Consider the following 58,015-nt stretch of genomic DNA (forward strand, 5'->3'; position numbering starts at 1 on the left):
CACCTAACCTCAATCTTCGCCGTTAACTTTGTTGTATTTCACAATCCAACGGTCGAAGTGATTCATCTCTCATACCACCGTTAGATCCACCTACCATCTTCACATCCGACGGATCTCCTCGCTGCGCATCAACTTCAGATGATCCCGCTCAACACCTTAGCCATCAAACCCATCGACCCAAACAAACACCCACCTTCTTCTTCCCCAAAACTCATTTCCCCCAAATTTCTCTTCTTCCCCCGACATTTGCAGAGACACCATGTCCTGCCACCGCCTGCAACTCCACTGCCACCACCATCTCTTCCATCACCACCTCCACAACCAGCCGACCAAGAGACCTATCGAACCCCCTAGTCTATCTCTCTCCCTCATAGCTTCTTCTCACATAGGTGCTAAGATTAAGAGAGGCAGGCTTAGGGTTTCGCTCCAAGATAGGGTTTGCAGTGCAAAGAAGACGAAGAATAGGGGATTTTGAGCAGCGTAAAGCCAGTACAAAGCATGGGTTGGGTCGAAATCATCCAATTGGTATGTCAAATTTGATTTTCCCCAAAATCAATTTAGGGTTTTCAAAATTAGGGTTTGTAGAAAATTTAGGGTTTGTTGTAAACTATAAATATGGATGTTGTTGCTACTGTTAGGGTTGTTCTTGGACTAGCCAAGTTTCCACCCAATTTGGGTTAGGTTAATTTAATTCCAATTTTAATTCTCTGTTTATATGAATGCTCACTGTTAGTTCACTGTTGTTGCTCACTGTTGTTGTCATGTTAGTTCATTGTTAATTTGTCATGTTAGTTCACTGTTGTTGCTTACTGTTAGTTTAAATGCTCACTGTTAATGTTTAATTCACTGTCATGTAATGTCATGTTCCTGTTAATGCTAGGATAGAAGCCCTTGAAGCTTTGATTTGATTGTGCAATGGAAGAAATCAGTGCTCATAGCAAGCTGATTATCTTGTCATTCCTTGTGTATTCTTAGGTTGCACTGTTGATTGAGCATTGGGAGAAACTAGTGCTCATAGCAAGCTAGTTTTCTTCCCATTCTATATGAATGCCTTAGCTTTGCCTTAGCCTTGCTCTGTTAGCTTCACCACATCCCTGCCCTTGGCCTTAGGCCTTGGTTTGTATTGTCATCTTTTTGTTGCTGTTTAGTTTTTAATCTGTTTAGTTTTTGCTTCACTTCCTTGTCTGTTGCTTCTCTGTTTCCTTCTTCTTTGCCTCGTGCTGCTGCTGCAGCAACCCTGTTGCTGTTGTTGTGCTGCTCCCCTTCCACTGCCCTGCAGTACTGCACTGCTGCATTGCTTCCCTTGGCTTGTTCTGCTGTTGCTGCTGCCAAGCTGCTGCTGCTGGTGCCTTCTCTGTGTTCCTTTCTCTTGTTGTTGCTGCTGCTTCCTGCAGCCAAGCAAAGGCCAATCCAACTGAGCCCAAAGCTCAGCTTATTCCAAAAAGCTAAGGCCCAGTCCACAGTTACCAAGCCCAGGTTTGAACCAAAAGTTAAAGCCCAGTTCATTAGGGCTCAAAGCCCAATTCAATCAACTGTGGGCTTAATCAAAAGCCTAAGTTTAAGACCAAAGCCCAAGTTCAGTTCACTGTAAGGCCAGAGCCCAATTCATTCAAAGGGCATTCAAACCCATTAGTACTCAAAGCCCAAATTAAGCCAAAAGGCTTCATAGCCCAATAGCAAATTTAGGAACCCAATTAGCTAGAACACTCCAAACACTCCCGATCTCTGTGGATCGACCCGTACTTGCACGAGCCACAACTGACGACCGTGCACTTGCGGTATTACTGTAGGCCCCCGTTTTTATTGCGCTTAATTTTATACATATCTCCGGGCCCACCAAGTTTTTGGCCGGGGATAATTTCTATACCCCTTTTAGAAGCCTGCCAGCTATCACCACAATGACCACCAGCAGGCCCGGTTATGCCCTGGCTGGTCGAATACATACCACGCCCTTCAAATGGCCACCGAACGCCAGCCCAGAGTTGGATGTCCAAGATGGTGTGGAGCAGCTAAAAAGGATCGTGCGACAAGGGACGACCAAACCTAAGGGTGAACACGGTACGGTTCGGCTCGGTTCTTGAAGAGAGCGAGTACCTGTACCTCCCTAGCCTCGGTTCCAAAATTTTGGATCGGTACCTGTACCTTGTACCTCGGTTCTGGTACCATTCGGTACACGTCCGGTACCAGGTACGGTTCCGGTACCAGTCGGTACTTTTCCAGACAGAAATATGTCCTTTTCTCTGACAACATAAGTACCTGTTTTTCAATATATTAAGTAATATCTCAATCAAAAAACAAAGCACCAACTAATAAGTAGCAATATTACTAGCAAACCAAACAAACAAAGTCTTGAAAATCTGAAAAAAGAAGTAGCAGTAGGAAGTAACACACAAACTGACAAACACACACACTAAAGTCTTGAAAATCTGAAAAAAGAACAAGTAGCAGTAGGCAGTAGCCACAGACACACATACTAAGTCTTGAAAATGAGAAAATATGAAAAAAGAACAACTAGCAGTGCAGCTAGTGCTGCAGTAGTCTTGAATCTTGATCTTCTAATCCATGTCAGCAGCACTTGTGGTGGCATCAGTGTTGATAGGACCAAGTAACGCTGCAAAAACAAATAATAGCAGTTAGTAACTATTAGTCTATATCTATTACTGCCAAACACAAGTAATAATGTAATATATATATATCAGCAATGTATATGTTTGTACAATTGTATGTTACCTTCTTCAAATTCAACATCATCATCTGGTATGTAATCAGATAGAAGATCAAGTTGTATTGGCTTCCTTAGCCAGCTTTGTGTGCAAAGTAATATATACACAATTCAAACATGAATCATTGCTGGAAAAAAATCTAAAGAACACAAACAACATGCATTCAAAACACAGCTGAATCCATAAATCCAACATCTAATTGGTACCCATTGTCTGTTGAAACTAGATGTTACCAAGATTTTTAACTCGAAACAAATCAGCAAAACAATTGGCATAAAGAAGAGAGCCTTACCTTGTAAGACCGGATCTCAACGAGTTTTTTCAGTGAGGGAGCAACACATGCACATCGGTATTGCTAAGCAGAACATCCTATTAAAGCCAGCAACAAATTCAGTCTATAACAACAGATATATATGTAATCAAAATGATACTAGCATTTCAGAAAACACAAATTCAATTAAGAAATTTTCTGAAAGGAGATTCAATTATCCAGTGAGAAGAAATGATTCATAATAAAGGAAAAATAGGGCTTTAGGGTTTCAAAATGATAACACTGGTAATTCATTCATGTCATCAGATCAATAGAAACTTTCAGGATAGACAAAAATAACATCAACTATTTTTTTTTTCATTTCATTAGATCTGGAAACTACAAATCTAGTTTGCATCTTACCAAATCGAGATCTAATGAACCCAGTAGTCAAAAATCAAAATCGAGAGGTGGTGTAATGAAGATCGTGGAGTTGAAGTCTTGAATCTTGATACAATGATACATCAGAAAAAAAATCCTTCAATCACAGGCATAAAAAAATTAAAAACAAATTAAACAAAAAAGATGAAACAAATCAAAAGAAATGACGAACCTGATTTTCAAGAGTGAGAAATTAAGAGATGATTGAATATTTGAAACAAAGAAGATGGATTTAGTAATGGGGTTCTTCACTTCTTTTCATTCTCAGAGAGAGTAGACGGACAAAAAAAAAGAAAGGAAACTGATAAGATAAACCCTAGCTATGTTATGTTGGTTTATATACCCCCCTCTAATCTAACGGCTATTACTAATCTATGATCCCCTAAATCTAACGGCTCTTAATATTTGGTACTTTCGGTCCGGTATGACACGATACTTGTAGTGGACCGTGTACTTGTACCCCCAGACTACGGTTCCTATTTTTTGGACCGGTACCTGTACCCCCTTCCTCGGTTCGATCGAAAATCAGGTACGGTTCCACCGGTTTCGGCACGGTTCATCGGTACGACTCGGTTCCTGTGCACCCTTAGCCAAACCAGACTTAAAAACAGTCATGTCCGTCCAACTTCGCCGACACGTTTGGACGACGTAGATTGTTCCAAGTTTGGTCGGACAAGTACCGTGGTGTACACCAACGGGCCCCCTTCCTACCTGCATAATCGATCCTCCCCTGACTTAGCCATGGAATGACTTGTGGTTGCCTGAAGTTGGGCCGGCGTGAGGCTTAAAGGGTCGCAGGAAATTCCACTAAGGGTCTCAGATTGATCACGAACATCCAAATTCACCAGCATATTTGGATGGCTTAGATCAGGCCTATGACCATCAGTCAGATATCACCATGTTCACCACCGGCCCAATGTGGGTCCCATGTGGTCGGCCAATCCAAACGAAGAGCATAGCATGCAAATTCGTCCGGCCAAAGTAGCATGCGTGCGACCAACATAAAACCCTAATTAGGGTTTGCGGCATATTACATGTGTCGTAAATCGATCACGAGCGTCCATCTTCGCCAGCATGGATGAAGGGTGCAGGAATACACTAAGGAGGTCCAAAGAGTATCTACATGATCAGCGTGTGCCCGTCTACCTCTATGTCCGATCGACCAGAGCAAGGCAGGACCAGACGCCTCGGTTCGTGCGCCCGGAAGATGGCATGCCGCGCCCCTTTGAAAATCCTTTGCGGCACAGGATTCCTGTCACAAATCGATCTCAGCCACTCCTCTTTACCGGTAAACTTGAGTGGCCTATATCGCATCTTCATGGGGCAGTGAGGTATGGACATGAACACGGGCAAGCTGTCTACACGCTTGTCCGGTCGGTCATGCCAAGAACACCTCCCATGCTTGGTTTCGACCAAGTTGAAGAGTGATGCTTGCACCTCTTCAAAACCCTAAAACTTCATCAACGGTCGCAGATGAGCGTCATATATCATGTCATCCGTCCAACTCTACCAGCTTGGTTAGGCAGCCCAGGCTAGAAGTTAAATGGCCAATAAGGTGTCGTGGTGATTACCATCCGTCACCCTATAACATCACATGATAGGCCAAGGGAGGGCTTGCTTGTGCAACCTCCAAACTATCATTCGAAGATAGCTAAGCATGCATCTGTTCTAAGACGCTTAATCCGCGACTTACTCCATTAAGCCTTAAAACAACGATGCTTCATACACATTGATTATATTCGATGCGTTACATGTATAGAATACACACGATATTTCATGAATATCGACTTCCTAAATAACTTAGTTATTGAACCTAGCACCGTATACTACCTTCTGTGGGTCCCACGATCCACACAATCGAGATATCAAGCATGTCACAAATTGGGGGATACATACGGGGGTATTGGTCTGGCGGTTTACAGCGTGCAACGCGCCATCACAAGAACGTGTCAGGAAGACATGGACGGTTAGTGATGATGGGAGGAGTGGACTCATACCTGATCGTGTGACAATCACTAACACGAATCCACTACTCCATCACTCCACTTCCTGCACTTCCCACGAGAGACGTGGGTTAGGATCAATGACTTGTATAAATAGGTTCTCCTCCCTATTTCCAAGAAAGACAAGACAAAAACCAAGTTGTAGATGGTGGATTTTCAACAAGGGCTAAATTCGTAAACTCATAATTATACGAAACTCTGATTCAGCAATCAGACGTGAGTATCGAGACACGGGTCTCTCATCGAATTCTCAACGGAGAGTACTTTCACTCAGAGTACATGTAGATATGTAGTCTCACGACTGGATAACGACATATATCATGAATACTGAATACTTTCAGTGATTATTTCTATATAGCATCACGAGATGGACGTCTCCTAGACAGCTTGCTCTGCTATTATAGAGCAATAACGTCTTTAGGAACAAACAACAAGTTTACCCTGACCATATAAAGGATATGACTTACCGGAAAGCTCGTATCAGGATAATTAATGCTCCTAGACAGCTTGCTCTGCTAGTATAAAGCCACAAAGTTAATTATTCCTAATTACAATCGCTCCTATTACATGGTCGAATCCACGACTTGTCCCATGGAATGACAATAAATTTTTTTCTGATTCTATGATCGAATCTACAACTCGATCTCATAGAATAACAATAACTATATTATCTCATTACTCCGATTTCATGATCGAACCCACAACTGGTCTCATAAATGGTAATAGATAAACATTAATTACTCCGATTCTATGGTCGAATCTACGATCCCATGGAATGGTAATGCTCACTTTATTATTCTGAATTCGTAGTCGAATCCTCAACTGATCCTATGAATTAATAATAAACATCTTATTACTCAGTTTTGTGAATTATTCTCCATTGAATTCCACAATTAGTAATAAATAATCAACAACCGGGCGTCTGAGCTACCTCTAAGTAAGCCCCGATTCAAATGGTGAAGGTGTATTCAACGATGATACACTAACAGTCACCCCACGAACGAGTATTTCAAAAATACAACGAAATGATGATCCTATGCAAAATAGAGAAGAAAATAATAAATAATTAAAAATATTGACCAGGGTGCTGGGAGCACGGACACACGACCGACCGACCGTGTCGTAGTCAATCCCACGCCAGTTTTATATTTTTAATGCATTTTTATTCTTTTCCATGATTTTATTAAAATCCTCTCATTTTATCAAATCTCCTTCGTCTCGAGGAAACTCCTCGGTTTCATGGTACTTCCATAAATCCATAAAAAATAATATAAAATTAAGAAAAGGAGTGTGGGGCGTGACCATTGGCCAACCGGCCATTCCTTAGTCCCAACCGGCCCCACACCCACGGTTCCTTATTATTTTATTATTATTATTTCTCTAATTTCATGAAAAAACTCCTTGATTTCATGGTATTTTTGCACAAATCATCAAATAATAATAAAATAATATAAATTCTGAAAACTTGTGGGACCGGGCCTTGGCCAACCGGCCATGCCCTAGCCGGTCCCACAACCCCTTTGTTTTATTATTTTATTATTAGTTTTCCTTGAATTCATCAAATTCCTTGATTTCATGGTATTTCTCTCAAATTAGGAAAAATTCCCTCAAATCATCAAAAATACCTAAAACATATTAAAAAATTATTATCAAAACTCGTGGGACCGGGCCCAAGCCGGCCGGCCATGCCTCCACGGTCCCACACGCCTTTGTTTTTATTATTATAATATTTTTTGATTCCCTGAACTCATGAAAACTCCTTCAGTTCATGGAAACTCCCTAAATTCATCAAATTTCTCAAAATTCATGAATTTTTCATAAAATCATTATAAAATTAGGAAAACTTATGGGACCATGCCCTGGACGGCCAGTCATGCCTTTCATGGTCCCACACGCCCTTGTTTTATTATTTTAATATCTTTTGCTTCCTTAAACTCATGAAAACTCCTTCAATTCATGGAAACTCCCAAAATTCATCAAATTTCTCAAAATTCATGAATTTTTCATAAAATCGTCAAAATATTATAAAATTAAGGAAAAGGCACCACGGGACCGTGGTCACGACCGGCCGACCATGCCTTGACCACGGCGGTCCCACGCCTTCTCATTCCTTATTTTATAATTATTTTTCATCATCTCATGGTGTTTTTCCTCAGTTTCGTCGAAACCCTAATTTTGGCATATTTTCTTGAATGGATGCTCAATTGCACGCCAGAAAATATCAAAATTCTTAGGGCTGAGACGTGGACGCCTTGGGGACACGAGCACGCTATCTTGACCAACCAAGATTGGCTCTTTGGCTCACGGAAGCCGGTCCCATCAATTTTCACAGTTTTGACCTAATTTGCACAATTCCTCGTATTAGGTCCAAAACTCTCCCATACACTTTGGATTTTCTTGAAGTGATCGTCAGGCAGTCACGGGATAACTCAGGGCCGGTTTCATGACTCCATGGTCGGTCCCTCTCCTCGTCATAATTAATTAGGTTTTCTCACCTAAGGCTAAGACGAGCATTTTTTGAATAAATGATTAAACCAACATTTAATCATTCTTCCACCAACAAATCGTCAACTCTTCAGGAGTTCTTTGTATTTGCTCACGTGAGCATATGGACACTACATGGTTGATCCACGGTCCCATGTAGTCGCTCCCTCCTTCGTCCCATGGTTGAAATTCTGAAAACCATGAATTGATCATCAATTGATCAAATTAGGGTTTCTGAATCCGAGGATCATCATTCCAGATTCCAACCTTAATAATTTTATGACGGCCTCATGGTCATTAATTTCATTAATTATGCTCGGTTCAACGACCACTATTCTAATTAATATTTTTGGTACGCTGCCAATAATCCATCAGATGAGCAACACATGCTCAGACGATCAAATATTCAACAATTCATCACATGATTAGCACTTGCTCAGATGAGGAATATTTTCTTAATATTGGTTCAACGATCCATCGAATGAGCAATACTTGCTGACTTCATCGTAAGAACTATACCTCTGTCTCATGACATGTTCAATTTATGAGTTTCAGAACATTATGTTCAACTCAACGACTACATGGACTCATCGTCCCAGCAAACCACGAAGTCATCAATTGAATAACAAACCACGAGACGTCAATCGTATCACTTGGGGGGATATCACTTAGGGTTTTTGGTCTGGCGGTCTACGGCACGTGTGTTCAAACATACGATGGAATGTGCGCAAGTCATGCAATCAGTTGAAGGAATTCACGAGGTAGTGGGTGGAAAATCGACCAAGTCTCCACATGTTGAGCAACTGGTTTCAAACACGATCTCCACTTCCCCACTCCTTGATTCCATCAACTGGCACACTTCATGGAATTATGGTGTCTACAATTGCAGCAATATAAATAAGTCTCTGAATCATGATTGAAGCATCATCGGTATCATCAATCTCACGTCTCATCGACAACACGAGATCATCAACTCATCAATTGAGCAACTACTCTCAATTGAGAAATTTCAATCACTCAGAGCTTATCGTATTCGGAATTCACACACCCACAATTCCTTAAAAACCAGCAAATCGTTTTTCCCCATCTACAGATTGGCGACCAAAGTGGGAGATTAATATCTCGGTTGAAATATAACAATATCACAAGATGGTTGGTCTTAGGACTAATTCAACTAATTCAGATCAGAATATTTCAAATGACAACATTCCTCATGCTACACCTGGCGACATGGAAGGCAGAGGGGTCCCGACTTTGGAAGAGTCGGCTCAAATCCTAGAGGTCCATACCAGGAACATGGACCTGATGAAGTAGACGATAAACCACATCCTCGACTTTCTCATCAAATTAACATCCGAGTTAGGCGGTACCTCCGCTCCAGAAGTCTCAACACCGGGGACTGAAGCGTCATCTGACCCTCGAATCAACAGCTTCACCACATACGAGAAGCCGGTGGAACAAGAGGTCACACATTTGATCGAAAATATATGTGAACTCCTTCACTTCTCCAGGTATCAACACACAGACACATTTTCAGCACTCAACCAGATATCATCCAGCGTGCAAATAACGCCACCAACACCATCAGTTGAAGAAGTCTCCATAGTGCCTGAGCATTCGATCGACAACATCTCTTTTGGAGAACAAGATCGCATGACGGATGAAGGACATAATCGAGCATTGTATGTCACTGGTTTCATCAAAGGCACCGAATTTAGAAGAGCTCTTGCTGACACCGGTGCTTCTACCAACATTGTCACCATGAAGACTCTCAGGATGGCCAGGTTCCCACAAGGTAAAATCGTTCGCTATCCCATCCTAATGACAGGATTTGTAGGAAGTCAAAGCCATACATATGGATATGCATACATAGATTTGAGGGTGGGGCCGATTCGATCGAAAACGAAGTTTCATGTGATCGAGCAAGAACCTGACTACCATATAATACTGGGACGCCCATGGCTCCATGATAATAAGGTGGTTCCTTCAACATACCATCAATGCATGAAGGCCCTGCTTGACAACAAGATCGTTCGCATTCCGACTTCATCATCTCCTTATTCTCCCGTCTATGATACTGAGTTCCTTGAATCTCAAAAAAGGCATCCCGGAACCTCCAAGCAGGATTCACAGTACTCCACTTCCAAGATGGAAGATTATCGAGAAGGCTGATAACGATCCGTCATCCTCAGCTGCTAAAGTGATCAAGTCACCTACTACACCGACTAAACGCCATAATGATCAAGTCTCAACTCCAGGGACAAAATTCACGACCGATCGAGATGTAGAACGAAGAGTCGTTTATCGCCGACGGAAAGATTAACAACTAATTGGGGAGAACGATGAAAAGTCTCCTCACCATGAAGAATCATGTCAGAGTGAGCAATCACTTGAAGAAGTCCAAGATGCCCCACAACAACTACAGGACGACACTGACTCTACCACTGACGATCTTGAAACAATCAACATTGGGGATGAAGACGATCCAAGGCCAATCCTGATCAGTTCAGCGCTATCACCTGAAGAGCGGACCGAGCTGGTGAAATTATTAAAAGAATATCAAGATGTCTTCGCCTGGACGTACGAAGAAATGCCGGGTCTGGATGACAAACTTGTCACCCATCACCTGCACATTATCCCTGGTTCCAAAGCTGTCAAACAACCGCCCAGACAATTTAGACACGAAGTCGAGGAACAAATCAAGGTCGAAATCCAGAAACTGTTGGCAGCAGGGTTCATCAAACCTATTCTTCATCCAACGTGGCTAGCAAATGTTGTACCTGTTAAAGAAGAAAAATGGTCAAATCAGATGTTGTGTCGACTTCAGGAACTTGAATAAATGTTGTCCGAAGGATGATTTCCCTCTACCCAACATTGACATGCTCGTTGATGCAACCAGCGGTCACGGTATGTTCTCATTCATGGACGGCTATAGTGGGTACAACCAGATCAAGATGTATGAACATGGCGCCAACAATACTGCGTTCCGTACCCTCATTGGGAATTTTCACTACACTGTGATGCCCTTTGGATTAAAGAATGCTGGTGCCACCTATCAACGAGCCATGACTGCCATATTCCACGACATGATGCACAAGAAAGTAGAAGACTATGTTGATGATGTGGTGGTAAAATTGAAGACTCGAGCATCTCATCTCGAAGTTCTAAGGATGGTGTTCGAAAGGTGCAGATAATACAAATTAAAAATGAATCCTTTAAAGTGCGCATTCGGAGTTTCTTCCGGAAAATTCTTAGGATTCCTGGTTACGGCTGAAGGGATCAAAGTCGACCCCGACAAGGCAAAAGCTATTACCACCATGCCTCCTCCACGTACTGTGAAGGAACTACAGAGCTTTATGGGAAAGGTAAATTATATTCGACGCTTCATTCCTGGATTAGCTCAACTCATTGCTTCGTTCACGCCTCTGCTGAAGAAAGGAGAAAGCTTCACCTGGACAGCTGTTCAACAAGAAGCTTTCCATAAAATACAACAAATATTATTGTCACGGCCGTCATGAGGTCTCCAGTGCAGGGACGAGCTCTGATTCTCTACACAGCCTCCAGTGACGTTGCCATTGACGCACTCCTCGCTTAGGAAGATGACGAAGGCGTCGAACGACCGATTTACTACTTCAGCCGCACAATGAGAGATGCTCAACTCCGATACCCAAAGGCTGAAAGGGCATGCTTGGCATTGGTACATGCAATCCAGAAGTTCAGACATTACTTACTATCTAACAGGGTTGTACTCATCTCCAAAGCTGATCCCATAAAGTTCTTGCTATCAAAGCCAGCCTTGATAGGAATACCAGCGAAGTGGCTACTCCAGATGCCAGAATTTGACATAGCTTGCACGCCACCTAAAGCCATCAAAGGTCAAGCGGTCGCAGACTTGCTCGCTGTTTTTCCAAGGAAAGACACAACAACACTACACGAAGAAGTACCCGGAGAATTCCCAGACATCTTAGTCATCAAGGAAGAAACATGGCTTCTATACTTTGATGGATCTGCCACCCCTAGTAGTGACACCGGAGTAGCAGGCATAATGTTGGTGTCTCCATCTGGTGAAGTTTTCTCACAATCGTTCATGTTGGATTTCCACAGCACTAACAACTCAACGGAATATGAAGCCTTCTTATTAGGATTATCCTTGGCCAAGCAATCAGGAGCAACACACCTCGAGATAAGGGAGATTCAAAATTATTGGTCAACCAGATGAATGAAACGTATTCTCTCAAAGAAATCACACTTTCTCCATTCAGAACCGAAGCTCAGTGACTGTTGACCTATTTTGCTGACGCAACCATCGTCCATACTGGACGGACTAACAAAAAGCATGTTGATTGCCTAGCAACTCTCGCCTCCAAGCTGCAATTCGAAGGAGCACAAAAAACGATCACTGTACAGAGACGTACGGTATCATCAACTTGGCTCACTCAGATCGAAGACATTCCAGCGAACGATTGGCGAGAACCCATCATTCATGAATTGAGCAGTTCTATTTCAGAAGGCCAAGTCAGCCTCAAGGAATTGAAAAACTACTTCTTGCTTCATGGAGGGCTATACTATCGAAACCCTGATGGATCTCTATCACGATGTCTTGGGAGCGACGAAGCGGAAGAACAACTCAAACGCATACATGAGGAAGTCTGTGGGCAAACGTTAGTGGTAACACTTTACATAAAGCTTCAAAGAATGGGGTACTACTGGCCATCCATGGAGACTCAATCGAGAGCTTTACAAAGATCTTGTCCTGATTGCCAAATGCCTCCTCATCACTTGGAGGTTTTGACGATCCACCACACTGGGGACTGGAGGGAGACTTACATCAAATACCTTCGGGACAACGAACTACCACTGGAAAAGAAGCAAGCAGTCAAACTCATTCAGAAAGATAAGATATTTGTCCATCTCGATGGGATATTATACCGCAAAAGCTTTGGTGGAAATTTACTAAGGTGCTTAGCCGAACATGAAATCCCTACAATCCTAAAGGAAATACATGATGGAGAACATCAAGGAAAGAAGAAACTATTTCTTCAAATTCATGAGAAATATTATTGGCCAACCATGGAAGATGATGCAGCCACACACGTTCAGAGGTGTCACCAATGCCAAACTCATGGTAATCTCATCCACACTCCTTGTCTCCCATTGAATTCTGTGAATAGTCCGTAGCCTTTCTACAGCTGGGGACTAGATATTATCGGGAAAATCAATCCAGCATCTTCAAAAAAACACGAATACATCATCACTGCGACAGAGTACTTCACCAAGTGGGTCGAAGCTATTCCTCTTCGAAGCACCACTGGAGTTACGATTGCCGCCTTCATCAAAGAGCACATAATATGCAGATTCGGAGTTCCTAAGCATATCATCACAGATAACGGAACTCCTTTTTCCAATCAAGATGTTGATAGGCTGCTCAATAAATATGTGATCAAACAAATCTTCTCCACGCCTTACTATCCACAAGGAAATGGTCAAGCAGAAAGTACCAACAAGACTTTGGTCAGGATTATAAGTCGGACGATTCATGACAATCCTCGATCATGGCATGAGCAATTACCCATGGCTCTATGGGATTACAGAACTGCACCAAGGATCTCGATCGGTACTTCGCCATATTCCCTTGTCTATGGAGCCGATGCCATACTTCCAGCAGAAATCAAAGTTCCCTTAGCCAGGATTGCAACATCCAGTGGCGTACAATGGGATGAGGCCGAAATCTCCAGATCAAGAATCGCGGAGCTAGATATGCTGGAATCAAGTAGAACTAAGGTGGAAAAATATGTGGAAGCCTACAAACAGAGAATCTCCAGAGCCTACAACAAAATGGTAAGACCTCGAACATTTCAAGTAGGATATTTAGTATTAAAGACGGCAAAGCACATTCAACAAGACATGTCCGCTCCTAAGTTCTCTCCTAAATGGGAAGGGCCATATGTTGTTACCAAAGCAGTGTCTAGCGGATACTACAAAATTTTAACAATCAATGGAGGAAAGGAAGGAAACATCATCAATGGAAAATGGATCAAAGCTTATTATGCCTGATCCATGAAACAAACTACCTCTTCATCATTTCAAGTATTTTCAAAAATGTAATTTCATTCCTCCAAAGAGCATGAAAATGCTCCTTTCTTCATTAAACATTTCAAAAATGAGAAAAATTCGTCCATAGCACGATCAACTGTTTCACCTAACTAGAAACTCAGATTTACTCAAAAAATAACAACCACAAATGCTCACTCAGAGCAAACCATCCAGCAACGGATAATCTCTGTAAGAAGCCTCGTCAAGCTTCTTCTGAAAAATCTTTGTCTTTGCCTTTAAGTCTTCGACCGCTTTCTCAACCCTTGCTGACTCCAGAGCCAGTATACTCTCCTCATCCAGTAAAGTTGCATTCATGTAAATTGCATCAACAACCTTTGCCGTCTTATGAACCATGATTATCTCAAGACGACGACGGAGCCAGCTTACATTGAATCGCAATATCCCACAATTCGAGATCATTTCATCCCATTGGTGAAGCTCATGGTTTTTGACGTCTCGCAAGTGCATCTGATTCATTTCCTCGATGATCGGCAATAACCTTGCTACCGTGGTTAAAAGGGTTGGAAGAAAACCTTTTCACACTTCTGTGGTGGAAATATGACCATACTTCTTCCAGATCTTGGTGTACAGAGATACATGACATTTGGGAACCACGAATCCGCCGACCATTTCATTGTATGGGAAGGTATTAATCATTGGGGATTCAAATAAAAGTCCAGCGGTTGGGTATTCACGAGCATGGACACCGTTTTCGGTCTCCATGGATCCTACAGAATCTTCACATGCCTGGTTGCTACTTTCCACGAGCATGGACACCGTCTCCGGTCTCCGCGGATCCTGCAGAATCTTCACATGCCTGGTTGTTGCTTTCCTCGACCTCAACCACGATCACGGACTTTCCACTCTTTCTTCGTCTAGCATCGACGACGACACGGACATCCGCCTATGATGAAATGAAAGAGTGTTAATCCCGGGACTCAATACAATCTCAAGGGTCATAAGTTTAGTTACAGACGATCCAGCTTCATCTCGAGCCTATCCATACCAGGAAAGGGCTCTAACAGTCCGCTTAGGACTTGCATTATGAGGAGTAGTATTCTTCTTCAGAGTCACTATCAGGATCATTGGTGAAGTCCGGTGGACGGAAGATAACATCATCATTTGAATCCGAATTATCTTATGATGCAGCTTCAACTTCAATTTTCTTCATCGTCCTCCGATGCTCTCTTTCATATCGATCAGGCTTAATGTAACGCTCGGATGGTTCCCATGCGATCTCTCCTTCAGAAGCATCAGCATCAAAATCAGAAGGCACCCCATCCAAGAATTGATGCTTCTACTCAACCCTCTGTCTCTTATGCCGGGTGCGATCTTTTTCACGTTGACGGGCATCCTCGTTTTTGTCTTCAGCTCTTTTCTTTTCGAGTTCAGCAAAAGAGACTCTTCGCTTAGCCAAAGGAGCATTAGGCTTCTCCCCTTTATGGGTAACCCTAGCCTTCGATTTCGCTACAGGAGCGTCGGAATCCTCATCATAAGAGCCAGAGGAAGAAGAAGAATACCATTAATCGTAATTGTTGTTACTGTTGGTCGACATTTTCTGGAACCGGAAGATCAAAGATTACTACCATGTAAACAAACCAACATCAACAAAAAATGGTAACTCTTGACTCTTACCTTTTATACTTCCACTAGCAATGGTGATAGTAATACTAGAGTTAACACCTCAAAATCGTTCGTCTCTTCGAAAACTGCAAAAACGAAACTTTATTTAACTTCCGAAACTGATTTTTTCATGAAATCACGAACACAATTTTCATAATGTGAACATTCACACAAATGACCTATGAAGTTTACAACAATAAAATATTTCATCATAAATATATTGTCTGTCTTCGAAGGTTCCTCAAAACCCACGTTTCTGGTTTTTCGAAAAAGCAGCAATTAATGCAACTTGCATACATAAACTGCAAGGATTTTATTTAATGAAAAAAAACTCATGAAAATAAAATATATCATCATATTTTGCATAATATATGTCACGGATGCATATACATATATAAAAAAAAATCCTTCGTATCGTCGTTATTTGTCTTTAAAACGAAGGTTTATTTCAAAAAATATTGTGAAACCTCACATCTCATACATATGATAAAGTTTTGTATTTACATGAAAGGTCATAGGCAAAATTTTATCACTGGACACAAGTTCATCATACATATTTTCCTTCGTGTCATCATTATTTGTCTTTAAAACGAAGGATTTTTCCAATTTCATGAAAATTCACTTCTTTTATGATGAAACCTTGGTATACATGAAAGCTCATATACTAAGTTTTATCACTGGACATAGGTTCATATTAAAAAAAAATATCTCCTAAATCAGGGATTATAATTAGTTTTCAAACCTAACGATCGAACGAACATACGTTTTCAAAAACGAGGGTTTTTTCATAAAACTCACGCTAATATACACACATGTATATAAATTCATCATGATCAAAGCATGAACAACTCATGAGGATCATAAACATCAGCAAACAAAAAAAAAACGCACCTGGGCGAATCGGCCGGTGGCAACGGCGGCGGCGGTCGGACGGCGGCGAAGCTCCGGCAAAAAAAATTTCCTCCACTCGCTGATGACGTGAAGGTGATGGAGAGGTGATGAAGGTGCTGGCCGTGTGTGAAGGAAAATAAAAAAAATAGGATTAATCCCTTTTATATCAATTTTATTTCCAAAACCTAATTTTCTAAGGATTTCCTTATTGGGCCCGACCTGCGAATCCTAACCGACCACGGACTCGTCGTCCAAACCAGCGGTTCAACACCAATTTATGCTCATTAAATGACGCTCCAATCATGACATCAAAGCATTCATCAAGTTGTGGTTTTCTCATGCTCTTTAAATCCGATAACGTCTCAACTTACGACTAAGTTCAATTACTGGTATTATTATTTATGACCGGAAAATCACCATTTAATGCTGACTGAGGAACACCACTTTCCTCAGTAAGCAGGGGACTTAATATAGATGGTGGATTTTCAACAAGGGGTAAATTCGTAAACTCATAATTATACGAAGCTCTGATTCAGCAATCAGACGTGAGTATCGAGACACGGGTCTCTCATCGAATTCTCAACGGAGAGTACTTTCTCTCAGAGTACATGTAGATATGTAGTTTCACGACTGGACAACGGCATATCTCATGAATACTGAATACATTTAGTGATTATTTCTATATAGCATCACGAGATGGACGACTCCTAGACAGTTTGCTCTGCTAGTATAGAGCAATAACGTCTTCAGGAACAAACAACAAGTTTACCCTGACTATATAAAGGATATGACTTACCGGCAAGCTCGTATCATGATAATTAATGCTCCTAGACAGCTTGCGCTGCTAGTATAGAGCCACAAAGTTAATTATTCCTAATTACAATCGCTCCTATTCCATGGTCGAATCGACGACTGGTCCCATGGAATGACAATAACAATTGTTCTGATTCTATGATCGAATCCACAACTCGATCTCATAGAATAGCAATAACCATATTATCTCATTACTCCGATTTCATGATCGAACCCACAACTGGTCTCATAAATGGTAATAGATAAACATTAATTACTCCGATTCTATGGTCGAATCTACGATCCCATGGAATGGTAATGCTCACTTTATTATTCTGAATTCGTAGTCGAATCCTCAACTGATCCTATGAATTAATAATAAACATCTTATTACTCAGTTTTGTGAATTATTCTCCATTGAATTCCACAATTAGTAATAAATAATCAACAACCGGGCGTCTGAGCTACCTCTAAGTAAGCCCCGATTCAAATGGTGAAGGTGTATTCAACGATGATACACTAACAGTCACCGCATGAACGAGTATTTCAAAAATACAATGAAACGATGAACCTATGCAAAATAGAAAAGAAAATAATAAATAATTAAAAATATTGACCGGGGTGCTGGGAGCACGGACACACAACCGACCGACCGTGTCGTAGTCAATCCCACGCCAGTTTTATATTTTTAATGCATTTTTATTATTTTCCATGATTTGATGAAAATCCTCTCATTTTATCAAATCTCCTTCGTCTCGAGGAAACTCCTCGGTTTCATGGTACTTCCATAAATCCATAAAAAATAATATAAAATTAAGGAAAGGAGTGTGGGGCGTGACCATTGGCCAAACGGCCATGCCTTGGTCCCAACCGGCCCCACACCCACGGTTCCTTATTATTTTATTATTATTATTATTTCTCTAATTTCATGAAAAAACTCCTTGATTTCATGGTATTTTTGCACAAATCATCAAATAATAATAAAATAATATAAATTATAAAAACTTGTGGGACCGTACCTTGGCCGGCCGGCCATGCCCTAGCCGGTCCCACACACCCCTTTTTTATTATTTTATTATTAGTTTTCCTTGAATTCATCAAATTCCTTGATTTCATGGTATTTCTCTCAAATTAGGAAAAATTCCCTCAAATCATCAAAAATACCTAAAAAATATTAAAAAAATTATTATGAAAACTCGTGGGATCGGGCCCAAGCCGGCCGGCCATGCCTCCACGGTCCCACACGCCCTTGTTTTTATTATTTTAATACTTTTTGCTTCCCTGAACTCGTGAAAACTCCTTCAGTTCATGGAAACTCCCTAAATTCATCAAATTTCTCAAAATTCATGAATTTTTCACAAAATCATTATAAAATTAGGAAAACTTGTGGGAATGGGCCCTGGCCGGCCAGTCATGCCTTTCACGGTCCCACACACCCTTGTTTTATTATTTTAATATCTTTTGCTTCCTTGAACTCATGAAAACTCCTTCAATTCATGGAAACTCCCAAAATTCATCAAATTTCTCAAAATTCATGAATTTTTCATAAAATCATCAAAATACTATAAAATTAAGGAAAAGGCACCACGAGACCGTGGTCATGAACGGCTGACCATGCCTTGACCACGGCGGTCCCACGCATCATCATTCCTTATTTTTTAATTATTTTTCATCATCTCATGGTGTTTTTCCTCAGTTTCGTCGAAACCCTAATTTTGGCATATTTTCTCGAATGGATGCTCAATTGCACACCAGAAAATATCAAAATTCTCAGGACTGAGACGCGGACGCCTTGGGGACACGAGCTCGCTATCTTGACCAACCAAGATTGGCTCTTTGGCTCACAGAAGCCGGTTCCATCAATTTTCACAGTTTTGACCTAATTTTCACAATTGCTCGTATTAGGTCCAAAACTCTCCCAAACACTTTGGATTTTCATGAAGTGATCGTCAGGCGGTCACGGGATAACCCAGGTCCGGTTTCATGACTCCATGGTCGGTCCCTCGCCTCGTCATAATTAATTAGGTTTTCTCACCTAAGGCTCAGACGAGCATTTTTTGAATAAATGATTAAACCAACATTTAATCATTCTTCCACCAACAAATCGTCAACTCTTCATTAGTTCTTTGTATTTGCTCATGTGAGCATATGGACACTACATGGTTGATCCACGGTCCCATGTAGTCGCTCCCTCCTTCGTCCCATGGTTTAAATTCTGAAAACCATGAATTGATCATCAATTGATCAAATTAGGGTTTCTGAATCCAAGGATCATCATTCCAGATTCCAACCTTAATAATTTTACGACGGCCTCATGGTCATTAATTTCATTAATTATGCTCGGTTCAACGACCAGTATTCTAATTAATATTTTTGGTACACTGCCAATAATTCATCAGATGAGCAACACATGCTCAGGCGATCAAATATTCAACAATTCATCATATGAGCAGCACTTTCTCAGATGAGGAATATATTCTCAATATTGGTTCAACAATCAATATTCAACGATCCATCGAATGAGGAATACTTTCTCACTTCATCGTAAGAACTATACCTCTGTCTCATGACATGTTCAATTCATGAGTTTCAGAACATCATGTTCAACACAACGACTACATGGACTCATCGTCCCATCAAACCACGAAGTCATCAATTTACTAACAAACTACGAGACGTCAATCGTGACACTTGGGGGGATATCACTTAGGGTTTTTGGTCTGGCGGTCTACGGCACGTGTGTTCAAACACACGATGGAATGTGAGCAAGTCGTGCAATCAGTTGAAGGAATTCACGAGGTAGTGGGTGGAAAATCTACCAAGTCTCCACACGTTGAGCAACTGGTTTCAAACAAGATCTCCACTTCCCCACTCCTTGATTCCATCAACTGTCACACTTCATGGAATCATGGTGTCTACAATTCCAGCAATATAAATAAGTCTCTTAATCATGATTGAAGCATCATCGGTATCATCAATCTCACGTCTCATCGACAACACGAGATCATCAACTCATCAATTGAGCAACTACTCTCAATTGAGCAATTTCAATCACTCAGAGCTTATCGTATTCGAAATTCACACACCCACAATCTTTGATTACCATTGATTCCACACATTTCCCAGCTTCCCTCCTACAGATCAACCCATCATCTCTTGTGACCGAATTTACTCTGGAACGGTCATTGTCTTGATTTAGGCTGGATTGCTACAGATTGATCTCTCGAATCTAAAGCACCCCCTTTGCGACGGTGCATCTGTGTGAGGTTTAACATTTCGCTTGGTTCGAGGAGTCTCCTCCGTACGGTCGTCTCCTCAATTCCTTAAAAACCAGCAAATATTTTTTCCCCATCTACACAAGTGTTGATACAATTTGTATTCAAACACACAGAGCTTATTGCTTACATCTTGCAAGCCAGTTCGGTATTCTGATACAAGTCATAAACATCCAACACCTTCACAATCTCAACACCTTCTTCGCTTCCCTCCCTAAGATCAACCCCATCTCCCTCACTTTGTGACCGAAGCAAGTCTGGAACAGCCATTTCTTGGTTTAGGCCGGAATTGTACAGATTGATCTCTCGAATCAGAAAGCACTCCCGTGCAGTGCATTTGTTTAGGGTTTAGATTCATTTCTCATCCACACACACCCAAAAATTACCAAATCCAGCAGAAATAGTTTTCACCCATAAATAATTGGCGACCACAGTGGGAGATTAATCTCTCGGTTGTGAAGTCAATTTCTTCAATACCAATTCAATTTTTCTGATTTCAACAATGGTGGATCTTAGGCCTGGATCAGCAACCAATCCCGACGGAGTTAGCGCCGACAACACTCTTGGCGTCGATATCCCGAATGGTGGTGTTACCGTGCAGCCCGCCAGTACAATCAATGTATCTCGTGGAATTGCGTCCTCTACCACCGGCACCAGAGGAGCAGGAGGAGATATTTCATTAGGTGTGACGCCTCCTATCACCAGAGCCAGAGAAGCTGCAAATCCCGACATTTCCTCGAGTATGACGCTTCCATCTGTCACCAGGGTAACTACCACTCCTCCCTCGGGACGAGGGGCCGGAGGAGCCAGAGGGGGACAACCCTTTATTACCATGGTAGATTTGATGGAGAGACAAGAAATCCTCGCTAAGGCGCAGACAGACATGGCTACAACTCAGAAAGAGGTACTCACTTTTCTTAAGACACTAACTGATTGGTTGCTACAAGATCCGAGACATCTCTCAGGGACAACAAGAGGTGCATTCAGCACGCCTGGAGAGGGTACCTCAGCAGCGCATGCCTACATGGACGAAGAAGCTCGTGTTGCTCCTGAACGTCTGAGAGAAAGGGACCAAGAGCGTACCCCGGCGGCGCAGGCCTACATGGACGAAGAAGCTCGTGTTACTACTGAGCGTATAAGAGAGAGGGGCAAGGAGAGTTCTAGGGAAAGGGACCAGCCATCTAGCTTCATCACACGTGAGGACTTGGAGAGATTCCTCCAAAATCGTGGCAAGGGAAATATGATGGACATGCACCAGCATCAACCTCCATACCCCCAAGACGTGCAGCGGATTCCTCTCCCCATGGGATACACCTCCCCTCAATTCACCCTTTACGACGGTACTGGTAACGCTCGTGAACACATCTCTCGATTTTTGGAATCTTTGGGGGAACATGAATACAATCATGTTCTTCTCCTGAAAGAGTTCTCGAAATCACTTACGGGAAGGGCGTACACCTGGTACAACAACATTTCACCTAACATCATATCCATTTGGGGAGAGATGGTCAGCGCTTTCTACAGGAAATATTTCTTTGTGTCTGAGCAGATCACCTTTTCAGATCTAGGGAGGGTCTCTCAGCGGAACAATGAACATCCGAACGACTTCGCTAAGAGAATCAGGACTCAAGATTTGGATTGTCATTATCCGAATGTTACCGAACGTCAGTTGGTGGAGCTGTGCATTAACGGGATGGTACCCATATATTGTGCCTTGTTAGAAAACCTGGGTTTCCAAACATTCTCTGAGCTCCATGAAGCTGCCAAGCGTTCAGCCACAACCTCCCCAGCGTTGTTGGAAAGAACCAGAGTTGTTCGAAGCGAGGATCCACGTGAGAATCGAGGAAGCAGGCGTCTTATCAACAAGCAATATAACACTGGTCCTTCTGTGAGTGTTTTATCCAATTCATTATATTACCAAATTCATCTCTAATTCATCTCTAATCAATTTGCTAGTCTCAAATTCATCAAATGCAAGTTCTGGGTTCTCATGAATTTTTCTTCTAGCATCAATCATTAAGTTCACAAGCTCTGGTTGTTTAGCATAGTTTAAGAAACTGGTTGGAATTTCTGATAATTCTGATGAACTCAATGAATTTGAAGATATGGGTTTTGACCAGAATAAGTTGAGAATCAAAATCGATGTGAAAGTTCTCCAAAATCCCATGATTTTGTTTGTTTGCTGTGTGATTTGAGTTTGAGTTTGAAAATGAAGTGCCTCTGTCTTATAAAGAAGACTTTTTGACGAATCGGACGACTCGGGGTTGAGAGAACCGGTTTGGACAGTCTTGACTCTTGAGTGTCAGCGCTGCTGTTGTTGCTTCTCTCAAATACTGTTATGGCAAGTTTCTAGACCCTCGCATGTGCCTCCATGACCATGCCATCAAGCACTGAACCTCAAAACTACAATTTCAGGACCATAATCTGGCAAAATTTTCACTCGAATTTTTGATAGAAGTCGAGGTGAGTAGAACACAACCAGATATGATTCCCACCTTTGCAAAATCAGCTGCCATGCGGAGATGGAAAATCAACACAACAATAAAGTGGACATTAAATTTGAACACACACTTTCCTAACAGTCGAGAGCAGAAACTGTGATCGGATGTTCAGTTGCCACAGTGGTGAGAAGAAGCTCAATTGGTTTTCAATTCACAGCTAAACTAAGAAAAGTGAAATTTACAAGTTAACATGATGATATGTAACGAACCCACCACTGCAATTTCGCCGAGTCTGGAAACTCGCTATGAAAGGTTATATAAACATGGATACACCTTACAACTCATCACGAACCTTTTGATCAGAGGGATGAGATTTTGATTCGAATTCAAGGAGATACCGAGTAGCTAATGATGCATGTAATGCTGCACCATAAGGAAGCACATCTTCATTGAGAGTGAAATATGGTGAATGCACAGATGGGATTTCTCCAAGTGTTTCATTTTTCATTCCTATGAAAGAAAAGCATCCTGGTATCACTTCTGAGTAAAATGAGAAGTCTGCCGTTCCCATTAATGGTTGCATGTCTTTGACGTTAGTGGTCCCCAGCATATCCCCTGCGACATTTTCGAAATGCTTATGTAATACTTTGTTGTTAGTGGTTACGGGAAAAAATATCTTATTCTCTGGATGGAAGTCAACAGTAGCATTGCATCTCTGAACAGCAGCTTGTTTGATAACCTGTCACAATGCAAGTTGGAGGGAATAAGTCCCATGATGACTAGGAATAAGCATGAAGCTGTAATTGGTTGTACCTTTTCAATTCGTTTCTTGAGTTGTATAAAGCTTTCTGTCGTGTTGAGATTATTAGTCCCACATAGTATGGGAAATCTAGATCCTACGGCTTATAACCTTTTAGGGCTTCTCCACTCATTGTCAATTGGTTTTGAGTTGGATGCCCGTATTCTAACATGGTATCAGAGCAGGCTATTTGTGTCGAGTCGCTAGACCACACCTTTACTCCGCGTCATCCGATTTATTGTCCACGTGTTAGACCCAACGAGGCTACACGTGAGGGGGCGTGTTGAGATTATTAGTCCCACATAGTATGGGAAATCTAGATCCTGCGGCTTATAACCCTTTAGGGCCTCTCCACTCATTGCCAATTGGTGTTGAGTTGGATGCCCGAATTCTAACATGGTATCAGAGCAGGCAATTTGCGACGAGTCTTTAGACCGCGCCACCCGATTTATTGTCCACGTGTAAGACCCAACGAGGCTACACGTGAGGGGGCGTGTTGAGATTATTAGTCCATATTGTTTGGGCAATCTAAGACCCTGCGGTTTATAATCCTATGGGCCTCTCCACTTATTGCCAATTGATATTGAGTTGGATGCCCGAATTCTAACATGTCGAGAAGGCTCTAAAGGTGCCTCCAATGGTGACAGAATCTGGAATAACATTGAATGCCCCACCTCCTTGGACTTTTCCAACTGTTACAACCTGAGGACAACAATGCTTATTTTTAGCGACGGAGATGCTAAAGGAGGTTCACAAATAGTTGGTAATTTCATTTGTTCAAAAAGAAATGCTTCCTACTTCGAGATGCAAATAAAGAAGAAGAAAAAGTGCCAATCTTTGTGTTTTCAAACCGAAGGCATAGGTTACTCTAAATTACTGAAATATACTCGAGGGAATAAAATGCATCATCCTTTTGGAAAGTCATTTATCACGGAGAAACAACAGATGGATTAACGACAAAAATGAGGGAAGATAAATACAAAACTCTACGGCTTCTGCATCAGAATCAGGTTATAGTAGGAAGAAAGAGAGAGATACCTATTGCTAATGATATTCATGACAGGTATAACTGATTTATTTACCCGAAAACATAAAAATTAAGGCAGATACCTGTGAATCCAGTGGATCAGCTTCACGTGAGACAAGGTGTTGCAAACTAAACAATTATGCTAGATGCTGCTACAATTGGGTCAATTGTATGCTGAGGGATCGCTGCATGACCCCCCTTTCCGCTAATTACTGCCTCCAAAAGCCGCTACCAGCAAGCAAAGGACCGGGTCTAGAAGCAACCGAGCCAATTGGTAGGTCAGCGAAGACATGGAGCCCAAAGATAGCATCAATGTTGTCTAATATTCCATCTTCTACCATTTTCTTTGCTCCCCCACCTCCTTCCTCAGCTGGTTGAAAGACTAGGATAAGAGTTCCCTGTCAAAAGCACAAACTGAAATCATGTAACAATTTCAACTTAACAAAAATTAAGCATATATATTAGCTATTTGAATTGTTTAAAACCAGAAGTCCTACGACTGAAGCTATGTGAAGTTGCATTACGTCAAGAAATTAGCTATCTAACATAATTAGCGAAGGTATGATATCAAAGTAGTTTTAAGTGGTCGAGAAAAAAAACAGATTAAACTCAATATGGAAGTGTGATCCAAGGAACAACTTTTGGAGGTGGGAAGCTGGCCAGGAAAAAAGTAATCCACAGTACAGATACAAATTACATGTTAAACATTCACCCCCATAGAAGGATTGAAGAATTCCGAAGGAAAACAAGACAGTTACAGTAAGTTAGTACTAAGTACTTCGGACGTGGAAACCAAAAATAGGAATTACTCGTTAATCCAATTTTAGGAGACCCGTTTAATGGTTAATCCAATCCTAAAATAAATTTAATCGCTGGTCCTTTTGGACCAGATTTTTTACTCGCTCGTCCAGTACACGTGCGGAAGTTATAAAGTGTATTTTTTAATTGGCCAAAACACCCTTTTAAGTCGGATCTAATTCTGTTTTATCAGTTCGTTCGTTCATCATAAATTAGAGAGCTTTGGCAATGGCGATTGGTGGAAAAAACCCGAAGAATTCCAACTCTCGATTCAAACTAAAACCGGAAGAGGCAATAATGGTGAATCGTCATTTTTCAGCTCCAACGAATCTCGATTCAAGTTCGAACGATTGGATGGGTAAGTTGATTTCATTTATGTTTTTTTCTTTAGTGTCTTCATCTGATGGTTATTTTTAGGGTTCGTTTGGGTATCATCCTAATATAAGATCCAAATCTCCTAATTCCACATAAATAACAACCTTTGTTTCCTGAAACTCAACCTCCATTTTTCAGGTTAGGGCTTATTTTGGTTTTTTTGGTTGGTTGGTTTGTTTCCTACTTTATTATGATTGTGTAGAGTTTATTTTTCTGTAGCATTGCAGCTATGAATAGCAGCTTGCGCCTTTATAACCTGTCACAATGCAAGTTGAAGAGAATCAGTCCCATGATGACTTGGAATAAGCATGAAGCTGTAATTGGTTGTACCTCTTCAATTCGTTTCTTGAGTTGTATAAAGCTTTCTGTCGAGAAGGCTCTAAAGGTGCCTCCAATGGTGACGAATCTGGAATAACATTGAATGCCCCACCTCCTTGGAATTTTCCAACTGTTACAACCTGAGCAAAACAATGCTTGTTTTTAGTGATGGAGATGATAAATAATTGGTACTTCCATTTGAAATATACTTTAGTTTTTGAAAAGTCATTTATCACGAAGAAACAACAGATATTGAACGCCAAAAATGAGGGAAGATAGATACAGCACACTATGGCTTCTGCATGAGAATCAGGTTATAGTAGGAAGAAAGAGCAAAGCTGCTAAAAATATTCATGACAGGTATAACTGATTATTAATACGAAAACATAATTAAGGCAGATACCTGTGAATCCAGTGGATCAGCTTCACGTGAGACAAGGTGTTGCAAACTAACAATTACACTAGATGCTGCTACAATTGGGTCCATTGTATGCTGAGGGATCGCTGCATGACCCCCCTTTCCGCTAATTACTGCCTCAAAAAAGCCGCTACCAGCAACCAAAGGACCGGGTCTAGAAGCAACCGAGCCAATTGGTAGGTCAGCAAAGACATGGAGCCCAAAGATAGCATCAACGTTGTCTAATATTCCATCTTCTACCATCTTCTTTGCTCCCCCACCTCCTTCCTCAGCTGGTTGAAAGACTAGGAAAACAGTTCCCTGTCAAAAGCACAAACTGAAATCATGTAACAAAACTTAAGCGTATAAATTAGCTATTTGAATGTAGGAATTACTGGTTAATTCATTTCTAGGGAACCTGTTTACTGCGTAGTTCACCCATAAAAATATTTTAACCGCTAGTTCAAAGTCATGATTTTGGACTAAAAATAGTATCCGGAGGTCCAATATCTTAATGATTTGATCTTGCCGCACATGTATATTTTTTTCGAAATGGCCAAATTAGCCCGCACTCAACCTTGCATCAGTTTATTCAGACATGACCTGTAATATATGTAATTTGCATTTTAATCATTTATATAAAACTAGAAACCAGAAAGTCTAATACACAACTTTCAGAAAAATGAATATCAAAGTAATAAACACTGTTTTCACAGATGAATGTAAGCAATAGTTTCTCAGTTCCAGTCTCCAGATATATATACAAGGAAACAGTAAATAACAAATTGAGACCAACCAACAAATCTCAGTTCCAAGAAACTAATATAGAAGAAAGAAAAACACTGAATATAAAAAGGATTTCAACTGTCCATGAATGCATCCATTCAGATCGTAATAGAACTCTTCTCAACTAGTTATTCTCAGCACCCATGTCATTTTAAGTTAGAGTGGGAGATTTCAGATTTTGCTTCAGGGTCAGCAATGGAGTAGCACCCCAGTAGCAGAACCTACTACTTGATTTGCCCCATTATCTTTTAATTTCAGTTTCTTAAGCTCCTCATCAACAGCCTCACCTAGCCAATACTACCCAGAATACCGCAGATTCCCCTCCATCTACGGTGCCTGCATATATCATTTGTGTTGATTATGATTTTGACGACGCTATAAAAGTAATACAGAAAGAATAAAATGCTAACATTGTGTTAAAACATATGACGATAAAGAGTTTCCTTCATGAAAATTCTGGCTTTGTAAAGTCATTTTTTCTTCTTCTATGAATACTCGAAGTTGGATATGTGAAGTCATTTTTTATCAGAAACCAAAGTAACAATAACACGTTGATATGCACCTAGTATCTGTGTAATTTGTATCCATCAGTACATGAAGATATGTACTGATAAATATGTACTGTCAACATCACATATGTAATCTAGTACCCAACAATACATATGATCAGTAGGATGCGTATGATTTAATTTGCAGTTGAGTTATCGAAAACAAATACGTACTGGCAGTTGACACTATCAAAAACTATCCGGTTATTCACAGTAGAACTAAATATGTACTGTAGTTTTTACCAGTACATATGGATTTTTCTCTCATATCACATGCCTAATCAATAAGGGTATTTTATAAGAAAACAAAGTAACAAGAATACATCAACAAATACATGGTGATATGTACTGATGAATATGTACTTCAAAAGTATATGTTCGACAATACTACATATTGATATGGGCTAACGCTTATTCATTTCAACTCATACACTAACCATGTTCATGTTCTTTTCCACAACAAGATAAAAGGTCATATTGGTATTACCTGTTATATTGGGTTTAAACAACATGGTTAGTATGTGTTTAAACAACTCATGCACTAACCATGTTGCTCTTTTCCACAACAAGATAACATGCTCTTTTCAAGTTGGTATTACTGTTTTATCATAAAGCAAAATAACATGTCATATTGATATGTACTGTTTGCATCATAAAGCAAAATAACAGGTCATATTGATATGCACTGTTTGCATCAATAAGGGTTCAAACAGTACCTAACAACAGTACATACCAACATGTACTAGTTCTCATATTCAAGAATAAATGATGTTTTACACACAAATAGATAGTTAATTATATCAATATGTACTATCAAAAACATACATAAATTAGGTTTTTTTACATGGTTCCTATTGTTATGTATCATTGGGTTTACCTAGTACATATTGATATAATTAGAGTTACATAATGTCTCTAATTATACCAACTACTGCACATAGTGATTTTGTGCAATTTGAGATGTTAAAAGATCACAGTATGTTTAAAGGAAAAGAAATTTTACATGATGGCCCCTCTAGATCCATCTGCCAATCCTTCCCAACTGATCCCAACCATGCAGGCGTATCATGAAGAACCAAGGAACCCTGCACCAAAGCTGGTAATGCAACAAGAATGAACAATGTCAAGATAGTGTGTTTTGGATATCAATATGTATTGGGGGTTTACCTATAGTACATAATAAGCATAAAAAGGTTTACCCAGTACATATTTATTGCAGTGGTCATATATATACCCATCAATACATGTTGATATGTACTAATTCAAGAACAAAGTACATCAACATCACATATATCAACTACAAATTAGGGCTTTTAGCAGTACATATCATCATGTGCTTTAGGATTATACACAACATATATACAGTACATATGGATATTTATTGTAAGATCATACATAAACATGCAGTAGAAGGGGGTAAGCAGTACATATCAAGAATTTAACAGTACTCACTGATATGTATGCTAGGAGCATATATAAAATTGGTATAAAAAATCAACAAAAATAAAACTGAAAACATTACACATATTGGATTGTATTTTTAAAATTATAAGCAACACCTTTTTTGGCAGAAATCCCAAACATTTTGTTATATTCGAGTTTTCAGCATGAGTTTACTGAAACCAATATTATGCCTTGTTGTTGTGTACAATAAGTGACCTGGCATGCAATACCAAACATATTGTTAGAACTAAAATGTTTCAACAATTATGTATTGAAAGAAAAATAAAACCACCCACTTTCCGCAATACAGGAAGTTGACACTATCAAAAACCATCCAGTTTTTCACGGTACAACCAAATATGTACAGCAATTTTTACTAGTACATATGGATTTTTCTTTCATATCACATGCATAATCAACAAGGGTATTCATAAGAAAACAAAGTAACAACAATACATCAACAAGTACATGGTGATATGCACTTCATTTTTCGCAATACAGGCGAATACGTACTGGTAGTTGACACTATCAAAACTATCCAGTTATTCACGGTACAACCAAATATCCATTAGTATTCGACAATACATATTGATATGTACCTGATGCATATGCAATCCAACTATTCGATAATACATATTGATATACAGCGCTGATGAATTCTACTTGTATTCAACACTACAATACATATTACTATGTATTGTATTAACACATACTACATATTATTTTTTTGGTATTCAAAGGATACATATTGACATGTATTACATCAACTCACTTTTCCTTAAGTACATATGGATATGTTCAAGCATAAACTATGCTAGGATTTTATACAGTACATATCATCAACTAATCACTCTTTGTCTTACTACATATTTATATGTATTCAAGCATGAACTAAGGGTTTAGCAAAAATCTGAAAACTCCTAAATTTATATATCCAAAACTTGAAAAAAATTGTGAAACTTCCAATATTCGACTACACAGACAAAAACCCCAAATTCATAGCAGTAATGTTGTAACAAAAATTCTCAAAAAAATATGAACCCCAAATTCATATCAATATGTACAGGTTCATTTGGTCAAAGACAAATTGTTATATTATGTACCTAATACATATGTACATGTTGATATGCACTGATACTTATTCAAAGCATGAATTAGGGGTTACCTAGTACATATTGACATGTACTTTTTTAGGACATTTTTTATGAAAGAGCGCAATACATACCAATATTTAGGAAAGCATGGAACCATTTAGTACATAAAAAAACATGAAAGAAACATGCACTACATACCAATATTTTTACTGAATGAAAGCATGTAATACATAAAAAAAAAACAATGTAATACATTCTAATATGTATGAAATCTTTTACCTTATGTAATACATGAAAGCATAAAAGCATGTGATACATAAAAAAAACATAAATTGTTGTTGGATATATTATGTATTGTTGGTGAATTAGAAGCAGGCTTTTGTTTTTGTTGTTTGAATCATCAACAATTTTTCTTCTACTTTTTGAGCGTGAAGCACTTTCTTCCACAATTGCTTACGTAATTATTTGTTTAATTTTTCGATTGGTAACCATTTTTGGTTTTGATTTTGTTTTTCGATTGGAAACTTTCAATTGAATTTCATGAAGAAGATGCCTAGTTTTGGTTTTGACGAAGATGAAACAGATCTGGTTTGTTTTTTGATTTCATTTTTCGATTTAGGAGAAGAAGATCTCGATTTTGAATAAAGAAGATGAACTGACCTAGTTTTGATTTTTGTATTCTATGAAGAATGAAAAACTGTAGATGAGGAAGAATGAAAACTAAAAAAGGTCGATGAAAACTAGGAGAAACTGAATAACACGTGTTTTTTCTCTATGCCTAATCTGTTTGTGACTCTGACACGCGTGTTATTAGGGTTAGCACAGTAATTTTACTGTTTTCAAACCTTTTTGGACTAGCGATTAAATTGTTTGTCCCGCTGGAATAGGGATTAAGATGGATCGGGTTTAGTGGACTAAAGAGGAAATGCCTCTATTTGAATTGTATCCAACCATAAATCTTACAACTAAAACTATGTGAAGTTGCCTTACATTAAGAAATTAGCTATCTAACAGAATTAGCGAAGGTATCACATCAAAGTAGTTTTAAGTGGTCGAGAAAAAAATCTGATTAAGCGCAATATGGAAGTGTGATCCAAGGAATAACTTTTGGAGGTGGGAAGCTGGCCAAGAAAAAAGTAATCCACTGTACAGCTACGAATTACATGTTCAACATTCATCCCATAGACGGATATGAAGAGTTCTGTAGTTGTAAGAAATCTTACAACTACACCCCACTAAAACCGATTCAATTTCTAGGTGATCATTATGAACTGTTGTCTTATTAATTGAAGATTGAGAATGTTTACAAAATAGATTCAAGTATTACAACAATTCTACTTGAAACCTAGATTCACTTTCTCTCTCTCTCCCTATTTCTTGATCAAGTCTTACCTTAGAATTCCTCCAGAAACAGTGACCTCTCCCCTTTATATAGAACTTTACATAGTGGATGAAAGCTAAGAAACCAATTATTTTCGGGATCACTATGCGACACATTCGCTCATATTCAATCGCTCATCTTCGCATAGCGTACCTCCTCGAACAATTCTTCACACTTTATTCGTGACTTTGCTGACATCATCTGGTGCGTCATCTCAACTTTGTTGTGTGCGATGCTCTTCGCTTATATTGTATTCTTTACTTCGCTTGATTACTAACGTGTGCGATATTTTACTCCAACATTTTGCCTCTTCTCATATTTCTTATTCTTCAGAGTGAGCGTTATGAGAAATTCCCCTCTTGTAATTCGCACATGCTTATCTTTTTTCATTTTACTTTGCCGACAATTTTCCCTATTTTAAGCTCTCCTCATGTGCGCGTGTCCTTTTAACCATTCATATTTTGACACGTCCTTTTTAACCGTACGTTTTTATCCGTTCATTTCATCGCATTAATGAGAATAAATCTTGAAAAACGGGTCGCTCTTTCCTATATATTCTCTTCTATCTTTCTCCTCTTATCTCTTTCATTCTTCTTCACCTTCTCTGCAATTTTATACTCTTCATTCCCATTCTTCAATGGCTCCTGCTGGTAAAAAGATGGAGATTGAATTTAACAGATTAAAAACTGATTTCAACCAGAGGGGTTACGAACTCTCTCTTCCTCCTTCATATAATTTCGCATCCAAACTTAACCTTGATCTAACCAAATCTGATCAATGGATTAATCAAAAAGTCATCGTTGCATTAGGTCAACTTCAATTTTTACCAATTCCATTATATAACCCTGAGATTCCTCTCTTCTATAGAATTCTTGCTGACGAAATATTCACACGGGGAATATTTAAATTGAGTGGTGGTGCTATTAGTATACCATTAGAATATGCTCGTCGCGCAGCTGGCCTTGGAAATTCTTATCCTGATGAAGTGCGAAAAGAAGATCATCGTGATAAAATTATAGATCCTGCTGAGTATACTCTTGAAAATATCTTTAAGAACTATTATGTCATTGTTATGAAGAGTAACGTGACTAAATAGGTTGTTTGCATAAGGATAATGGATGGTATCGCTGAGGATGAAAAAATTATGCGAGATGTTGATTGGAATTCAAACTCTAATCGCACTGCTGGCAGATCCAATGATTCTAGTTGGCTCAATTGCCATGTCATCTTAAAAGGGTCCTTTGTATCTGGTAAAGCTGCGGATGGTTCTGACAATCCTTTACCTGAAGATTTCCCTCTCTACCAAACCTTGGGAATTTAAATTACTCGCAAATGAGGAAAAGAAAGTAGAGGTATGTGATCCTCTTAATCCAACTTGTAAATTCTCGTAACTTTCCTTCTTATACGTTATTTCTTCTCTTTCGTAGGATGCCAAAAAGGTCAGTACTTCGCGCAAGGCATCAACTTCTCAGAATAAGGAAGTAAGAAACACACTTTCTATTTTCAACAATATTGTTGCCTCTGTTTCTTATCTTGATTATTCGCGCAGGTGAATCCTTTAAATGACAAAACTTTCGGCAAAGGCAAGAGCACTCCCAAGAAACCCGCATCAAAATCTTTATCCAAGAAAACTTTGTTAAAAGATGATGTATCTAGTGTAGGATCAGAATCTCGCAGCAATAATGCCTCAGCGAAATTATCAACAACACAACACAACAGTGTCACAGAACACTTTCAGAAATGACATAATAATCGACGTCAGCTAAATCATGAGAAAAATGTGATGGTCATGCGAAAATTAAAGAGTTTGCGATGTTAACATTTGTTAGGTTGCGAGAATGTCGCAATCCATATCCGAAAATAAAGGACAGATTAGCTGTCATCCACTATGTAATTCCCTATAAATAGCCATTCAGTTGTAAAGGAAAAGAGAGATATCTTTTCTGAGTGAAAAACAAGTAAATAGGAGAGAGAAAATCTAGAGCAGAGGTTATTCTTGATTCCTTTATCTTTTCTTGTAAGATTGTTCAAAGATTCATCAATAAAATTAAGATTGTTAATCTAAAATGAGTTGAATGTTAATGAAATCTTATGAGGGGTGTAGTGTAGGATTTTCTGCAACTACATGATGGCGCTAGTAACAGGGAGGCTGAAGATTGAAAGTTGAAGATTTTTGTTGAGATTGTTCAAATCAAGAAAGTGATTAAAAAAATCAGTGAACCAGTTAAAAGAAAAATGATTAGAGTCAATGAAGATGACAAAAGATTGGAGTGTAATATGATAACAAAAACAATGGTTAATGAATTCCATGAAAACATCAAAGGAAGGATACATAAACGAGATTTTGAAGGAAGGAAGGTTATGGCGGTATAAAAGACATCACCCTTGAAAGATTGGGAAAAGCAAAATATCACATTCATGGCGGCAGAAATACCAAAAGAAAATTTGAACCACACATCTCCATTGGTTATTACAGTGCCTATTACGCGAAAAGAGTAGGGGACAACAACAAAATCCACGGAAGAATGGACATTGAACAGAACTTTAGTCGATACCGGAAGTTCAGTGGATATAATATTTTATCATGCGTTCAGGGAAATGGGATTTAAAGATGAAGAAATGTCCAGTTCAACATATCTTGTTCATGGCTTTGGAAAATCCACAACAAAACCTAAAGGAGAAATAGTGGTACGAATTCCACTAAGAGAGATCGAAACACACGTGACACTATGCGTGATGGATATGGAATCGCCATATAATATGTTGCTAGGAAGACCATGGATACATGCGATAAAAGCTGTAGTATCAACGTTGTATCAATGTATTAAATTCCCCACACCAAATGGAATAGGTGAAATCAGAGGAGATGTTGACAATGCGAATTTATGTCATCAAATTGAAGTAAAGAATTATGAAGGACGAGCAAAAAAGAAACAATTTCGCAGAAAGTTGGCAAAGGAGGCAAAGAAATAAAAAGAATTTAGAGTGTACACGATAAGGGCAAAAGAAGGCAGGGGAATACCCAGCGAAATTTCAGAAGAAGGAGAAGGACCTGTAAAAACAATAAAAGAACCAACACCAATGGGAGAACCCAAGTCCAGTTACACTGCCGCAGAACCAACAAAAGAATTAAATGTTGGGACTATAGAAGAACCTCTAATATTGAGAATTGTAACCAAGATGGATGTAGAAGAAGAAGAAAGAATTGTTAACCTTTTGCGAGAATATAAAGACATTTTCGCAGGGAGCATGGACGAGATACCGGAAATAGATCCATCAATTGCATGTCACAAGCTGGACATTAACAAGAATGTGAGACCATTTAAACAAAGAATAAGAAAAATCGCAACAGCCTACCATTCCCAAATAGAAGAAGAACTATAGAAAATGCTTGATGCAGGAATTATAAGAGAAGCTAAATACCCAGGGTGGATAGCGAACATGGTCATTATTCCAAAGAAAAACAAAGGAATAAGGATTTGCATAGATTTCACTGATTTAAACAAATCCTGTCCTAAAGATAGCTTTCTGTTACCAGATATTCCTCAAATGGTGGAATCAGCAGCGGGAAATGATAGGGTATCGTCTTTAGATGGATACAAAGGATATAACCAGATCCCTCTCGCTGAAGAAGATCAAGAGCATACTGCTTTTTTCGCCTCTAGAGGTTTATATTGTTACACGAAAATGTCATTTGGTTTGTGAAATGCGGGAGCAACATACCAAAGAATGGTAGAGAAGGTGTTCGCGAAATGGATACACAAAACATTAGAAGTATACGTGGACGACATGTTAGTAAAGAGTAAAGAATCCAAAGACCATGTACAGGACCTGAGGGAGATTTTTGAATAAATGCGGCAGTATGACATTAAACTGAATCCTGAGAAGTGTACCATTAGAGTTGCATCGGGAAAAATTTTAGGCTACATTGTTTCAAAGGAAGGAATAGAGTTTGATCCAAAAAAAGTGCAAGCAGTTCGTGACATGCCAACACCAGCAACAATAAAAGATGTACATAAGTTGAATGGACTTTTAGCTTCGCTAGAGAGATTCATTTCGCGATCATCAGACAAATGCAAGCATTTTTTCGATATACTCAAGAAGGGTGTGAAATTGAAATGGACTGATGAATGCGAAAAATATTTTCAAGGGATCAAAGAACATCTTATGAATACATTTATTTTAGAAAAAGCAGAATCAGGAGAAGAATTATTAGTCTATCTTGAGACGACGTCGCATGCATTAAGTGCCGTGTTATTGCGAATAGACGCAGGAATGGAGAAACCCATCTATTACATTAGCAAAACTTTTAATACTGCCGAGAAGAATTACTCAAAGATTGAGAAGCTAATCTTAACATTAGTTTATGCATCATCTAAGCTCCGCATATATTTTCAAGCGCACAAAATAAAGGTATTAACAAAAATACCAAGTTGTCTTCGCCAAAATCACAAGTTGTTGCAGATTTCTTAGAAGAATTTCCTTTATAAGAAGATGAAGCGGTAGAAGAAATGATGGATATAGAAGAAGAACACGGAGATCCAAAAGACTTATTAACAGAACCAAATATATGGGAGATATTGGTAGATGGATCATCAAATGAGAAGGCAATGGATTTGGAATTGTTTTAATTTTTCCAGAAGGAGCGAAGATGGATTTTTCATTCAGATTAGAATTCGCATCCACTAATAACGAAACGGAATATGAAGTTGTGATACATGCCTTAAAGTTCGCAATAGAAATGAAACTACAAAATGCCAGGATCACTAGTGGTTCACAGCTAGTTATTCGCCAAATAAAGGGAGAGTACACTACAAATGCACCATCCTTGAATAAATACAAGAAGCTCGTTGAAGAATTGTCAGCGAAAATCCCAAAAATAAAATGGAGGAACATCTCAAGGAAGGATAACAGACTCGCAGACGCTTTTGCTTTCATCTCAAGCATGATGACAGATCCAACTGCGAGAAGCATAAAAATACAGACACTTCTGTCACCATAAATCAATAAAGAAGAAGAAGAAGTGAATGTGATGATAATAGACGGTGGAGAAGAAGAAAAAACGAACAATATCGCAGATTGGAGAACAAAACTTCATGCATATTTGGCGAAAGGAGAAACACCAAGAAATAGATTGGAAGCACACAAGTTAAAAAGCCGAGCAAAAAATTATGAATTAAGAGATGGGCCGCTATACCGAAAATCCTTTAATGGACCATCACTCAGATGTTTGACAAGAGAAGAAGGAGAAAAGGTGCTAAAAATGTTACATAGTGGGGATGCTGGCAATCATAGCGGGGGAAGATCTTTGGCACATAGAGCAAAAATGCAAGGTTATTACTGGCCATACATGCACGAAGATGCAAAACAAATATCAGGACGTTGCGAAGATTGTCAGCGGCATGGAAAGAAAATACATGCACCTGGAGCACCATTGTCATCTTCAACCAGTTTGTGGCCTTTTGGAAAGTGGGTCTTAGATATTGCGGGGCCATTTTTACCAGGATCTGGACAAAGAAGATATTTAATAGTCGCAACAGATTATTTCACAAAATGGACAGAAGTGAAGGCAGTACAACATATTCGCGACAAAGATATCTTTACATTCATATTCGAAAATATCATTTGCATATTCGGAATTCCTGCACAGTTGGTATCTGATAATGGGAAACAGTTTGAAGGACAGAACATAGAAATGTTACTTAATGCATTTAAGATAAAATGTGGAAAGTCTACTCCTTTGTATCCACAAGCTAATGGACAGGCAGAGACAACAAACAAAACAATTGTGATGAGTGCCTAATATTGTATATATTTATCCCTTTTTGTTGGCATTTTAACTCATCTTTTGTGCATTAATTCTACATTTTATCCCATAATCTGTATTTTCATTGTTTTCAAGAATAAATATTTTTCTTACTTAATTTTATATTTTTAGGTAATAAATAAAGTTTGGATGAATTGCGGAGCGGAATAGAGCAGAAAAGTAGTGAAAAGCCGGGAGGAATTACGCAAGGAAGCCGCAAAGAATGGAGCGCACGTCCAAAAAGCTGGAAATGGGCTCAAGAAGGAAGACTTGTTCTTAAAGAAGATATGGGCTTGGCATACCCAAGGCCCAAAACCCTTACCCAAACCCATTTTCTATATCCATACCCGCCTCCATTCTCAGCCGTTAGATTGGATCCATCTCATCATCCAATGGTCGCTTCTTCATCGTGCATCAAAATCTGAAGTCCCTGCAAAACACTACAACACCTATCTCCATCTGGTGTCGTTAATTTTGTTGTATTGTATAATCCAACGGTCGCTACAGGATCCACTTCATCTCACCGTCAGATTGATCTTTCATCTCCATATCCCATGGTCGAGATTCGCCAAACATCTAACTCGATGATCCCGCTACACACCATAGCGACCGAACCCTACACCGATTAGCCAAACACACCCTTCTCCCAAAACCATCGAATCCATCTTCTTCCCCTCTTCTGCAACAGTGACGCTCCCCCCAAATCACTCCACCATCTTCTCCCACAAATCACTCCACCATCTTCTCCCCCCCAAATCATTCAACCATCACCATTCGAGCCATCATTCCCCTACTCATCTAGCTTTCTATAACATCAATTCCTCGATCTTTTCCTCTCACAGGAACCCTAGAAGAGAAATTGATGAAATAGATGAGCTAGAAAAGCAATTAGGGCATGGGAAGAACAAGAGAAGCATCAGGAGAAGGATTGGAGGCATGGGTCGACATCCACCAGTGTCAACAGTGATTAGGTAAATTTTAGTAATTTTTATAAGAACCCTAATTTTTCTGATTTGGGAATTTTTTGGGGAAATCAATTGTACGTATAATTGAAGCATGGGTTAGTCTATTAGGGTTGTTATCATAGTTAGGTAGGATTTTATTTGATTTATTTTGTATTTTCACCAAACCCTAATTGGACTGATGTAGTCCTGATTTTTGGGGATTTTGTTTTTGGGTATAAATAGGTGTAAGGGTTGTGAATTAGAGGGGGGATGCTCTCTGGACTAGCCAGTAGAAACTTGAAACAAAATTTATGCAATTCCAAATTTCAGTTCATCTCTGCAGTTAACAGTGAAAGTTGTGATGTTTTGATTTTTATCTTGAATGTTGATTATTGTGTTTAATTTATCATATGTGATGAATGTGATGCTGTCAACATGTGTAGTATGAGCTAATTAGCAACAAGCTGAGGCTCTGATGAAGCCTTGGTGCACTGTCAAATGGTAGATTGCTAGGATAGGATGCCATATGCTTGCTTTTCTTGTGCATTGGGAAGAAAGCAGTGCTATGATTGCTTGTGATTGATTGTGCTGTCAAAAGACAGTCAATACTAGGGGTATTTCTGTTAGCAAGCTGTTTTTCTTTCCTTTCTATTGTATGCATTGGACTCAACTCAACCTAGGAATATGCTATCTGATTAGGACACCAGGTGGAATCTAAGCCTTAGCTTAGCCACAATTCCTTTTTTTTTTAGTCACTCAAGTTCAGTTCTGTTTGCTTTCAGTTCAGTTTATTTTCTTGCCTTTTTTTCTTGCATTTTGAAGCCTTTTGTGCACTGAAGTCAGTGCACAAACTCACCTCTGCCCTTGGCTTCCAAGCCTTGGTTCTTAGCTGCTTTACCTTGCTGTTTTCTTAGCTGTTTTCTTTGCTTTACCTTGCAGCCTTGGTTCATGTCATTTGCCTTCTTTGTTTCACTGCCACTATAACATTGTGAAATTGTATCTTGTTTTACATCATGTGCTAGCTTAGGAAAACTTCTTGTATGCTCCCACTCCCTGTGGACTTTCCCCTGCTTTCCTTCCATTCTATAAACTTGACCTTGTATACTTGCAAGCTTCTGTGTGTCTTTGCCTGTCACACCAAATTGCAGATATATTAAAGAAGAAATTAGAAGGAGATCATAAAGCATGGTGTGAACAAGTACATAATGCATTATGGGCTTATAATACAACTACAAGAGAAGCTACTGGAATGTCACCTTTTTGTTTAACATACGGAGTTGAAGCGGTGTTACCAACAGAAGTTGTTATTCCGACAACAAAGAGAGAAGCTTGGGAGAAAAATCTTAGTGCGGGTTTGATCTTAAGCAAACTTGATGAATTAGAAGAAAAAAGAGAAAGATCTTTACAACATATGGAGAATTATCAGCGAAGATTAGCCCGAGAATATAATAAACGTGTCAAAGTACGCGAATTCCAACCAGGAGATTTAGTTCTGCGAGAGACACCAATATATCAGCGAGAAAATGTTGGAAAGTTAGAGAAAAAATGGGATGGACCTTACATCATTAAGGAGATAGTTGGAATATGAGCTTATAAATTAATGGATCCAGAAGGTAGAGTGGTCATAGACTTGACAGACCATGAAACAGATTGTACTTAAAAGATATTATCCGTAAGAAGCTTTGAGAAGTTATGGATTCTGAAATAATAGTTGCGAGATTATTCATATCAAAACAAGATCATGATGTGCGAAACTTTCGCAGAGATAATCATAGAACAATGACATAAAAGAAAGGGGAGAACCTTTATGGCGTACACCCTAGTTCGCGAATAAAATTTCGCAAGAGGAAAATGTAAGACATAAAGTACGTCATATAAGGGGGTACCTGTTGCATGGCTCAGGGAAAGGCTACACCGCCACCGGAACCTGAGTCATGGAGATTTGGGGTCAATAAAGCCCATCCGGGAGAGGCACCTTGGATTCTCAGCTTAAGCATATGACTTAGGTTGGGCGACTAAGGTAATAAGGACTCTCCCAAGAAGTGCAGATCTGATCAACGCGCCGAGGTACACGGTTGATTCAAGAGTGCCGAGGGTGTTTGAAGCGTCCTTGCCATTCTTGACAAGTCTTGGCTTATAATGCAGTCGGCCCAAAGAAAACCCTACTTAGGGTGCAGTCTCGTAACCATAAACCCTATAGGTAAAAGGGATAAGAGGCTGCGAAAACAACTGGTTGTTGTTAAGACTGGATGGGAGGATCTAACCTTGTATGGTAGAAGTACGCCTCCTTGAAGGGGCAACCAGGGGGGAGATAAGGGCGCCACCCTCCATTAGGGAGCTGATAAGTGTCTTAAGACGCAAATGTCATGAGGCTTTTTACTCGCAAGGGTATTAAGGCTTGTCATATTTGTGCAACAATCCTGAAGAGGCAATAATACTATAGAAAAAGATAAGACGAGATCAATGGGTTTTTGCATGAAAGTGCGAAGACGTCCTGCGATTTCGTCGCAAGGCGGCAATGTAATGGAGATTTATTTTCGCAAGAATATTTAGGCCTATCATATTGTCGCAACATTCCTGAAGAGGCAATAATACAAAAGAAAAAGTTAAGGCAAATTCAATGGGTTTTTGCATGAAAGTGCAAGGTCGTCCTGCGATTTTGTCGCAATGACAAGAGGTGGCATAATAAGACCTTTAATTAGGAAGGCAAAATAAGACCACATGACAAAACAAAATATTTATAAGTATTCATCACAGATCATTTCTCGCAAGAAAGATAATGAGAGGCAAGTATGGGAATCAGTAGAGAAGAAGCATTATCTTTCTCGCCAGCAAAATACTAAAAGAGAAAATTAATTCCAAAGTTGGTTGAAGAATATTATTCGCAAGAAATAATAAAGATGAAACAATTCAAGAAGATAGAACTAGATAAGAAGCTCATGTTTCAGTATTAATTCCAGTAGAAGGAGATAATGGACGCTCTTCGCCAATGTTCTCATTATCGCCAACCTCTTCTGCATTTCGATTCTGATCTTCACTAACAATAATTCCTTTGAGAGGGACTTCTTTTTCTCCGCCACCTTGATTATCGCCAGCAATTACTTCTTTAGAAGAGATTTCTTTTTCGTTTTCATCTTGATTAGCACCAGCAGTTGCTTCCTTAGAAGGGATCTCTTCTCCATCTTCCAAAAGACTATTCTCTCCACCACTTTCATAATCATAATCATTGTCAGCAGGACGAGGAATTTCATCATCATCTACTTCCAAAGGTTCGATTGATGTAGGAGGAATAGATTTGGACAATAAAATATCATTTACAAGGACTTCAGCCCGGAGATGAACTTGACGAAGAAGTGCTCTCTGATGATTCCTATCTTGAATATCCTTAAAGTAAGCAAGATAATCAAGTCTTCTTTCTGCTCGGTCGCGAGAACCAGTAAGGACAGAGACGAGTAGTGCATTTTCTTTCCGAATTTTGGCATATTTAGCCTCCAAAACATAAATGGAGGAATGAAGATTTTTCTCAGACTCTGAGAAAAGTAGAATACAAAATTTCAGTAAGATGAAGAACTCAAAAAGATATGACAAAGAAAAGATAGTTAAGGCAGTCAAACTATTATGACTACCTTCCTTTTGCGAAATAAGGTGTTGAATCAAGGTCAGACAACTATTCTCCCAACGGTCCATCGCATCATCAAAGTTATCTCCAACTAAACCTTTAAGTCGAGACTGAAGATTTTTCTCTTTAGAAATAAGAAAGGTATTTTTCTTCGCAAGAGAAGAATAAGATTCTTCTAATTTGGAATATTATTTTTTAAGTTGATTCACTTTTACACTTAAAGCTATTCTACCTTGAATGAGTGTATCTCTTTCAGCGATAGATGACTCTGTTACTTCTTTAAGTTCATTGGTATGCAACTTATATTTTTCACTCCTTTTCTTTTATGCTATCGTTCGCATTTCTTACTTAATTATCTTCGCAGACCTGTATGACCTTTTAGAACACCTCAATTTCTCTTTAAATAATTATATTACTCGAGGATTTGAAAATCTTAGCTTGGAAGAATTAAGATCGAAATATACTACCCTTACAGAATGCCATAAAAATGCATTATCCGCTGCCAATAATCTTAAACGGCGTTTTTATGAGGAAAAAAAAGCAATTCAAGTATTAGAGGCGAAGAAGAATAAACTCATTATTGAGAAATATGAAATCGTTCTTAGGGGTGCGAAAGCATTAGAACAATTTCAAGAATCCCTTATTGAGGTTAAGATAGAACGTGATTCAGCTTTTCGTGAGAGGGACATTCTTATTGAGGAAAGAAATTTTATTCGATCTCAACTCCTTATAGAAAGTGAAGCTGAGTTTAAATGGGTTGCTAGAGTTCTGAACGATGCTAGAAATAATCTAGGCGTAAATGTTAGCCTTCACACTGAGCTAACTACACTAGTCGCAGACATTATTTCCAATTATGAAGATCATTTGTTGTTCTTTGATCTTCATTCATATTCTTTAAGAATAATTCTGTTATTTTAACTCTTTTGTCGATGCTTCGCAGAGAAAGAGAAGAAGTATCAAAAGAAAGTTGCAGAGCTAGAAACTCGCTTGGCTGCTAAAGAAGAAGAATCATCCACTCGTAACTCAAAGTATCAGCAATTGAAGGAAAATTGGTGTAACTTAGTCCAAAACAATAGTAACGATGCTAATCGCTCTCGTGAGGCTGCTGTTAAAAGAGTTTGTCTAGAGAATTGTATTCCTTTGTCGAAATACAGCTTTCCAATGATTCCTGAAAATGTACCAATTTCTGATATCCAAGTTACTGATGGAGAAGAAGATTCTGAGGAAGAAATTATGATTCTGAGACTGAGCGAAATGAGGGAGATGAAAATTGATTGCTTCTTCTACTTGTAATTTTTTGTTGTAAATTCAGTCTTCGTCTTTTTAATATAATTCTTCTTTTCTTCGCTTCATATTTATAACCTCTTCATATGCATATAAGACTATCAAAATGGGACAAATAACACTTCCTTTGCATTCCCATTATTGCCTCTTGTTATTTGTCATATCTTGATACACCAAATATAATTGTTAGCCTTTATTAAAAACTTCTCTTGGTGCGAGCATATGTGTAACTTTATGAATAATTTCTTTTCTTGTATTATCTATGAGGTCTTATTTTTTCCTTCCTATGTAAAGGTCTTACGTTGCCTCTGTTTATGTGCGACGAAATCGCAGGCAGTTTTTACACCATAGTGTATTAACCCATTGACCTCGTCTTATCATTTTCTTGTATTATTTCCTCTTCAGGTTAATTCGCATAATATCACAAGTCTTAGTACTCGTATGAGTTACAAGTCTTGTGATATTTACGACTTTTGACACAATTCAGCTCCCTAATGGAGGGTGCCGTCCTTATCTTCCCCCTGATTGCCCCTTCAAGGAAGCTTACCTCTATCGGGTTAAGATTATGGCTCTTCCCATCCAGTTTTTCAACAACCAGTTGATTTTGTATTCTCACATATACTACCTATGGGGTTTATGGTAGCAAGACTGCACCCTAAGTGGGGTATCTTCGGACCGAGTGCATCATAGTCAGGACTTGTCAAGAGTGGCAAGGTACGCTCCAGACGCCCGGGCACTCTCGACTCAACCGTGTACCTCGACGCCCTGATCGAGTTTCTGCACTCCTTGGGAGAGCCTTTCTCACCTTAGGCTCTCAATCTAAGATTACTATCTTAGACTGAAAATTTAAGGTATCTCTCCCGGATGGGCATTATCATTTAATTCTCACCCCAAATCTCCACAACTCAAGTTTCGGGGTCGTTGTAGCCTTCCCTTGAGTCATGCCTTCTAGGTCTTTCTGATTGTGACGTGCGATAGGTCTTACTATATTGCCTCTTGCATATGAGCTAACTAGGGTGCACGCCACATTCGAATTCCTAGCCAATCTGATAATAAATATCATTTTCTATATCCTTTTATAAAGGTCTTATTATAAAGATTTCTCATTTTGTTTTCTTATTATGGATTTACCATATGAAATTGAAATTTCTCATTCCAAGTTTTTAATTCATACAATTGTAGTACATAAATGCTTTTATCGAATCATCTTTCTCAAAGAAAGTCTGATACACTTTATTCTAGTAATTTATCTTCTGCACTTTTTGAATCTTCTTAAGTTCGCATATGTTTTCCAGAATATTCATTCGCATAACCATTCAATTGGATTTGTGCGAAAATCAGTGTACCCTCCAATTTTTGATATTTTTCCTCTATGCTTTTCTTTTCCATAGAAACTGTATTTCTAACCTCGATTAACATTCTTTATTCGCAGAAGAATCTATTCAAGCACTTCGCATGCTTGTTTCCCCAACTTCGTACACCGCATCAACCATTAGTCTCTCTGCTCTTTGACTATCTGCTGCATATGTTTTCCAATTCCGTCGTTTGAATTCTCTTGCTTCGCGTTTGTCAATATCAATTTCTTGGCAATTTTTACTTTCAATTTTATCTCCTCTTATAATGCCAACACCTTGAGGTAAAGGAAACTTGATGCATTGATGAAATGTTGATGCAACAAATGATACACTATGTAGCCATGGTCTTCCAATGAGAGCATTATAAGGAGATTCGACATCCACTACACAAAATGTGATATCTGTTGGTAAATTTTGTAGAAGAATTCGCATAGTCACTTCTCCCTTTGGTTTATTCGCAGAACCGTTAAAGCCATATATTTTGTATGTTGAAGGTATTAACTAATCATCTCTTCCACCCATGGTTTTATATGTATGATAAAACAGAATATCTACAGAACATATGTGTAACTTTCTTTATTCGCAGAAAAATCTATTCAAGCACTTCGCATGCTTGTTTCCCCAACTTCGTACACCGCATCAACCATTAGTCTCTCTGCTCTTTGACTATCTTCTGCATATGTTTTCCAATTCCGTCGTTTGAATTCTCTTGCTTCGCATTTGTCAATATCAATTTCTTGGCAATTTTTACTTTCAATTCTATCTCCTCTTATAATGCCAACACCTTGAGGTAAAGGAAACTTGATGCATTGATGAAATGTTGATGCAACAACTGATACACTATGCATCCATGGTCTTCCAATGAGAGCATTATAAGGAGATTCGACATCCACTACACAAAATGTGATATATGTTGGTAAATTTTGTAGAAGAATTCGCATAGTCACTTCTCCCTTTGGTTTATTCGCAGAACCATTAAATCCATATATTTTGTATGTTGAAGGTATTAACTAATCATCTCTTCCACCCATGGTTTTATATGTATGATAAAACAGAATATCTACAGAACTTCCAGTATCTATAAGTATTCTATTTATCGCCCAGGTGTTTTTCTCATTTTCTTCCTCATCTTCTTCCAATGGTTTCGGATTAATTCCCAATCGCACCACCACTGGACACTCATGTGATTCTCCTCCTCCTGGTGTTTCATCTGCGCTGAACGAGATTTTCTGCTTTAGCCATTCCTTTAAGGGTGATACTTTTACCAAGTTAAGGATCTCCCTTCCTTCAGTATCTCTTGCATATACTCGACTTATGACATTATCATGAAAATCTTCTATGTTTTTGAACGAATGTATGATCGAGTTACAATATAAATTTTTTGCCTTCGCGCCCACTTCAATAAAAAATGTATTCCTGTATTTCTCCTTTACATATGTATTTCCTTGAGGTGGAGGTGGTGGTGGTGGTAAATTCCTAGGCTGTTTTATTAAAAAATGGTCCAATTTCGCTTGCTCAATCATTCGCAATATAATCTTCCTCACATTTCTACAGTTGCTTGTTGTGTGACCATGGAATCTAGGATAGACACAAAATTCTTTACTCCTCCTTCCTGGTGGTGGCTCTTCGCCTACATTATGTGGTTCTGGAATATCATCTATTAGGAGAGCAGCTTCCCATACTTTATCCACTGTAGTGTTCAACTTCGGAAAATTTATCTGTTCCCACACTATTCTTCCAACTTTCTTGTTATAATGTGTTTGTTGTTTTGCAGAGCTTCCTGGTTGAACTGTATCAGTACTTCCATAATTTTGAAGTTGCTTATCTCTGTACTCTTTATTAAACTCTGCTTGATCTGCACTGCCCATAGCCACTAAGTTTTATTCCATCTCTGCATTATTCCTTCCTTGAGTTCCCTGCGATGTACTCGCAACAGCATTTGTCAGCCTCGGGACTAAACTTGTATTTCCACCTTTCAAATCAGATATTTCAACTGGGTAATATTCCATATCTCTTTGCTTTTCCTCAAGTGCTATGTATTCTTCTTGAAATTCGTGCATCTCCGATATTGTTATTGTATCCTTTATTCTGAAAATTTGGGTATATAATAGATATGTTTCAAAGAGAGCATTAATGAATGCAAGAATGAGATGTCGCTCATCCACCCGTCTTCCCATTTCACTACACATGGTTCTCCAACGTGTCGTTAGATGACACAAACTCTCATTTGTTCTTCTGCGAAGTCCGAATGCAGTCTCAATCCCTGGCCTTGATAGATTATTACTTATGTACTGTCCCAAAAAGACATTTTGTAAATGATGAAATGAACCAATGGATTCTAAAGGTAGTCCTTCAAACCATTTCAAAGCTTCACCTGCTAGACTTGCAGCAAAATTATTTGCATATCACTGCATCATAATTTTCCCACTGTAATAAAGATCTTGCATAAGCTTTCACATGTTGTATCGCACATGCACTCCCATCAAATATACTTGTAAGTGTCGGTAATTTGCACTTAGATGGTATCGGTGCTCTCTTAATTTCTTTTGTAAACGGAGTTTTTCCAGCTTCCTTCACTGCTTCCTCTACTTGTCTTCTTCCATCATTTCTTTTTGCAGTCATCATTTCTCTTAATTCTGCTATCTCCTTAAGAATCTCTTTGCTGAATGATTGATCCAAATCTTATTGCATGGGTCTTTTTAATCTTATTTTTTCAATCTATTCTCATGATTTTTTTTCAAATATTGCTTCTTGTAGTTCCGGTTGTTCAGCGTCTTCTCTTCTTCGCCACGCCTTTCAATATTCGCTTCAATTTGTACTCTATCATGTCTTTCTTCATTGCATGTGCGATCATATCAATGTCTTGATATTTCTCTTTCTTGTGGAGTAATTCGACCTTGATCTATATCATCTATGCGATGGCGCTCGCGTCCCCTTACTCGATTATCAATATGACGCAATCCACTTTGTAACTCTCTCTCTTCTAATTCTTCCCTTCTTCTTTGTCTATCTCTTGTTCGTGCAGCCTCTCGTTCGCGCTCATATTGGTCTCTTAATATTTCTCTGCCATGTAACATCATTTGTCCTTGACTTGGATCTTCTTCTTCCCTTTCAGGATTAATGTGTGCGCGACGAAGAAGTTCACGTGGATGTTCATACCGATTAGTTTCTAAGTCAACTATACGTCTCCTTTCCCTTTGATCTTCCAAATTTTCATTTTCCTGCGAATTTTCTTCAATGAGTTCCATATGCTGCCTTCGCCTATCATTTCTTCGATTAGATTGACTTTGTCAGGAAGAACTTTTACTTTATCTTGATCTTGAACGTGTATCACTCCTTGACCTTTGTTCTTGTAGTCTAAGATTCTCTTCTCGTAAATCATCATTTTGACGGATTAGATTCGCACGCTCTTCTTCTTATTCTTCTCTCTTTCATTCAATTAATAATCTTTGCCTAAGCTCTGCAATCGTCATATTTCCTTCACTCGCTGTAACTGGTTCGCTATTCTCAATTCTCTGTCCTTCCTCTGTGGAATTCGTCATTCGCAGTATGGACACTCACTCTATCATAATCTATATCATTATTCTGTCCTTGTTCTCGCTGAGATCCAACTGGAATTTCTGTTCTTTGATGTTCGTCCACTCTTTCTTCTTGTTGCTCAAGATTTGTAATTCGTCTTCGTTCAACAATTCTGTTACTTCTTCAAGTTGTCATTCCTTGTTCAACAACAGATTCAATCCTTACCATTTCTAAATTTTTAGATCTCCCTTTTTTCCTTAAGATCTATGATATACTATCAGGAATTATCATCCAAAGCTGTTTCTGGCGCAAAAAATGTAGTTGTAAGAAATCTTACAACTACACCCCACTAAAACCGATTCAATTTCTAGGTGATCATTATGAACTCTTGTCTTATTAATTGAAGATTGAGAATGTTTACAAAATAGATTCAAGTATTACAACAATTCTACTTGAAACCTAGATTCACTTTCTCTCTCTCCCTATTTCTTGATCAAGTCTTACCTTAGAATTCCTCCAGAAACAATGACCTCTCCCCTTTATATAGAACTTTACATAGTGGATGACAGCTAAGAAACCCATTATTTTCGGGATCACTATGTGACACATTCGCTCATATTCAATCGCTCATCTTCGCATATCGTACCTCCTCTATGTGACACATTCGCTCATATTCAATCGCTCATCTTCGCATATCGTACCTCCTCGCACAATTCTTCACACTTTATTCGTGACTTTGCTGACATCATCTGGTGCGTCATCTCAACTTTGTTGTGTGCGATGCTCTTCGTTTATATTGTATTCTTTACTTCGCTTGATTACTACGTGTACGATATTTTACTCCTACAAATTCAGAAGGAAAACAAGACAATTACAGTAAGTTACATTTAAGTACTTCAAACGTGAAAACCAAAACCAGTTTTATAATAAGAAAGCTTTAAATCTCCCACTGGAATGGGGAGTTGAAATTCCAGACCTTTGGAAAGTTAACGAACAAAGCAACTACATATTTGACTGATGATTCATATCGTCTTAGGGTCTTTCTCCTCCTACTTGTATGTCCTAAAATCACGTCTTAAAAGATTGTTATACATGAAAAAGCAGTAAAAGACTAGCTTGGGGTAATGCTGTTCTTTAGTTACACTTTTAAAGCGAAGAAAATTAATCATAGCCGTCCAACAAGCAAATTGCCTAACATCTAGTATCTACCATATTGAAACACCAATCGGAACTCGAAGCTGCTCAAAATCAACATGTTGAACATGGTAAATACTTCGATTCAATAAAACCAATATAATAGCCAGCCAAACCCATATGTAAAGCAATGTAGGCATGAAAACATTATGTAACATCTACCTATGTTTCAAAATACATGATCTGACCGAGCGATTGAGAACATAAACTCACAACATATAGTAAGAAAAAAACATACACCCACACACACTTCAATTCATGGCGATGATCTTGAAGGATTTTAGCTGCACCAAGAAGCATTGCAACATGAGCATCATGTCCACAAGCGTGCATCTTTCCAGGAACTTTACTTTTATGCTCCCACTCTACACTTTCCTGCAGCAAACAACATAACTTAACCAATCAAACCCTATTTACCTAAAAAAACAATCAAATTTTAAGAAGAAAAGTCTAAACCCAAAGCCTAACCTGCATAGGAAGAGCATCCATATCAGCTCTAATAGCAACAAATGGTGGTTCACCAGTACCAATCATACCTACTACACCAGTAACAGCAATTGGATGCTTATAAGCAATACCCATTTTATCTAATTCATTTCTAATCAATTTGCTAGGCTCAAATTCTTCAAAACCAAGTTCTGGGTTCTCATGAATTCTTCTTCTAACATCAACATCCATTTAACAAGCTCTGGTTGTCTAGCATAGTTTAAGAAACTGGTTGGAATTTCTGATAATTCTGCTTACCTCAATGAATTTGAAGATATGGGTTTTGACCAAAATAAGTTCAGAATCAAAATTGAAGTGAAAATATCCCAAAATCCCATGATTTGTTTGTTAGCTGAGTGATTTGAGTTTGGACATTCTCTGTTGTATGAAGAAGTTTTTCAAGAATCGGTTGATTCGGAGTTGAGAGAATCGTTTTGAACACTGTCATGTACTCTTGTCTGTGGGATGAGATGAGAGTATCAATGCTGAGATAAAGGCAAAATAATATCAGCCAAATGTGGGACTGTGATAAAGGTTAAAGAAAAGTGGCATGGCGTCCATCCGTCACTCCCCACAAAAGCACCCTGTTAATCTATGGTCCCAGAGACGTCACCTCCTTTCCCACATTTGGACAATGGGTTTTGTCCCGCTTCTGGTCCTCCTTGTATGAACGAATGGAATTTGATTTCGCGAAAATAATAAATTTACTTTGGTAGGTCTATTCCTATGCACATATCAAAAAAAAAGTTGTTTGGCATACCAGCTGGTATGGCAAACCAGTTGTGCCATTATGGAAAAATCAGAGAGCAACCGAGTTTTTAGTGAGTGTTATTGACAATATCGCCAGCGATAAAGACTTTATCGCTGGCGATATTGATTATAATGCCAGCGCCAGAGTTAATATCGAGCGTTATTGACAATATCGCCAACGTTTGACTTTCTAACGCCTATAAGTACCGCATCTTGTTCATCTATCCTCACACCTCCCTTCTCAACTTTTCGCTGCTATTTTGTTCTCTTCTGAAAAGAAACAGAATAGTCAAAGGATCTACTAGTACCCCATCCAATGGATTAAGTTTTGTTGTGCATACAAATTATGAGTTTGATAATGTTAGACAAATAGCCGGTGAAGGTATCTTCTCTAATCATCTATCTGACCATCAGGAGCGAGTTAATTCGGTAAATCTAAGAGGCAGATGGTCTGAGTTCCGTACAATTTTTCAGTTACTTCCTCCTGTTGTTCAAGAGACAGTTAGAAGATATTCATGGAGACATTTATATCATATACAACCTAGAAACCACAAGACTCAAGGAGTTATATTAGAACGATGGTGGAAGACTATAAACATGTTCTTTTTCAAGGACTTTGAATGCGGTAAGTTAGTTTTTTCTAGTTATTTTATTTTTAAATTATGTATTTTGTTTTATAAAAATCAACAAACTCTAAATTATGAATAATTGTTGTTAATAGGAGTTACACCTCTAGATTTGTACATGATAACGGGAATTCCATGTGCTGGAAAATTACTTCCATTTAATAAACTAAATTGGTTATCAGAAGATAAATGGAAACAAAGACTTCTTTTATACTCAAATGAATTTGAAGGAAATTATACATATAGAAAAATAAAAGCGAATGGATTAAAGGTGGCTGGGTTGAAAAGTTTTTTGAAGCGTTATGCTAGGAAAATGTATGAAAACAGGGTAGCTGGTAACAAATATTTGTTCCCTGACCATTATGAGGAGATCGAACGTCTGTTTGTATTGTGGACACTAGGCCAATATTTATTTCCAAATGCTAGCTCAGTGGTGTTAATTGGTTTTATCGAAGCATTAAAAGATAGAGAAAGCACCAACATATGATTGGGGGTCTCCGATTTTATCAGAGATTTACATGTCCCCTGGTGATTGCTTGATGTGTGTCAAAGATGGTTTTAGTGCTTTTTGGGGAGTTCTGGAGGTAAAAACCAATATTTTTCACACTATTTGTTTGTTATTTTCACATGGAAAATTTAGTAACCAATAATGTTATTATTCTCAGTATTGGTGGTATACATGGTTCTGTGTTTCGGAACATTCTCTTAATAATCATACCAATGTTTTTCCGATCATACAGAAGTATGATTTCGAGAATTTCCAACCTACACGGATTGAAGATGGTCAACATACTGCTATTGTTCATAAGATTCAGCATTTGTGTAGAACAAACCTTAACCTTATCTCCCAGCCGTGTGAAGCAATACCTGAGTTCGAAAAAGAACAAGCTCAGAGAATGGTACAGCTAAGCCTTACAAGGATGGTGTTATAAAATCCTATTTATGAAAAGGGTGTTTGGTATTATGGTGAAAGACAACTTCTTCAGTTGCAAAGAAGATCAGTGATAGCCGTCAACCCTTATCCAAGTTCAGAGGTTTCCGAAGACGACTACTTCAAATTGATAAGGGAATGTCATCATTGGCAAGAAGATGATGAATTGATCCAAGAGCCAATGGACAGAAATGACTACCTATCTTGGTTTAACACTATTTTCAAGCCCAATATTGCTATGCAATCGCAAAGTTTGGGTCGGATGGATTTCCCAGCTTTAGGTAGGATGCCACTTGTTGATAAATTTCTTCCTTCCCAACCTCCACCAGAGACGGGTGACGCATTTGCATATCCTTCTCAAAGTGCATCGTCAACCATGCCACCATTTTCTTGGGATGTACAAACTATATCTAGCACATCTGGAAAGATTGTTACTTATCGAATTGCTTCTAGTGCACTTGATCGGACTTATCCATATTGGGGGATCAATGCTACAGAGTTGCAGTATCATACCCAGTTAAACGATTATCATGCTCTATTTCAAGGATTTCAGAGATTCCATTTGGATGATTTGCAAAAACTGAGGGAAACATGATGTTTTACATGAGCCAAGGATTTGACGGTAATGATGGTTCAGGTAGTAGTAGAGGAATGAGTCTCAGTGTTAGAGGAATGAGTCCCATTGGTAGAGGAATGAGTCTCAGTGGTAGATCTGGTAGAGGAATGACTCATCTGAGTCCCAGTGGTATAGGAATGACTCATTTGAGTCCCAGTGGTGGAGGAATGAGTCCCACTGGAAGTCAGCAAAGTCATGGAAGTGAAAGAAGTTTGAGATGTCGTCCTATGCAGGAGGTACCAGAAAGTTTTACTCCAAACCAAGTGTTAGATACTCAATTAGTACGTGGTGGTGATGAAAACATTGGCTTGGATACAACTCCTGCACGTACGTATATTGCCAACTTACGTAATGACTCCAGGCGGTGGTGTGAACATGAAATTAAGTAGGAAACCCACTCTGTACACACCCCCCCCCAACCCCAATTGCCTCAAGCTCATCAGCATTTCAACCATTCCAGCAACAATTGCAGCAAACTCCTCAAGAATATCAACAACACGTATTTCAAGATTTGTATCGTGTTCCCATGCGCCCTGAACTCATTACCTTGTCCATTTCCTCCCTTAATTTTTTTGTTTATCAAGGTTATTAGGGAGGAAATGGACAAGGTAATGAGTAGTTTAAATGTAATATTTTAGTTGTAATGTAAGCAATTTAGTTGAAATGTAATTTTAAAAAAAAAAATTATTGGAAACTATTTTTTTGATTAATATTCAAATAGAAACTAGTTTTACATTTCATTATAAATTAACCTTGATTGCATAACACAATACTTAAAATTTGAATCCCTGCATATGAACATTGTAGACTTCATAACATTCGTCGTGACTAAACCATCTTCCGTTGTCTTCGGCGAATTTGATACAAGCTCTAATTTTTAGTTCTTCATTTGATAACCCAGGATTATCCCCTTTTATCAACCACATAATTTGCTGATACTTTCTAACATTGTTATTGATGAAACAATAACGATTTTGAAGACACTCATTTGTTCTTCTTGGATTTACGTGACTTAACGTCATAAACCTTTTAAACACACTGTCTCATAAGTTAAAAGTCTCTAAATTTAAATCTCTATCGCTTGCAACTGAAACCCAATGATGAGTGCCAAATATTGTATATATTTATCCCTTTTTGTTGGCATTTAACTCATCTTTTGTGCAGTAATTCTACATTTTATCCCATATTCTGTATTTTCATTGTTTTCAAGAATAAATATTTTTATTAATTAATTTTGCATTTTTAGGTAATAAATAAAGTTCGGATGAGTCGCGGAGCGAAAAGAGCAGAAAAGTAGTGAAAAGCCGGGAGAAATCACGCAAGGAAGCCGCGAAGAATGGTGCGCACAACCTCATTTTCTACACACAAAAACGCCTCCGTTCTCAGCCATCAGATCAGTTCTCAGAAGCATCCGACGGTCGCTCCTTCATAGAGCATCAAAATCTGAAGTCTCTGCCAAGCACCACAGCGCTGAAATTCCAAGCCTTCAGATTAGATGGTAGCTGAATCCAACGGTTGCTCCCTTGCTGTTCATCAATGTTTGATATCCCCGCCTTACACTACAGCACCTAACCTAATCTAGCACCGTTCGTTTCGTTGTATCCCTTCATCCGACGGTCGCTCCTCGCTTGCCTCCGCATCACCATCTGATCTACCTACCATCTTCGCATCTCGCAGCTCAGAGTCACAGAACATCAAGACTCGATGGATTCGCTCAACACTCTAGCAACCTATGCCTATACCCTAAACTCGACCCATTCTTCTCTTCTTTCTTCTTCTTTCTCTCGACCTCGTCTGCAACTCCACCAAACACCATGTTCACCTGCCGCACCACCATACCACCTACGTCATCATCCTACACGTGATTGAAAGCTTCCCCCATCATTCTAGCCCTTTATCCCATCAACTTATTACCTAACCTAAACCCTAGGTTATGGGTTGATGGATTAACGTGTGCTAGAGAAGCAATTGATGCATGGAGGTGATACAGGAGAACAAATAGAAGCATGGGTCGACATCAAAATGGAGTGGTTGTGTCAAATTGGGTGAGTAATCACAAACCCTAGCCTACTGTTATTTTGGGAAAATGGGTAGAACCCTAATTGTGTTGTGGACTATAAATAGGAACTATGGGTGTGTTGTAAAAGTATGCTGGACTAGCCAGTGTCCAGAACTTTCAAGTTCTGTTAATTTCCATGTTCAGTTCAATTTTGTTAAAGTTCTGTTAGACTTTCATATCTTGTTAAATGTATCCTGTTAATGTGTGTTATTACTGTTAGATGTTTGTGTTCATTGTTAATGTTTGTTTCCTGTTAATGTTAAATGTTGTAATGTTCCTGTTAATGTATGTTGTTTACATGTGTAGTTCACTGTTGTTGCTCACTGTCAGTTAAATGTTCACTGTTGTGTTTAATTTGCTGTCACATTTGATGGAATGCTAGGCTAGAAGCCTTAGAAGCACTGAACTGATTGTGCAATGGAAGAAATCAGTGCTCATAGCAAGCTGATTATCTTGCCATTCCTTTTGTATGCTTAGGATGCAATGTGCTGATTGAGTAGTTGGGAGAAACTAGTGCTCTTAGCAAGCTAGTTTTCTTCCCATTCTATATGTTTGCCTGTATTCTTGCCTTAGTTTTGCTCCATGTTAGCTTCACCATCTTCCCTGCCTTAGGCTAATTGCCTTTGTGTCACTTTCACTTTGCTCCATTTTGTTTTGTTTTTGTTCACTGTTTTGTTACTCATTACCTTGTTTACACTGTTTTCTTCACTGCCTTGTGCTGCTGCTACTTGTTTTCTTGTTGCTTCCCTTACTGCTGTTGTTTCCTTGGCCTTGTTGTGCACTTGCCTCTGCCTTGCTGTTCTTGCTGCTACTACTTGCATTGCCTTGTGCTGCAGCTGCCTTTTCTTCCCTTCTCCTGCATCTGAGTTTCTGCAGCTGTTGCTGCCACTCCACTTCCCTTGCAGCTGCCCTGCTACTGCTACTGTTGCTGCTTCCTCCCCAAGCCCACAGTTCACTCAGTTCAGCCACATTTCACTAAGCCCAAAGGCCTAGCTAAAGACCCAACCAACTGAGCCCAAAGCTCAGTTCACTCCCAAAAGCCTTTGAAGCCCAGTTAAGGCCAAAGCCTAGTTCACTACCAAGCCCAAGTCACAAGTGAACTGTTAAGCCCAATTCACAGTTGAACTGTTGAGCCCAAAGCTCAAATCAGTTCACTGAAACCAGAGCCCAAGCCTAAGTTCAAGGCAAAGCCTAGTTCACTGCTAGGACAAAAGGTCAAACCCAGTCCATTATAACTGTTAGTTCAAAAACTCTGAGCCCAAAGCATCAGTTCACATTACAGAGCCCAATTCATTCAAAGGGAATTCAAACCCATTAGTACTCAAAGCCCAATTTAAGCCAAAAGGCTTCATAACCCAATAGCAAATTTAGGAACCCAATTAGCTAGAAACTCCAAAACACACCCGATCTCTGTGGATCGACCCGTACTTGCACGAGCTACAACTGACGACCGTGCACTTGCGGTATTACTGTAGGCCCCCGTTTTTATTGCGCTTAATTTTATTCATATCTCCGGGCCCACCAAGTTTTTGGCCGGGGATAATTTTTATACCCCTTTTGGAAGCCTGCCACCCAACATCGAATTAAAGAAACATCTTCCTCTGGAGTAAAATCCACTTCGGTTAGGCGAGCACTAGGCATGTTGAAATGAATTTGAAGTTGGGTTGGAATGAGTTGAAATTAGGTATTTATAAAGGGAAAAATGGTAGTTGTTGGATAAAGATCTTATAAGTGATGATCAGACCTGCGAGTGATAGCTTGACTAGCGCTGGCGCTTTAAAGACCAGTGAGCATTTTTGTGACCATCGAGCAATGGACTCTCTATCGCTCGCTGGAAACTCAATCGTGTATGCCTATATGTTATTCCTGACATATAGGCATATGAGTTTGGCAGTTTGGCATACCCGTAGTGGGTGCATATATGGAAAAATTTGATTTTTCCATATGCATAAGAATAGGCCGTAGAAACCACTTCTCGATATCATAAAAATTGTCCAAAAGCCATTGGATTTTTCTTCATGAAATATCTTGGTGGCAGGGTGTTTAGCATTGTTATCCATTTGAGAGAATGCTATTAGTGGGCTGCACTGGTTCATGAAGTAGTAATCTACAACCTAAAAACGCAATCCCATCTCTCACTCCGGAATAAAAGTAGTACTGGTGGAGCATACCTTACCTCCTATTGGCTCGGAAAAAACCATTCGTATTCGTCGGATGAAATTTCGTGTGCGGTGTAAATTGGGTAGGTGGTTGATACACACTCGACGAACGGTCCTCATTATTTGATATGTCTAACTGCTAGATGGGCAAGATCTTCGATTCGACGGCCTATAATTATTACGTATAATTAAATCAAGTTCACATGATTTTTTAAAAATCAAGACCGTCGAATTTTTCTAAAAGAACACTAGATTAATTACAGGTATTTATGATAAAAATCTAGAAAATAAAGAAAACTATTATATCAATTTCGGACATTTATAATTAAAATCCAAAAAATCTGAGTAAACATATTTATGGGGAAAAAAATCAGATCTATATTTTTTGAATCGTTTTTAAGGTAAAAAATATTGATTTTTGAGTATTAATGATAAAAATCCAAAAAATAAACATAAAATAAATTAAATACTATGTTAATTTCTGACACACGAGAAAATTCACAAAATCCAAGAATGTTTATGGGGTTAAAAATCAAATTTATATTTTATGGGTAAAAATCTATAAATTGCTATATTAAAAAAAATTAGAAATTAATATTTATATTTTCAGTATCTAAAAAGAAACATTTTATGAGGTAAAAAAATCATATTTATATTTTGTGGATCCGTTATAGGGTAAAAAATA

The 58,015-nt window shown here is 38.9% G+C and overlaps 1 long non-coding RNA gene and 1 pseudogene across 1 annotated transcript; one reads left to right on the forward strand and one right to left on the reverse strand.

The window, feature by feature from the left end:
* Positions 1-23,350: 23,350 nt before the first annotated feature.
* LOC113349493 lies at positions 23,351-50,733 on the reverse strand (annotated as a pseudogene).
* LOC113349494 lies at positions 25,871-26,537 on the forward strand. The gene is made up of 2 exons (XR_003360196.1): positions 25,871-25,998; positions 26,235-26,537. It is a non-coding gene; the product is annotated as an uncharacterized LOC113349494 (long non-coding RNA).
* Positions 50,734-58,015: the final 7,282 nt, after the last annotated feature.

This window comes from Papaver somniferum, chromosome 2 (genome assembly GCF_003573695.1).
Source record: "Papaver somniferum cultivar HN1 chromosome 2, ASM357369v1, whole genome shotgun sequence".
NCBI classification, from domain to species: Eukaryota; Viridiplantae; Streptophyta; class Magnoliopsida; order Ranunculales; family Papaveraceae; genus Papaver; species Papaver somniferum.